This window comes from Melozone crissalis, unplaced genomic scaffold (assembly GCF_028551555.1).
Source record: "Melozone crissalis strain CALT ecotype California unplaced genomic scaffold, PUWL_Pcris_2 ptg000042l_1, whole genome shotgun sequence".
NCBI lineage: Eukaryota > Metazoa > Chordata > Aves > Passeriformes > Passerellidae > Melozone > Melozone crissalis.
The window spans coordinates 38,605,777-38,677,865 of record NW_026535820.1 but is presented as its reverse complement, the minus strand read 5'-3'; the positions used below and the strand labels follow the sequence as shown (position 1 = coordinate 38,677,865).

At 36.5% G+C, this 72,089-nt stretch overlaps 1 protein-coding gene across 3 annotated transcripts; it reads left to right on the top strand.

The window, feature by feature from the left end:
- The first annotated feature begins 34,600 nt into the window (after positions 1-34,600).
- On the top strand, positions 34,601-59,885 carry VSTM2A (V-set and transmembrane domain containing 2A). 3 transcript variants are annotated; one of them, XM_054284795.1, is made up of 5 exons: positions 34,601-35,263; positions 37,741-37,907; positions 38,832-38,882; positions 42,214-42,550; positions 58,137-58,258. In XM_054284795.1, the coding sequence occupies exons 1-5, from the start codon at positions 35,185-35,187 to the stop codon at positions 58,181-58,183; spliced, it is 681 nt and encodes a 226-aa protein (XP_054140770.1). In that variant the 5' UTR covers positions 34,601-35,184; the 3' UTR covers positions 58,184-58,258. The 3 variants fall into 3 exon arrangements, with proteins under 3 accessions (XP_054140770.1, XP_054140767.1, XP_054140769.1); XM_054284792.1 differs by lacking the exon at positions 58,137-58,258 and adding an exon at positions 58,397-59,885 and having other exon boundaries at positions 34,603-35,263; XM_054284794.1 differs by lacking the exon at positions 58,137-58,258 and adding an exon at positions 58,275-58,489 and having other exon boundaries at positions 34,604-35,263.
- Positions 59,886-72,089: the final 12,204 nt, after the last annotated feature.

Below are 72,089 nucleotides of genomic sequence, written 5' to 3'. Positions count from 1 at the left end.
TGACTGTTTTCCAGATATGCTCATCTGTGCATTTAAGACCTTGGTAGATGACAGGTGAGAATAGCTCTTTCCATTATTTAATTTCTACTCCAGTAATCACTATTGACAAGTATTAGCCCTCCTCTGTCTTTGTAGTATCATACCCTTGCTTCATGAGGCATCTAATTTTCTGTTTTCTTCTGAATGACCCTATTCTTGAGAATTCAAGGTATCAAAATTTGAGTGGACAATGGGAGCCATTAAAGATTTTCCTACTCTGCGAAAGTTGAGCATTACAGTTGTGCCCTTCAGCCATTAACCCACCTGTGCAAAATTGATTAAACATCCTTCTCTGGACTCATGTGGCCAACAGCTTCAAAAATTTTATTGTTTTTTGAAAAGTACAGATCCATAATTCAATGCCCTTTGCAACTATAGTTCCTGACCCGACTCTGTGAATTATTGATATTGGTCAATAGAATTGCGTTGCTTTTGAGTAACAGCAAAGCTTTAGAGCCTCCCTCCTGAATTGCAAATGGACTGCTTTCAGTATTAGTTTAGGAGAATTATTTTTAAATACATTTACAATTCCAAAATTAATAATGGAATCTCTATTAAATGGGAACAACTTCTGCAAACTTCAATGTTTGCAGAGATAGAACATATTTAAGACATACTGTTAAGAGATGCCAAATGGTTAATACCATTGGGAGCAACTCAAAAAATACAGTGATGAAAAAATTCTTCCAGCTACTTTAACTAGTGTTCCTTGTGAAGAGAAAAAAGAAAAGTTGGTAGACTGAACACTCTTTGTCACAAATCTCTTGATCATTTGTACTTATCCTGACTTTGACCATTGCACATTTCCATCCTTCCCCAGCAAGGCATTGTACCTCAGCAGACTGACTCAAGTAGGACTTAAGCAGGAATAATGCATGTGCTTCATAGTGAATAGAGAGTTAAAAACACTTTGTAAGCACTGGTAATTTTGAGAAAGAAAGTATATTGTTTTTCAATTTAAACACAAGAATGAGTAGAACATACCCAAAATGCAGGATCCAAACTGCAGTATACAATCTCTTTTGAATCTGTAGTAGAGCAAGGATGATGTCTGGATCTTCACTACCACCACCAAAGAAAACCTTTAATAGACTTGATAAACAAAAATTTATTATGTGATTAAGTTACTCCATGTTCTTCCTCTGAAAAAAAATCTTAAGCAAATGAACATTACTAAATTGATCTTCAAGTGAAACCTTTAAAAATAATATGCTGAAATTCTATTTTTGGGACTGGTGCAAACATATATTTATATCACTGTATGGTGAAATAGGGTTTCTTGGAACTTCCACCCATTATCTCTTACAGATTAATCTATGATGCAAAAACACAAAAGCTCATATTGTTATAAAAGCCAATTACTACTTCAGGAAACTGACCTTGAGAAAACTATTTTCTCTCTTCTGTAAAAAAAAAAAGGTCAAGATTTAAGTGAACCTGGTGTACTAAGGTGGGCAATTTGACAAGAGAAGAAGAGGCAGTAGTGGAGAAAAAGGCAACTACGACTATCCTACTCCCTCACTTCTGATCATCCCTGATTGCTGACTAGAAACTATCCTTAAAAAGAGAATGGAAAGTTACTCTCCAGTCCCAAAACTGGGACCGTTAGTTGTGCAAATTGTTCTATAACAGAGATATATTTTACTAAAACTTTTTTTTTCCCTGTTACCATTAAATTGTTGTTGATTAAGCAAAACTTAGAATAAAGCATGTATTAAATGAAGATCCTTACGCATTTGGCTAAAAGCAGCATTAGCTTCTCTCAGGCTACTAATTCTTACTGTGAAAAAGGCCAGTACAATGATATTAGTAAAACAGAGATATTTCTCAGCCTCCAACTTTGTCTACCATATATAAAATCAAATAAATTGTACATTATTCTTTGGCCAGCACAAGAGCATGACCTGTGAAGGAAAGCTGGGGTGGAAAGAAAGATTAAAATATTTGAAATGAATGAAAGAAAAACCAACCAACCAAAAATAAATAAACTTCTGGACAATCTTATTTTTATTCTCAGGGTCAAGTTATTCTGTCCAGGAATGAATGAGGTGATATGAAGAAAAAGTCTGAGCATCTCATGGATGAGTTTGGATTCTATATGTTGACAAAGTATCTCCTTTCTAGTCTCTAGAACCTGAGGTATTATCTTGTTTATTAACTGCCTACTTGTGGATCAAATGAAAAAGGTCACTTGCATTAGTCAAAAGGTCTGTAATGCTCTCAGGAGTCAGAAATTATCTGAAATTATATGCTTGTTCTTTATAAAACCACTCCTTAATAGGCAGCAACACACAGTAGGAGCAGAATATCATTTAGGTATTCCTACTTTACATGCTATGCACAGTTACAGTGCACTACCCTGCCAAATGATTTGGAAATTCTTACTGTAATTCTTTGAATTACAATAAACCACATACCTTCATGAGTATGTGGTGCAAAGTCTCTTGGCCTGAATATTTTAAAATGCACTACATAATTTTAACTCAGCTTTCAAGTAATACAGCTGTTCCAGGTACACAAAGATCATTCTTTCAGAAACAGCTAATTTGATCTATACTGACACTCAGGTATCCTTCACAGACACCTTACAAATAGTCCATTGACTCTTCTCTAAGCTCTAGCTCACAAGAAATCAGAATAAACCAGATGCAGACCAGTTCTGTAGTTGGCCTGGTGACAGAGACTTCATATCTTTGGATTTTCAACTCCTCAAAATTTTTTAAGTGGCCTCAGCAAATACTACATTTGCAAGTTTCTCCCCTGCCATAAGCAAGATGTGGGTGGTAACTTTCTTTTTCCCATTTACTCTCCTTAACAGAACAATTGCTGTGCATTGCCTAGTATGGGACAAGATGTGGGGTTATGGTCCCATGTGCTCTTTCACATAGACAAGAGCTGCCTGAAGGCCTGGACAGTAGCCCAGAAGAGAATGCTTACACACTCCCTGTGACATTTCTGGTTGATGCTTGGCCTTTGTGTCTTTTATTTCCATTGACTGATGGAAAGGTACTTTACTAACCCTGCTTTGCTGGAAGGGCTACATTATACACATCAACCCAAGTATTAATCTTTTTTTCTATATAAATAGAAACAATATATCTATATTGCCTGCAGCCCTGGTAGCATTTTTTGAGCAGAATTTGGAAATTTAGATTAAAGGAAAAAGATGTCATATTAAAGAGCAAGCCTAGAGCTAACAATCTTGTCCCATGGCATGGAACTATTTGAGACACAAAGTTCATTGACAATAGAGCACAGTACTACAATATTTGCAGCTTCTTTAGAGAGTTACAGTACATAATGTGAATAGGTCATCCAAAGAGAGCTTTTCCACAGGAGTTCTTTATTATTACTATTATTATTGTTATTCCTGTGAATCTGTAATGATTGTTTTGTTGCTGTATATTTCCTACTCTGACTCCCAGGTACAGAAATGACAAAACGCTTCAACAGATGATAGGCTGTCCTGAGGGTATTTCCTGCTCAGTAAGAAGTGGCAAGTAAAAGACGACTCACAAGAAAGCTTATCTTTTAGCAATTTATAGCTGCATTGTGCACAGCCTGAGTCTTTTAAGCAGGATCTTAGGGCCACTCTCTATCTCCTTGCTTGTTGTTCATCTTTTGTCTTTTTTTTTTTTCCCTTTCCCTACTTTTTTCTTTAAACAAGGGTAGCTACAGGCTGTTTCTTTAGTTTCACTAGAGCTTTAGACTTCAGTATTAGGTCAGATCTGTGAACTTTCCTGTTGTGTTAGAAACCATGAGACAAAACCTAGGTCCCTTACAGCCCATGAGAATTTTGCCTTTGACTTCAAAAGGACATGATAATATACAGATGCTTTGTGCAAAGATCCAGGAAAGCAAGAATTTATTTTCCTCCTCATTTAACTCTTTGGCACTTGATGGTTTTGATCTTCAAATATTTAACGCCTTCAAAATAATAAAATTATATAACTCTACAGTGTAGACTTTCTCACATACCTTTATTAATCCATTCTGCTGAAGGTGGTGAAGATCATTAGCTATACTTAACAGACATTAAAACCAAATGAAAGAGGCATTTACTTATGATCATCATAGTGACTGCTAAAAAGAAAAAAAAAAAAAAGCAAAGTTCAGGGCTTCTTATTTCAAGACCAGGAGTTTACCCTAAGGAGCCAGCCTGGGAGAAATGTATTTACTGAGGTCTTTTTCATTGTGCTAATTTAGTTAGTGGAAAAAATAATTGCTGCTCTGAAATAGGAGTCAAACTACTATTTCTGTGTCCAATTCTCATAAAGTATATCTCATATTGCAGTAAGGACAAGGGTAAAACATATCTAAATTTCACTCAAATATCAAGTCCACAATTGAACTCAACAGGTAATAGCTAGTAATAATTTATCAGAAGCATTTAATCAAGAAACACCTTTAATACATTCATGCTTAAGTTTCTGCATGGCTCAGAAGTGGGCCCATGGCTCAATGAAACTGAGGTGCCTAAACACTACAGCAATAAAATGCTGCTGTGATTAATCCTGTGTCTACTGGAAACTCATAATTTTGAAAACAGGGTCTTGCGTAAGGGGCCCCCAAAAGTTGAATATCTATAGATTCATCAGCATCAGAAGTGCTGCAGGTGCTAGAATGGAGTATTCACTACCTAACCAATACTGAAAGTTTAATAACTAATTAAACATGGTTCTGTAAATACAATAACACTAATAGGAAGTATATCTTGCATCTTTCTGAGAGCAATGAGCAGCATGTCTCTGCTCAGAGTTGCCTTGTAGCATGTCAGCTTTCCACTTACCTATCCTCTACTTTATGCTCTCTTTTGAAAATATATCATTTGAAGATGCTCAAAGTTATGGTTTTCCAGTCCAATACTGCAGAGCAAAAGGGGATATCACAGTTTAAATACACACAGAAATTTGGGAGAATTCTGTTCCTTGTGCAGTTCTTGTGCCACTCCAGAAGGGCCTCAGGGGAAGAAAAAAAAAAGGCAAGAATATTACTTCTGGTTTATTTTTATTGAGTTTATATCCAGTAAATGATACCAGTATGTTTTTTCATTGGCTTCTATGAATTTTGTAGTAGAGAAGAGGTCATGCATTTGGGAGCATAAAATAAGCATTGACAGAAGTACAGAAGAGTATGTGACAGCATGGTTACAATGTTAAACACCATAATTTACAGTATTGATTGATTGTTGCTGTGACTCACCACGGCTGTGCTGGCTGCACAGTGTGCTGCTGCCAATATCACACTGTCCTATGTTCCCGTGAGTACCCAGTTGTAATGTAATACTGTACTGAGACATTGGGAAAAGAAATGCAAGCACACATATATTAGGAATACGGATATGGATTTTACAGAAAAAGGTGAGCTACTGGGTCAGATTTTGCCATTGGCTATTCACCTGTAACATCCACAGTGAGTGAAGAAACTGCACAGTTGAGGCTGTTGAATCTCATAAGAATCACAGTTCGGCCTGCTTATCTGTACATAGCATTTTATATTGCTGCTACACTTTCAGCCTGCACATTTTCACCTATAAAAAAATATGCCTGATTGCAAAAAGTTAATCTCTTAAATCCTCATATTAGCTGGTAAATGTGGGTCCTGTTTTACATAACTGTGAAGGAAATGCAGTCCTCACTTATTTCAACAGGACGTTGGGATGCTTAATGGAAAAAAAAAAAACCAAACAAAACCGTGACAAACAACCTAGGAAGAAATATGGATATGTTCTTAGATGTAGTCATAAAATCCCTCTACAAGGCTGAAGTTCCTCCTGGTTTGCCCTGTTGGATGACAACTTCATGTCCTCAAAATCATAAAACACGGCATACCTGCAGAGTGGGCAGACCCTGATATGTAGCATAAAAAAGAGTTGGGACAGACTGGGCATAACTCACAATGCAAACTCCTTTGCAATGCTACAGATTCCCCCTGGCTTTGGAGAAACCAAAATGAAGGAGTATGGCAGGTGTGTATAAGTTCCTTACATTTCAGATAATGGTGGAGGAAAACTGAAGGAGCTCCTAGGAGAGACTGAAATACTAGAATTCCTGTACTTTAGTTAATAAACATATATTTACATTTGTTTGGTCTCCAAATTCTGTTTGAGTAAGATTAGTAAAAAAGATTGCAATCAAAAATCTTAGTGATTGATTGAACCTCAATTTCACCTAGTGAAAGTCAAGATAAGTTATAGCATGGAACTGGTTTATTGACTCTGTAATGGACAAAGATCAGATTGTCCATGACGTAAGAATCATTAAGAAAACATTTCTGGTGCTTTGGCTCTACAAAGTAATAAAAAACTGCCTCCAGACTTTCAAGAGAACAAATCATCTCACAACAACTTGTCATGATTCCTGCCTTCCTGTTTTAAGAAACAACTTGGAGTGACTTTTGTGCACAAAGGTGGCAGGTTGGAGGATATGCTCTATATTGTAAAGACATCATAGCTACGGGGTTTTTTAAAATAATAAGTAAACTCTTAAAGTAAATAGAATAAATTAGATGACAGAATGGAAAATATCAGCACTCAGTTATTTTGGAAGGGAGCCAAACACTGGTTGGTATAAAATACAATTTAAAAAAAGGTCCCCAACTTGAAAACGTATTTATCCTTCATTTGGACTTTGCGATGAAACCATCCCAAACATATTTGCTGGCCTCTTAATGCCACTCTGAACCTAGACTTTCAGAATTAAACTGAATTTTGATATCTGCCTCTTGCACTATCTCCTTCACAGTCCTTTATGTCTGAGGGCGAATATTTTCAGTCTTTGTCTTATTCTCACAATGTGAAGAGCTTTGTGGAACAGCTTTTCAAGTAACATTTCAAAGAACAGAGCTCTAATGATTTCGTTAACATAATGTCTGTTCACAAATTTAACTGTAACTGAGCCAATGCATTGCCATTGCAGTGAGATTTGAAAAAATTGATTAAACCTCTATGTGTTCATCTATTACCCCTTAAATTAAATTTTAATGTAAGAAATGTTCAGGACATTAATTTACTTGCAAATTTGAAAGTTTTCATATGTAAACATTTTCAGAAGGATTGAATAAATTTCTTTTTTTAGAAAAACTGTCTTACAGAGAATTGGTCATTATTGTACATTCTTCATAATAACATATGAAATTCTAATGAAAATGGGGAAGATGATTGGTAAAATTACCTCTATTTTCTGTATCAAGTCTGTAGAGTTAATAGCCAAGAATTATGCCGTCTTCTGTTTTATTAACAAGCACAGTTTACTAATTTATTCATTAATTTTATGAATATTAGCAGGGATGATTAAAAAAATACCAAAGAAAAATCCCTCACATTTTTAAAAGGGCATCACCTCTTTCTGACTCTAATTGGATTTCATTTGGGATAAAAATCATACCAAACGTGGCAAGGAAACCCATTCATGTTACTGCAGTTGTTCTAACTAGACAGTAGATAAGAACTTCAATTGAAGGCTCTAAATTGCTTCAGATGCTTTTTGCATTATAATTGCTTACATTGGTGGTTGGTAGAAGCATCACTCTAATTCTGTGCTTCGTTTTTTACCCCAACACATTTCTAAATTTTACCTGTTTCTAGTAATTATTCCTCAACAAATACATCAAGATTTTTAGAAAAGCAGTAAAAACCACCTTGAAGACATGAGAGGGTTGACTAGCATGGTAGTTCAAGCTCCATGTTGCTTTCTTTCTGTAAAATCAAAATAAACTACCTGGCATCTGATGTACCATAGCATAAAGACCAATCTTCCCGATTTTAATATTTTTAATAATTTTCTAAAGCCTTCCATTGTGTGTCACAACAGGGATTTTTTTTTTAATGGCTATGAATGAAATTTTGACATTCTCTGAATTTTACATTGTTCCAATGGATCAGTGGACCCACGGCTGCCAGCATCCTGCAGCAGCTGCTGTGTATCAGCCTCCTTCAGCTGCTAGCTGTAATGCACTACCTCTTGCTGTGCAATATCCTTGCTGAGCAGGTTAGGAACATGCTAAAAGGGTCTTGTGTCCTTTTAATGATAGCTCACACTGCAGCAGTTCAATGGTTTTTGCTACCCTCTTAGTACACCCTCTCTTCATCCATAAATGTCCTCTCTAACTCTTTCCCTTCTGCAGTCATTTGGGACTCCTTTTTCCACAAAATCCTGCTCATGCAGATTTTTCGGGAAAAAAAAAGGGAACTCAACAGAAATTTCCTTTGAATCAATCTCATTGAATCAATCTAATTGGAACAGTTTCTTGAAAAAAAATCTCATTTTCCCCCTTTTCAGGAATCCTTGCTAAAGCTCACCTTATAATTGCCTGTCACAATAAGGTATTGTTTTTCTCTTTAGAGCTCAGAATAATTTTTTTTCCCGTTCATACATGGGGTAGATCCATGTTTAAACTAGCTAAAGAACTTTTCAAAATTTCAACTGGGCTTATATTGAAATTTATCAATTTGGCCCCCACATTTTCTACATCTTTTCATCACACGTTTACAGGTGTGTTTTTTATGTTCCTTCATATTCAAGCTATTGGCAATAGTCATGGTGTCCTTTTTGCAGGGTAGGCTGGCTTAATGGAGCTAATACTGTTCAATCTGTGAAAAGAGAATCTCAGCAACTAAAGAAAATAGAACTAACCATCAGTTTCTCATAATCTAACATCTCATTGCAAAGTACTCATACTCTTTATGCAGCAGGAAAATCCATTTCTGAAATCCCAGATAGAATCTTGACATCCTCATTACTCTAAATGTCACAAATCCTAGTGACTTACATAAAAAATTGTCCTTCTTCTAATGATTGTGGTCCTCCTACTATTGCCTCCACAAGTATTTCCTTGCTATAGCCAAGGAAAGAAATTCTGCCATGTCTTTGAGCTGGCCACTGATGCTCAAAGCCCTCAGGGCTGAAATCCCTCAGGCATGCTTTGTCCAAACTTGGGTTTTGTTTCCTGGAGCTTTGTTTTGGCATATTTAGCTGCAACAGAAATTTCTCCAATGACCAGGTAGATATGTCTAATTTTATTTCTTACTTTTCTAAGGTATAACCATATTTTTAATATATACAGTAGTAACAAACAGCTATTCTGGGTAAACTAGATTATTCAAGACTGAGGCATAATGATGCAAGGTAGAGAAACACAGACCTAGCAGAGCTGTTGAAGTGGAGGACAAGGGATAGAATGCAGGAGAGAGCAGGCATGGGATGAGAAGAGAGAGGTTGGCATTGAAGACTCCAGAGTTAGAGACAGCTCACCCAAGGGCAGGCAAATAAATGTAACCATGGGAGCTGGGTAAAACAAATCTAAGGGTAACAAAAAGAACAGTAAACAAGTACTGAACATCTCTAACCCACACTGCATACAGGAAATTTCAGTGTGACATATATTTGCAGACCAATGAAGGCAAAGGTGTAAAGTATGTTACCAATTAGCCCTATGTAGACCCTATAGTGAGGAAAAGGACACAATTGTCATTGATTTCACTTTTTTTTTCTGAGGAAAAAAATAATGAATATCATCACTGTCTTCCTGTTAAACAGTTTGGGACACTGTCAGATCCTTTTAAATAAATCGCCCTTCCACCTCCAGTCAGACTGAAGTTGCTTACCTAAGGATTCAGAGGGTTTTGGATGGATGAGTGTAAGAGCAGAGAAATTAAATAGGTACATTAAATGAAAAAGTGCATATAAGGTTTTGAATTGTATTGTACCTATTGTACTTATTTATTTTTGTTAAACGTTTTTCTGTAATAGTTTATTTTCTTTCTCTTTTGTTTTTCATAAACTAATTAGACCTGTACTAACATTTATTTCATTAGGCTTTTAAGATTTCATTGACACTAGAGATAAATTTTTAGCTTTGCATATAAGGTATGTTTCTGTTTTGCCAATACAATATCTTGAATGTAATGGGCTATCTGATTAATGTAGAAATATTCAACCAGAAATCTATATCTCAACTACCCACCTTAAGCTTCCTTTGGAAGCAATAAAAATCAGTCCATGATCAATGGAGTCAAAGAGATAATTCATCTTAGAGCAAATATTTAAATTATATTCTGTTTCTAGTGATTATAAAGGGATTTCCAATTTGTAGCTTTGACAGAACATTTACACTGAGGTCTTCTGAAGTTAGAGATGAATTTCATTGTGTTAAGTACATGAAAGTTAGCATTGCTTTTGTTTTTATATTGTGTCAGAAGCTTTTACTTCAACGCACATTCAGCATAACAAAAAGAGTATAGCTTTGAAGTAGCTAATACCACGTTGCAGGGATTGAAGTAATCACACTGGTTCAGCATTTTGATCACTAGCACCAAAAAATAACCACAGTGGGCCTTTTTCTGCCCACTGTCTTATACACCACCACAGTCTTTGGAGACCATGTACCCATATAAGCAAATCTGGGGAGATTGCTCTTTTCTGTGTTCCTGACACCCTTTTCTATCAAACTTTCCTGCAATTGATTAATTCTTAAAAGAGCATGTCTCAAAAAGTTAAATCATCAGATTTTTTAATCAGAGTATGATTGTTTGCTGTAATGGTATGGGAATATTTACTAGCAACAGGTCTGCTCTAATGTACAGCATAATGCAACAGAAAAGGAAAACAGCCACCCAATCTGACATTTTATTTCCCCTTTTCCAGCCTCCCTAGCAGCAGAACTAAGAAGCAGTCTTATAATTTCCCCATTCACAAAACACACAAAAAATTGTCGTTCAATTGAGTGTGACACTGCTCATCTCTCCTATTTTTACTTCTGTAAGGGAGGCTTCCAAACCTCAAAGATAAATAAAAAGCATCAATTTTGAAGTTAAAAGTAAAGGTGTACTATACCAAACATTTACAAAAAGATAATTGATAATAGTACTCAGCTCTCCCTTCAAGAAATAAATTAATCTGGATCCTGTATGTGCTAAAGCAATCAGCATCCTTTCCAAACAGGACCAACAAGAGAACACTGCAATTAGTAAGTGTGGGCACAGCCTTGATTTATAATGAACCATGAAATAAAATACTTTATATACAAGAACAGAAAAAACTTTACATTCTTGCAGTGATTTGATCTTTAAATTTCAATTTTGTGCTTCTGAATGAGTGCCTCAGATCTTTGACTGAAAAACTTTTCACAGACAAAAGAATTTTTTGATTACTTTCACTAGCTTGCTTTGAGTAACCAATAAGTATTCCTTGCTTTTCATTAACAAATGAAAGATGAATATAAAAATATTGCTGAGAAGTGTATTTTGAAACCACTTACAAGTTGGAAATACTTAGTCTTATATGTATTTTATTATCAATTTATTGCACCAAGTTACAGAGGGTGTTTTATTTTTATTGGTTAATTAGACTCAAAATCTTCTACGGGCAAAAAGAACATACTCAAGATTTATATTGTTAGTCTGATTAAATCTTAACACAATAACCACAGAATTATTATTACTACCCACCTACCCTTCTCTGCCCCTCTTACCAAGTCATGCCCATACTTCCCTCCACAGCATTTTACCCAGGATCATAGGTAGCTCCTTTGTGCACAATAAGTGCTTATTATTACAACCTCTATGTTATACATCCATAAATGTGCATTACAGATATGTATATTTTTGTATCTTAGTAACATATATACATCACAGAGTTGTACAAGAGTTTAAGATGTATGAGTCCTCCAGTCATTAGAGAATTGTTTTTAGATGCACAAATTAAAACATGGCTCCAGAAAGGCCCAGAGAAGTCCAAATTTTGTCCAACAAACAGTGAAGCATGTGCTGTGTGCTTAATGTGGTCTGTTATTTTCAATGGCAACAACATATTTACTGCACTTCAAGGTTATAAAGTTTTCTAAACTAAAGATTACTCATGGGGATATAATTTCAAAGAATCTTTTTCAAAAAATTGAAAAATTTTCAATTTTTCTTGAGCTCATATTGATGCTATATTAGAAAGAAAGACCATTTATAGAATTACAAAACACAGGTTTCCAGTAACAAAAAGAAGAGTCATTCATTAAAAAGATCAATATTCTAAGCAAAGTCTCATTGATAAAAATTTCAGGCTTGTGAGACAGGGTGGAAAAGCATGAAGTTGTAGACACAGAACACTGGTACTTTCTTCTGATGAAGAGGATGGGGCAAACTTCTTCTTCATGCCACCAGGCACAGAACAAAACAGAGCAGACTTCATTCGAGGGAAGGAAGTTAAATGAATTATATATGTATTTTTATATATATTTATATATATATATATATCTGTGTTTATATTTATATTTTTATTTGTATTTATTTATATAAAATATATATGTAATCACATAAAATTTCACAGTAAAGAATGGGAAACAGAATAAATTGCTGGAGAATATTGTATAACGCCATTTCTGAGTAGAGAAGCAGTCCAGAATATGCTGGAAAAATAATTAGATACAACATATTACTATATTCCTTGGACATAATTGTTGGAGCTAGCAGTCTTTAGGAATCCCTCTAGTTTTTCTCTCAGATTCAGTTAAGAAAATAATTATATTGTTGGTGCCTACCAATATTCAATGTTTCACTGTAAGAAACTACTAAGGCTTGGGTTAATATTGTTTATTTCCTATCATATATTAACCTAAAGGGGTGATGGCTCTTGCTGTTTTTAGAGTTGTGATGAGTTTAAGTAGTAACAGCACAAAAATGTTTTACTCATTGTGGTTTTTCACTACAGCTCTGCATAATCACCATATGCCCAGTTCTTATTTCACCAGCAGTGCTTAAGTTCTAGTAATAGGACTGATTCCAAAGTATATATTCTGTGCACCCTGTAAGCAGATCCTGTGATTTTAAGCATACATGGAGACTGAGTGAAATCAAACTCACTATTCACTACTATTTTGCCAGGAATGTTAAAATTTTATTATTATGAAAACACATTTTTGCAAACCTTTTTAAGGTGAATCCCAGAGTCTCATACATATACAAGTATGAAACAGACATTTACTGGATAGAAATTTAAATGGCTTGTTTCTTTAGATGAGTTCTTGGAAATATGTTGAGTGGAATGACATTTTCCAGAGAACTATTACATTCAAAACATAATTAAGTCACAAATGCATGCAAGGCTCATTTTTTTCAAAGCAAATTGCAATGTATGTACCATAAATATGTACACACATGAACATCTGCTTATGTTAGGCAGGAGAAAATGTCGACTCTTCACCCTAAAGAATCAATCTAGAAAATCTAAAGCAAAAAATACTAAGCTAAAGCATATCATGTTACATATTAGTGTTATGAGAAAATATGCTGAATGATCGTATGCATCTATGCATCTGAACTGTGAGAATAATTGGGGTGGGGTTATGTAAGTGACATCATGAAAAAACCAAATTTGTACTCTAAATATAGTTTCAAGTGCACCATTAATACATAAAACTCCCCTTCTTTCACAAACAATTGCTTTCTTAAGAAGAAGATAAGTGAAATTCACTGGCAAGAAATGCTTATCCCAGGCAGAGGGTGGGTTGGTGGTTAGCTGCTGACGATGCTTGTTGAAGCACTTACTATATTACTTCAGGGTTTGAGTGTGATCCTCTCCTTTACGGCAAAGCTAGGTGTGTTAATATACCCTGCAGTGGTTTTAAAAGGTTTAAAGTGGTGATGCTGTCAAACCAGCCGTGTCACCACTTTCGAAGCTTTAAAGCACAGTTAGAGCTTGAAAAAGCTTTATAAAACCCCCATATTCATACCCAGTAGATCTATTCCCCATATGTAAATAATGTATATCTGCTTATTTTACTGAATAAAACAAAGGTTTTGTAATATAAGCACTGTGAAACCAGGACAGTTTTCAAAGACTGCATGGAATTTCACTCTGGTCCATATATCGTCACCAAACTTGACAGAAGAATTCTAGCTGAAGAATATTTATTACTGATGATGATGTAGACGAGAAGAGCAGAATCCTAGTTTAATTAGAATTCTAAAGGCAGTTATAAAAATCAATCTTTTGACTCACTCTCTCTCTCACACACAAACCTTAAACAAATCAAAGTAAACAAAACCCCCCAAAACAAAAAAAAAAGCAATCAGGGAATCATTATGAGACAATGGAGAATATTTATCCCACTAATTTTGTTCTTGAACGTCAGAAGAATAAAAGTGGAGAGATCAAGCCCTCTGTCAGTCAACAACAGATTCACAGAATCACACAGAATCACTAGGCTGGAAGAGACCTTCAAGATCATTGAGTCCAACTCATGCCCCAACACCTCAACTAAACCACTGCAACATCCAGTCTTCTTTTAAACACATGCAGGGATGGTGACTCCACCACGTCCCTGGACAGACCATTCCAGAACTTTATCACTCTTTCCATACAAAACGTTTTTCTAATATCCAACCTATATTTCCTTTGGCACAGCTTAAGACTGTGCCCTCTGGTTCTGTCAGTTGCTGCCTGGAGAAAGAGACCAACCCCACCTGACTACAGCCACCTTTCAGGAAGTAGAGAGTGAAAAGGTCACCTCTTGAGTCTCCTTTTCTCCAGGCTAAACACTCCCAGCTCCCTCAGTTGTTCCTCACAAGCCTTGAGTTCCAAGCCCTTCACCAGCCTCGTTGCCCTCCTCTGGATGCACTCAAGCACCTCAATGTCCTTCCCAAACTGAGGGGCCCAGAACTAGACAAAAGGTAGTTGTTTGTCTCTGAGAAACGGAATGTATATGTATTGTAAATGTGAATTTCCAGTTAGATATTTACAAGAACCTAAAATGTGGGATGTGAATTCATACTAACATTACTCTCCATCACTTCAACAGTCTTTTTGTGAAGTACCAACACTGTTATAAATATTCACAGGGGAAATTTCTTAGCATAACCTTCCTTACCAAGAAAACTGACAATTTTTCTGTGTACTTAATGACATTAGTTTCTGAAGCTTTTTTTTTTTCAGGCAGTGGCACATATTGTTTCAATAACTAACCATCTACTTACCTAGCTACCTAGCTACCTGCCTACCTAACTGTAATTTGCAATTCCTTCTTAGAACTTGTATCAGGCAAAAGCGCTCTGCCATAATAGTTTTACTGGACTGTTTATTACTCTTACCTGTTTGTTCCTGCATGTTTAACACCATGGCCAGCTAAAGAGAGATAAAGGACATGCTGTGCATGTCCATATGCAGCTATTTCTGAAACTCTGGACAACACTGTACAAGTCTCAATATGTGTTTGTGTGTGTTCCTCAAATTTGGGACCTTGATGCTCTGTACACTGGCTTTTTTTCATTTTGAACTATACCTCTGTACCATAAAGAACCTTAACATATTTCATTGTCAAGAACCGGGGTAAATCAGTAGCTCACTGTAGCCAAAAAACCTTAAGTTATATTTATATAGTCTGCTTTTCAACCCTCATTAATGTGATAAAGTGCAGCAAGTTTTTTCTTGGACTGATGTAATCCACAATCCACAGCTGAGACCCAAGGACTTTGTTCTTCCCGCTACTTCATTTCTAACCAGTACCACTAATTGTGATATGAATGGATTAGATAAGAAAGCTACATAAGGCAATGATTCTTCCTTTTCTCTTTATAGTTAAAAAAAGAGATGCCATTTCTCAGTATAACCTTCTCTCTTAAGAACTTACTTGTCAAATTTCAGGCTCAGAAGTAATAAAGCACACACACACAAAAAAAGGCTGTAGACAACAAACATTAGAAAGAAACTAATGTGTATCTTTAATCAGCATCAGTTGCTTTATCTCATACTGCTTCCACGAAGATGTAATTCCAACATCTGGAATTCAGTCTATTCCCAGTTTAAGGCAAATCTGCTGGTCTTTTGAGGGCTTTGTGAGATCAGATCTATTTCCCTGACATCAGTTCTCACAGTGACTGCAAGATCCCAACAAAAATGTTTTCTCACTAGAACAAATAAATTTGCTGTGCTGCAGGAAGAGGTTTGTGAATATGGATCACAGAATTTGCACAGGTGCTTGGCTGAGAAATGACCTTTTATTGCTTTCAGCACTAAATACAAAATTCATTTCTTTCAGCTGACACTAAATATAAAATTCATTTCTTTCAGCTGAGCTTTCTTCCATCAATTCTTCACACATGTAAATCTAATAACCCCTACCCCTTAGCTCCAAAAAGAATCAATCTTTCTCTCCCAAAGGGTATAAAATAAAAAGGATTGTTCATTTCTGTTTTAAAATATTAGGAAGGTTTTACAGGGTTCAGGACTCAAAAAGCATGAAGATTAAAAGAAAAAAAGACACTGAAGCAAAGGCTAGAATCATCCACAAAATTTAGATGGAACTATATGTTTTCATAATGAAAACCAGAAAAAATACATGGTTGATCACTATTCAATGATTTTTATTCATGCCTTTTCATTTTTTTCGGTAGGCATCTGACTTTTCTACTCCCATTTTATAGATAAAAAATACAATGTGATATATGAGTGAAATTCAGTGGTTTATCTCTCGAAACCTGTTAGCTCACACTTGACCAAAAGTCCAGTAAAATTAAAAGAAAAAAAACAAATTCCAAAATGCAAAGCCTATTTGTCACTTTCCTAATTGGCTATTTCAGGACAATACAGAATATTGTGGGTCTGAATATGCACTAGACACAGGAAAAGAATCAGAAATAGTGTTCCCACAATTTAATTTGGAAATTTGGAAAAAAGATTAAAAATATTTCCATCAAGATGACATAACTGAAAAATTTATCCTAAATGCCATGTACAAGCTACATCACACCTTTCCCTCTGAGGTATTTTTCTCTGTTTTTGATTCACTTGCCCAAAGCATCCATTTTTGTATGGCACCATCCATTGGATGAAAAGGCATGATTGTTTTGCTATGGGTGTTCTAATTTCTTTTTTGAAGCATATCCTGAGGCTACAGAAGAGCTTCTCTAGAAAACATAAGGTAATCTGTGGAAAATATAAGGAGAAGATTCTCCTTTGTTAGTGGCTCTGAAACTAATGGAGTGCACCCATCAAAAAATTTTGGCAAATGGCTGGTGATACCAGGTGACTGGGATTTCACCAGCTCCTTCAGCCACCATATAATTTGTCATTGCTAAAATCAACTGTTAGGAGCTTGACCCTTAATTTTAAAAAAATTATCTTGTCTTTGGATAAAATTAACAAGAAAAAAAAGGTAAGGTCACAATTTTTCTTAAAGCTTTGAGGATTATAGTAATTGAAAGCACAGTTAACTTCATTTTCATATTAGCTTGTTTGCGTATTCCCCACCTATGCCATGTTAAAAACACCCCCAGAGCCAGAAAATAAAAGCAAATGACAGACATGCAGAAAAAGTCACCTCTGCAGTGTTAATTCAGTGTTGTGTTTTTATTACTTGGCCAATCCTTACACATGACCCCAGTTTTCCACCATAAAAAGATGGATTACATTCAGGAAAGTAATGAGGTCCCCAAATTTTTTTCTCTTCTCATTCTGTAAAGTATGGCCTTAGGTCTTGTTTGCACTGCATTATTCAAACTCTCCTTTGAAGCCATTTGTTTAGACTTCTCTGTGGTGCCCATGACTATATGTCATGAACGGCAATGCCTTTAGTTTTACAACGGCCTATAAAGTATGACTGCAATATTATTCTCATTTTACACTAGGTAGCTAAAGCACCAAGATTGAGAACCACTGATTTGAGGAACTCACTGTCTGGGATGACTCTGACTTGATTGTTCTGCCTGCTTACCCTTCTTGGATATTTTACATTTGCCTCCCAAACACTGCAGCCTCCACATCAGTCCATCCACACCAGCTGCTTTGCCATTTGGGGAAGTCCTACCACCAAGTATCAAAAGGAGGTCTTACAGAAATGGGAAAGGTCATTAGTCAGCACTGTAAAAATGTATTTTAAGCAGCTTGCCTAGCATCAGTCAAAAATTCTGCAGCAATATCAGGGACAGATATAGAAACCAGCTTTTCAATGACCTCATCAGGAGGTAACCTTTGTAGCCTTGCCTCATGCATGGTACAAGTACCAGCTTCTGTAAGACAGAGGCAGGGGGCCCTGAGGAAGTAGCCTCCCTCATGCTCCAAGGCATTTCATTCCCAATTTCCAGTCTGCCCTCTCGGAGATTGAAGTTGGGTCCTGTGGTATCAAAGAGTGCAGAGATGTGTCATTAAGTGCACAATGGGACCTATGCTGGAACAGACCAAAGGTCACTCAGTATCGTGTCTAACAATGGCTAATAGAGGTTACTTAGAGGAAAAGTGTAAGAAAACGTTGAAATATGGACTGACATAACTTTCTATCTTGCAAAAATAAGAAGCTTAAGATTTCTCTCATACACTCTTCTGTTTTTTTCTTTCTTTCAAGGCAGAAGTTGCATCCGTGCTAGTGTATTTAACAGTCACCAATGAACATTCATTAAATAGAGCTGCCTAATTAATTTCTAAACAGTTTTATTTCCTGCAAAATATCTTACAACAGAAACCTTCATAACTAAAATATATATATTTATCCAAAATAGCCTACAGACCTGTTTAGCACATTTTTCTTGTGGAGCAGAACTGAACATTTAAAACCCTTGGGTTCAGAAGCGAAATTATCCTGAATCTTGCACATTAAATGATGAGTGCATTAACCCAAATGTACAAATCAAGACAGTGATTGCCATGTGTAACCCAAGACAGTGAATGTGTCAGGTAAGCTGTTTGAATGTATAGACTGTTCTGGCCCTGCAACTGCCATAACAGGGGGGAGTTTCTCTGATATACATTGTCTACAGGAACAACTCTTGATTAATGTCTTTTACAGCTCCCAGCTAATACAAACACAAGGTGTTCACAAATATTCAAGGGGCATTATAAACTTGAAAGCAGATGATATCAAGAAAGCTTTGCTGATATTGTTTAATAGACCTGAATGCCCAGTATAAATAGTCCCGCCTACTTTGTTCCCTTGTGTAAAGCTACACAGAAATTTCTTGGGCATTTTAATACTAAAGAATTAGTGATTTTGTGTCTGAAACAAAATTGGAAGATGTTAAAAATTCTTTAAAATAATATGTATTTTTTTTCAGTCTCCTCTGCAGATACACTAGATACCATTTCACCATATGATGAAATGTAGAGAGCTTCACCTTAAATTTCTTTTATGGACTCCATGGAGATTGCTGAAACACCAAATTCCAAATAAATTAGAAATATTGAACTCATAAGAGGAGAAAGGTTCTGCTACATAACCTTGAAACAATTGTATCTTGCCAGTAGATCACAGTAGTAGACATACACCAAAACCATACAGGTATCAATTAAATGAACCACAAATCAAGGAAATGATAACTGACTGACCTTTTTCAGGTAGCCACAAAAAGGAAGAGCCATTACACACAACCCCCAAAAGCTTTGTTTTAAACCTTCAGACACTGTTCAGTCCACTATAATTATCCTCACTTATAAGCATTAAAATGCTTAGTGGGGCAACTTAGGGAAGCAGAATCTATGAGAGAAATTATGCAGTTAAGGGACAATTGCCCAAGTTACAATTTACTAAATATTGTTGTAGATTCCTTGTGTCGAGCTGCAATAAAAAGAAGATGTTACTAAATTAATTTATACTGGTTTATTAACTCCTAGATAATAACTAATTATACTTTTATGCAACGCAAATTCAATATTTTAGGCCAGATACCTGAGGTTAGACATCCAAAGTCTCATAGTACCAGCTGTTGTGGTACATAAGATCTTTATCTTATGCATGGATTTAAATGGCTGACAGCTGACAACATTTGAGTATTGCTTTGTCACAACACTGATGTACTGATTCAACAATTAATACAATCTGTTCATTCTGATTGGCCCCCGTCACTAAATTATTTGTTCCCTGAAAAATGAAACAAAGGATGAAAAATGAAAACTGGGCTGTATGTAGGTTATTTTAAACACTGCCCAAGAGTAAAGAGGAGCATAGTGAGTAGTTATTTATTTGAGTGGCACATATTTACTTGAGAGTGCTGGACATTCTTCAATAATGCATAGCACCTCAAGGTAGGAAAATGTGACTAGCTAAAGGCAGGGATGCAAATGATGCTGTGTAAGCTTTTTCTTCCTTTCTTCAGTCCTTTATTTACAGTGGGTAGGGGGGCAGAGAGAGGTGGGTAGGAAGAATTTATAAGAAAAGGCTTGGTGTGCTACATTTGCTGTCTGGACTTGCTCCCGCTGTTCACCTTTAAAGTGGTCTTACATGGCTGTTGTTCTAAGAATAAATAAATATAAATAACTTAAAAAAGGCCACATTTTCAAATAATTTGTTTTGTGAAAGGCCTTGACAGATTTTTAGAGCTACTGTGGAAAAGCAACAGGAAAAAAATCACACCTGCACCCCAGATTCAAAGAGAATCCAAACCAAATTATAGTTAATATCTGAAAAGGTCAGTTTTGCTTTTTTTTGGGCATCCATTTTCCTATTCATTATCCTTCCAAAGTGTGAAGATAAAAGTTCCTGATAAAAAATTTTTTTTAAATCCTGCAGGGTATTTTGTCCCAGTGCATTTTTAATAGTAAGACTTTACAAGATACAAACTGAAGCAACTCACTCAAGCTGGCAGGCCTAAGGATATCACTTAAGGTTTTTTCATGTTGTTCCTCTGACATATGACATTCCCAGGAAGGGCAGTACCATGCCAGAAACAGTTACACCCTGACATTAAAACATCACTCTCAGAGGAACTGGGTGCAAAAAGTAATGACACAGTGCTACAGCAAACAGGGCGTTTTAACGAGTGACCACTGACAAGTTACACTTGGGACCAATACATTAGCTTTCATCTGGGAATTCCAGAGTCCTTCGGACAGAGTTAACGTCTTTAACTCAAATCTGGATAAAGGACTTCTAATTCTATGCAGCATTCCCAATGCAGGGAAAGTCAATGTCAGAACAAGGATAGGAGATGATCTCCTCTGAATTTATGCTTGATAGGATTTAACCAGCTGGCTGGACTGTAGGGTTTTGTCAAAACATTATAAAACTTAATTTTGATGTGTAGATAGTTCACTAGGGGGGAAGAAATTCACATTCTTGATTGGTTAGTGTTTCCTCATACTTGCTGGGCATTTCAGATCAGTTTAGGAAAGGATAGCGTTGGGGTGGAGGCTGGCCCTTTATTTTCTTTGTTATTCAGTGATAGATCAAAAAAATCGATATGATTTCACAAAAGCCTTCACTGGTAACAGTGTTAAAGTCACTCTGCTCTCTGCTCACCATCTTTCCTGTGAGCTGCTGGTGGAAGGCATTTCTCTGCAAGCACCACTCTCTGGTTTTCCAGGACAAGGATGGAGCCATCTCTTTTCGTAAAGCAAAGGTAGTTGCTGCTGCTGGGCAACTTTTAACTTCCTTATTGCTCTTCACAGTACCTGCAGAAATGAGACCAGTGTGTTCCGAAGAAAAGTCCATCTTTCTTTATTTTGTGCTTTCACAGTCTTTTACGATTTACTAAATGCTCCCCAGGGGTCAACTTGTGTAGCAGAGCTGTGCATTATGTGGTAACTGCTGTGGCAGTACTTACACCAGCACTGGAGAGAATTGCACCTGAAACGCTCCCTTTGGTTTTATAGTACAGAGCAGTGCCCTCTGCAATGCCTCCAACTTTACAGTACAAAGAGCTAGAATGACTCACTGTCCTACTTCAGATTCAAGAGAAAGCAGACTTTTGCCTTGCTATTAAGGAAAAAGAAAAAAAGCTTTTAGGCATCTCCTGTTCCAGCTGTAAAGATGTGGCAGGCAATGTAAATTGAGCATTCTTGGCAGGTAGCTTCTTCCTAATGTTTATGGGTCAGGTTGTCAGACATGAACAGCAGGGTCAGCCAACTTCTTTCCTACAATAAGTGACACACATTTTTACTCTTTTGTGCTCTGGCAATATTTTCCTTGTTTTTGTTTACCAAGCAAAATTTTAAATGAACTTTTAAACTATATTTTAAATTACCTTCAATCAGATGAGTGTCTAGATGCAAAAGACATTTTATTTTGTTTTTCTGCTTCAGGTTCTGTGCCAATAATTTGTATTTTCTTAGCATTACTTTTTAATAATACAAACCAGCCACCACCAAATATATTTACTGCTTGTGCATGTAATTGAAAACAATTAAAACAGTTAAATTGAAAACAATTAAAAGTATTCAGCAGATGGGAGTTTCTTAGGAGCCTGTACAGAGGTGTGAAATCAAAGTTCATTTTTTTCCTTCAACTAAAAATTTTTTCTTCAGTTTCTTCTGAAATTATAGAATCAGACTATTAGGAGTGCAAGACACCCTTACAATTCATGGTGAAACACCAATGATATGACATTTTTTCTGGCACCAGGAGGCAAAGCTTTTAAAAGTTTAAAGAGATAATTTTTTCATCCAAAACCTTGCCAAAATCTTCCTGAGGAAAAGAATTCTTACTTTTTTAATCTAAGAGAGATATCAGGTAGTATCACGTGATTTGAGTAACAGAAGAATCATTTTCCCAAAGCTTTCCTCTGTTACCAAAGCTCAATATTATGCTTTTGTGGAGAGAACCAGCATCATTCTCAGAAAATATTATTTCCATAAGTTTTTTTTTGGTTTTCATAGATTTCTGTATCTGTGTTCTATCTTATATTTTTTCATCCTTTTAAGTGATTATATTAGTATAGAAAAAAGTTAATGTCTCTCTCTTGGACATTTATTTTATGGAAGAATGGACAGAACCACAGAAAACTTATGAGTGCATTGGTTGCCTAAGCATACATGCCTTGTGTCCAAATGGCACCTTAGAATATCCTGACTCATGTCCAGCTGCGCTCAAACAGATTTAGAATCACCCACTCAGTCATGAAACTGCCAACCTCATGCCAACACCTGGAATACTCTAGAACACTTAGTAACACCAGTAGACACCTGTCACAGACATCTTTTCATTAAAATCCTTTTGTTAGGATTTTTCCTGCTGAAGCTGAGAAGTTTCAGCAACAAAGTGCAAACAATGGTTATCTGCTGCTGTGGAATGTAACAGGTGGATCCGTGATTGGTCTCCTGTGGATGTTTGGATTTACTGACCACTCATAGCAGAGCTGCTCTCGCTTTCTGCCAAGAGATAGATCTTTGTTATCCATTCTTTTCTATTCTTAGCTTAGCTAGCCTTCTGAGAACTTTTCACAGAATCACAGAATCACAGAATTTCTAGGTTGGAAGAGACCTTTAAGATCATCGAGTCCAAGCCATGTTCTAACACCTCAACTAGACCATGGCACCAAGTGCCACATCCAGTCTTTTTTTAAACTCTTAGAGGGATGGTGACTCTACCACCTCCCTGGGTAGATGTTTCCAGTATTTGACCACTCTTTCTGTAAAAAACTTCCTCCTTAATTCTAGCCTGTATCTCCCTTGGCGCAGCTTGAGACTGTGTCCTCTTGTTCTGTCTGTTGTTGCCCGGAGAAAGAGACCGACCCCCAGCTCACCACAGCCACCCTTCAGGAAGCTGAAGAGAGTGATGAGGTCACCCCTGAGTCTCCTTTTCTCCAGGCTGAACAACCCCAGCTCCCTCAGTCGTTCTTCATATGGCTTGTGTTCCAAGCCCCTCTCCAACCTCGTTGCTCTCCTTTGGATATGCTCAAGCATCTCAACGTCCCTCCTAAAGTGAGGGGCCCAGAACTGGATGCAATGCTCCAGGTGAGGCCTCACCAGTGCTGAGTACAGGGGAAGAATGACCTCCCTGTTCCTGCTGGCCACACCACTCCTGATACTGGCCAGGATTTTTCTTCTATTCTTTTTAGTATATTTATAATGTAGTATATATATCATAAAATAATAAATCAAGCCTTCTGAACATGAGGTCAACATTCTCACCTCTCTCTCACCCTCAAAAACCCTTGTGACCACCATCACAGACACCTTTAGGATATGCAACTGCATTGCTCTATTTTCAAAGAAGTGTTAAGGACCCAAGAACTGCCAGAAAAACATGACTTAAGAGTTGTTACTTTCATAACACTTGTACCTTGAGTGCAGTGGCAGAAACAAGGATGAAGCTCAAAACACCTTCTGGTTGTCCTTTTAAAATCCATCTCACATAGCCAGAGGAAAGCCCACTGCAACACAAGCTAGGTCCCAGAATTAGAGAATTATCTTGGACAGACATCTTTTCACTCTTCCAAATGCTGTATTAATTAAATTCCCTTGTAATCTTCTGGAGTGGCAGCAAAAAGCTGCTGTTGTGGCAACCCTAGAGCTTTCCCTCATGAACAGGCTCATGATGAAAAATTCAGTTTACAATAGCTTCTAATAGCTCAGATACTTGGCTTAAACTGGTATTGCAGTTTTCAGAGTAATTGTGACATTTTATTTGTATGACTACAGAAAAAAATATAAATATTTCAACAGAGGGAAGGAGCCAGTTTCCATTTAGATCAATTAATATTCTCAGGTTATCCTTCTGAAATTTTACTAAGCCCCTAATAGATAAAATTTTATTTTCCTTAAATGGAATGTGAATTGGTAGTATTCTATAGAAGGTAAAAGTGCCCTTTTTTGTTAAAATGCCTCTATCTGCAGTTTTCTTCAATTTTCAACAGATGCATTAGCTTCACATTTCTATTTTGTACTTAATGTCATAATATGATATTGAAAATTTCAACCCTGGTTTCTCATTTTGCTGAGCTTTAACATCATAATTATTCTTCAGGCTTCTCTTAATTATATGCCCCACCATGTGCTATTTTTCAACATCCTAAAATGGTACCACCTTATCACTAGGAATATTAAACAATGAAAGGCAACACTCTTTTGTTTGGTTACACAGTGTGCTGTGTTCTGAATTCAGTCTCCCCTCATAGATCTCCCCTCCCATCTTCTGAATTATATCCTTTACAAGGTTTCAAAGAAGGGCACTTACAGTTATATTTGCTCTAAAATGTTAGGGTGTGTGTGTGTTATTTTGTATTTCCTGCATCTCAGATATTTCACAGCTTTTCAGAAATGAATTTAGAAATAAAAAAAAAAAAAAAAGAAAGATAAGAATATAAAAAATAAAGAAAGAATCTACTATTCAGAAGTTTTATTTCAGGTAATTTTTTTCTTCCCTCTCAAAATGACAAGCTAGTAATCAAGGTGAAAAATAAAGCATTCAAAAAACTACTTATCTGCAAAGGGTATTTCTTAGATATGTAATGTGTTTACCTAAAAGTATGGAAATACTTAAGAATAAAAACAAAACAAAACAACAACAACAAAAAAAAAAAAAAAAACCAAAAAAAAACCAAACCAAAAAAACCCAGAAAGTGATTAAAAAGATACAAAAGTTCTTGATCCACTTAAATTGAATCATAGAATCTCAGAATCAGGTTGGAGAAGAATCTTACGATCATTGAGTTTAATCTAAGACCTAATACCTTCAAGTCAACTAAACCATGGTAGTAAGCACCCTGTCCAGTCTTTCCTTGAACACCTCCAGTCCATCTAATGTTGAATGAGAGTTCTAATCAAGATTTTGCATCCCCAAAGTCTTTTCATTATAATCCAAAACCACAGAACCTACTGACCACACAAGTGTGAAACATCGACAGTTTGACTAACCAACCCAGAAATGCTACTTTTAAATGAGTGTGGTTTTTCCTGAGAATGATTTTAAAGAGTTTGACTTAAGAAACATATTGACAGTGCCCAAGCAAGTGAAACAAATGGAATTTTTATATAGTAAGCACTCTTCTATATCATCCAGAGAAGCTGTAAGTCCTCAGCCACTGAAGTCAAAAAAACATCTCCCATTATTTAAATAATCTTTTTTGTCAAACTTAAAATGAGGAGATATGATAAATGCCACAAAGACAGAAAACTATTTTAATAGGCTAACCCAAATAAAGTTAATTTTGCTTTAGTTTGTGGCTTATTTTCTTTCACAATATTCCAAGTCATACTTTTAAAACATGACCTCTCAAAAACAAACAAAAAAAGAAAACCAACCAACCAAAAAGACAAAAGGTCAAATTAAATCTTATTGATAAATCATCCTGGAAAAACAAAGTAACCTGTCAATCATTTCTAATCAACAAATCCTAACATTTAATCACAAGCATATTCACACTTCAACATGGATCCACTTCTGTCTTTAAGCTTCTAATTAATAATTGTGTTGTCAAAATGCAGAATCATGAATAGCCCTTAAGGCTTTTCCTGTACAGAAGATGATGAATACTTGTACTTAGCCAATCAAAAGTTCATTTCGTTGTTACAGAATATTTGTCTTTAAAGTAGAATCATTTAATTATAAAATTATTACGGTTGGAAAAAGCCTTTAAGATCATTGAGTCCAACCATTAATCCAGTCCTGACAAGTCTAATAAACCATGCCCAAAAGTAGATTCAGACATTCAAAATCTTTATGGCTTTTTTACCATTTAAAATATGATTTTGAATGGTAAAGAAATTGAATATCTAATTAATGATTATTGGAAAAGGCTCTTCTCTCTAGGGTGTAGTTTACTGTTCCATGGGTCTTACTTAGTACAATGGATTTATTGTACCGGGGCGAATACTATGGGGCAAATTATGTCACCGATACTGATACTACATATCAAGGATGTATTTTTCTTTACAGAGTGTAGATGCGTGAAAAAACAGTGGGACAAATTCTTACTGATTCACTGGATAATGAAGGGAGTGAGAGAGAGAGATAAAAAAGAGATTGTTTCTATGGCGCATATGTCTAATACTGGACAGTTTCTTTCTGCTAAGGATCAGATGAAAATTAGTCTTGGATAGGTTTCTGCTTACCAGCTACCTTTGAAAGAAAAGCTTACCCATTTTGCAGTGATCTCTGGAACTTCCAGTTCCCTTTTGGCTTCTATTTCCTGCATTGTGAAATACCTCCCAGTTATCAAATTTACTTGAAAACTATTGTCTCATAGGCAGACAAATGCAGTAAAATAATGCCCGAAGACAAATACTGACACTTGCTTTTTGCCTCTCCAGAAAATTCCTTTCACAGGCTGAAACTGCTATGGTAGCTGTTTCATCAATCTATATAAAAATTAAAGCAAAGGAAATACCTATAGTTAAAATGATGAAAGTGAATTTATTTACTGATAAAAATTGAATAATTTGGTATACAAATATCTGAAGCTTTGCCATGTTTTTTATCCTTTCCTCTCTGAAGTTTTCCAATGTGTTGAAAAGGCATTATAGTAGGCATTTTGCATTGTCATTGACTTACCTCAAAGGGATATGCAATATCCATTGTTGACAAAACAGCCCATTTTATTTTGAAATTTTTATATTTTCTCTCATCAGCAGCATAATGAAAAATTACAGTTTTATTAAATCAGAGCTCTCTCCCTTTTCAAGCTAAAGGTACTTCACTACATTGGTTTATGAGACTTTTTTTTTTTGCTTGTTGTTTTTAGAATTTAAAAAAAAATGCATAAAGGTATTAAGGGAATAGCTAAAAGGAATTTAATTCCTTAGCTGAAAAGATTTGTACATGCCTTTTTTTTCCTGGATAAATAATCAGGAATAGTGATCTTGTCCTAGCTGACCACAGACAGATAATGATCAAACGGTATTTTTCACAGAGTGTCTTTTTGGGACTTGCACTGACTGTCTCAGCTCCCAGTTTGCCAGGTTGCTGGGAAAAGCTGCAGTAATCTGTTCCTATCCTCAGCTTTCTCCTTCCTTAAAGAACTGTCCACAAGAGGGCTAGGCATAGCACAGACTAAAAACACAAAACAAATTTCCTTGAAAATTTAATGAAGACAACAATGTCATAATTTAATCTTGAAATGGATTGAGATTTTTCTGAAATGCAACATTTATAGTAGATAGAAATTTATAAGACTGCAATATGGTTAAATTTGTATAAGTTGTGGATGATCATAAAATTTAACTGACAATTGAAAATTACAAAATAGCAAAAATGACCACAGAGCAGCATTGTTCATAAAGACTTATTTGACTAGGATTTTGTTCCAAAACCAATCAATCAGATAACAGATACCTTGGAACAACAGAAGTATTTTCAAGTGCTAAATAAGCAGCTTGTCTTGCAAGAAAACAGTTTTTCCCTAAGGCTACTCTCTACTTTCATGATTTATTGTAAACCTTCAAAATTGGAAGAAAACAATAACAACAAACAAAACAAACAAAACCAACCAAAAACCAAAACAAAACAAAATCACCAAAAAACCCCAAATAACCAACCCAAAAAAATAAAGCCACCAAAAAAACCCAATAACCTCAATGCAACATCCATTCTGCTTTCTTTGCTGCTTTTTCATTGTTCATTTACACCCAACATGCCCGTGCTAGTGAAGACAGGAGAAGAAAGGGAAATTAACAATGTGAAAAATAAAAATACGCCAGGATTTATCCATTTGTTACTTCTTTAAGGAAACTAAATATGCTATTTGAGCTCTATGGCAACACTTTTTCCTTCATCAAATTGACAGGTTGTCCTAGGGTGACTTTTTGATGGTTGTAAATTAATAATTTTTCAACAAATGAAAAAATTTGTAAATTTCCTCCCAAATTTGCTCTAAACCAGGACACAGGTCTTAAGGAATCAAGCAAAATTTGTAGCCAACTCTATACACAAAAGAAAATAGAATTCTTTCATGGACAGAATGTGTTTACTTATTCTATACTATTCAAAGAAGGGAATTTATTTTTCTATCTGGCCAGCATGACAATTGTTGCCAGCCCTTTCCATTTTTTTAGACATGGTGAGCACATCCCTCACCAACAGTGCTCTAAATAGCATGGACAAAACAGCCTCTTACTGTCCTGCTCTCCAATGTGCCTTCCTTTCAAGAAACACCCCCAAATTCTATTTTGTTTGGGATACACCCTCAGGGTTACCAAGAGCTAAAAAAGGAGAAAATCAAACTGAAATATCAGTGAAGGTTGAATTCAGAAAAAATGCAGTTAATACACATAATTCAGGCAGTATAAAATCCTACCCTAACACTTCTGCATCTTTTTTTTTTGTTGTTGTTTGGTTTGCTAAAAAGTTCTGATCATCTGATTTTAAACAACTTAGGAACTCCAGGTATCAAAAACTTTCTTAAGTCAAAATGGATGTATCATACCACAATGATCACAATGATACTTGTACATTATTCTGGGTAATATTCTGCCAATAACCAACCTGGCAAAAAAAAAAAAAAAAAAAAAAAAAAAAAAGAAGTTGAAAAAAGTAAGAGGTTCATAAGAAGAGTACACAGCATCAAGGTTTTCTGCATAAAGAGCTTAGTTTCACATGTTTTCTGTAAACTCAGGGTACAGACTATGCTTAAAACAGCTTTTTTTTTTTTTTTTTTTTATTTTCTCTTTTAAAAGCTAAGGAAAACCAGGAAAAAGCATTTGGATTGATGCCTGAAGTCTCATTTTAAGGTTCTGTGAGCTTTTCTCCCCGCTGCCTAATGGTACAGAGACAATGGTACAGAGAGAGCTATAAAATGTTCTACTATACATAAAAAGCTGTACTGAAAGACCATTTATAAAGTTTCAAATCAAGTACTCAAGAGACAGCAAAGCAAGAATTAACTCCCTCCCTTCGTATCCAAAAGAAATGTAGCCTTTAAATATACCATGACACAGGGATTCTTTTCTAGATCCTCCCCCCACCTCATTATGGGCATGTGAAAAATGGAATTAAATTAATCAGCAGGTTTTCAACATTTGGCTTATTTTTATTTTTCATGTGTGTCCCTAGGCCTCAACCAAGCACACTACTCAAACACTGAGCTGAAGACAGAATTATTCATTCCCTTCTGGGCTTCCCTATGGTGCTCATCATGCAAAGCTCTGAGAGCTTCCTGAAGGTCAATTTATCTTAACAAAACCTCTCCGAAGTGACAAGGTAATATATTCCACTTTACAGACAGGCAGCAGAGACACATAGACAACAGCTAGTACTGAACTACCTAGGGTCCAAGTTGTTGGATTTTGTCATATTTTATAATAATCTGCATCTTCAATTGCAGCATCTCTTCACTTTAATTGCAACTGTGACTGCTCAGTGCTTCTTCATCTGAGCCATCAGGGTCCTGATGTGGGCATTCAGAAATGAGGAGCACACTGTTATTGACCCTGTGTGAAACATCTCATGTAAGGGACTGTGGAGTGTCCCTCAGGAGCTCTGATGGTCAGAGACAGACTCTGCTTCTAGGCAGAACTTAACTTTCCTGGGAGGAAGACATTCATGCTCTTCCAATGCATGTAAAGTATAAGTACCACATATGACAGCATCCTTTACCTTCCAGGCCTAAGCAAGAATCCATTCTTAAACTACCAGAACTTTGTCTAATGAGTGAAGTATGAATCCAGGTTAAAAAAAAGAGGGATTCACCTGAAGTAGATCATAATTGCCTGGAATGAAAGGAATGGATTAATATAATGGACAAATTTCATTATAATATTTTCTGACTTTCAACCCTTTCATTGATGCCTCATTTTGTTGTAGAATCTTTCTTTTCTCTTACTTTTCTCCTGTTTCTCCAGATACTAATTGCAGGGGGCAGGGAGGATTGTGCAACTAGATCCTTTGCATGTCTGTTCACTCTGTGAAAATGTCATATATGTGCTAAGTCAGCATTCAGGGCTCTGAGAAATTTAGGCACCATGAATGAATACAGATTCTAAGGTATGTGAGCTGCTATTGAGGATATGAAATCCATTTTTATTCACATTTTTGATAATTGCCAAATATGCAGGAATTTTCACAAGAGTGAGATGTCCAAATACAAATCATACCTCTATAAAATATCATGTTTCTGATTTGAGGAGGAAGAGTGTAAGAGTATTTAAAATAAAAGATCTTTAAAGCAAAATAGAACTAGTTTCTAATATTTTTATAATACTGTCTTCTTCCACTGCTGGTTTCACAGATAGTTGATATACATTTGAATAAGTGGAGAAAACCCAAAGGTAACAACCAACACTTGAAACCCTGACAGGCAAAGCTAGCATAGAAGCATTGCAACCCAAATGTATAGTTTCACAAAATATGGATCTCCAAACTATGAGTATGGCTTATGTTTATGCAGAACAGTAATCAGGACAAGCAGTCTCAAGGAAGTAACAAAAAGCATCACTTGGCAAGTGTTCTTCAAATAGGCAATTGTCTCAAATGCTACTCGTTTTGAAGGATTCTACATTTATTCTTGGTCATGAGTTAGGTTAGGATGTTGCTTTCATCATGAAATTGCAGCCAATTGTATTAAATTTCAGGGAACCCACAGTGACATCTCACATATACAAATGTGAGAAATTCTTGTACTCAGAGAACTGATACAAAAATTTGTTTAGATTTTCTCTCTTTAAAGATCACAAATTCTCTGAGACTAGACAAGGCTCTCATTGGATTGGGTACTAATAATTCTATGTATGTCTTATCTCCTTTGACTGCGTAAATGTGCAATTGTGTAAGAAGTCCTGATACTCTCAGGTTTGATAGTCAACCCTGCACAAGCTGTTTTTCAAATTATTACCAAAATAATTGCTACTGAGTTATGGTGCTACTTCCAACATATAATTACATACTGTTGGAAAGAAACAACGGTGACATGTTGGGAGAGCTTCATATGAGCACTTGGGTTAACAAAACCAAAGACCAATCCCCAGTGAGGAGAATCAACCTCCATTTCAACTTTTATATGTCACAAATTTCATCAGACAATAAAAAATTTGCCTTGAAACTGTAAAGAAATCATTGAAATAATGATGGAAGAGCTGAAAATATCAAACAGTCAACACAAAAGAATTTAAAAAATAAATTTTGTTTTCATTTTTAGTTTGACTTGTTGGATAGCAACACAGTCATGGTCTCAAACATCAGCTGATCAGTTTCCTGCAGGGCAAAGCAGCCCATATCAGTCCATGTCTTTATGGGACCAAAGCACTCCAACCTTGTTGCTGATTAACCAAACAATAACTTTCATTTCTAACCTTCACTTATCTTGGAATCTCCTCTTCCATAATCACTTTTTTCCTTAAGAGTTAGAACAGATGCATAGACCTGGGATCTCTAAGCTAGGCAGAGCAGCAAACATGCAGAGCCATTACTGATTTTGAAGGAGCATTTGATATGGAACATGTATAGCAGTCACAATAAGATACAGAAGAGATCTACCTAATTCAGCTCCAAGGCATCATAAATGGGTCTTCCATTTTTTAATTTCATTGGCATGTTTGAAAAGTAATTCCACTGTGCATGGACATTTTTTTTCTGACCTGGGAGGATGTCCTGTGATGTCTTATCTGTTAGAATCATTGAGAGGGAGGAAAAAAGGCATCAGGAATCTCACATGAGCCATATCATTCGTGTTATAATGCACAAATGGTACTTCTCACTTAAGTTAGACTATATTAAAAGTCTTTCTACAGCACAAAAGGCAGACATTTCATGCAAGGTAACTAGAGAAATTCACTGCCCAGATCCATACAGCATGGTTGATTGTGGAGAAGTCACACCCACCAGGATGAATTTTAACATTGATAATGTGAGGTGGATTATTTCTGCTTTCTCTTTAAGGTATTTCATAGAATCATATGGCTTGTTGCAGCACATGGAAAAAATAAACATAATAACCATGTAACCAAGTTAAAGGATTCTTTCCATTAAATTCATTTCCTAATACATCTTCTGTTCTGATATATTAATAACCATATATATTATTTTATATGTCCCTGGGACATTAATTTAAGATTTCATTAGTTCCATTGACTACAAGTTATTTGGGAGAATTATTCTTCTTTTTAAATAAAAAATTGATAAAATTAAATTTATCTATTAAGTGTCTTGAATTGGAAGAAGCAAATAAAAGACAAAAAAGTGACCTGTTTTTGTTTTCTGCTTTCCTTCTAAACCAGGTGATACTGCTTAGATTCTTTTTCCTCCTATCTAATTTACATTTAACTTGGCTGCTGATAATATGTCTCTAATTTGTAATTTCAACTGATTACTGATGACGTACATGGGTTTGAAGTGAATCCTATAATCAGCCTTCATTTTCAGGAGTGACTTAGGATTTTGGCTACCCATCTGAAATGGAACTGAGTTCTTTTATAGAAATTATTGAAACATTCACCATCTGAACCTGTAAAGATCTGAACAGTGTGTATTTAATCATTGAATAACTGACAGACCTTGACTATTTCAGATAATTTAGGTCTACCACCTTTAAAGACTGGTGCTTCTCTTTTGTTTAAAAGGCTTTCTTTGGTTTTGAATATATCCATCATGACCTCCTTTAAAGTAATTAAATCTCAGTGCTAATAGGAAATCTTTCATGTAACACAATTGTTTTCCATTTGGGGGATCATTTTAATAATTTAAGTTATATTTGATTTATTGCATTAATTTTTTTATTCAGAATTATTGCTAAGCTTAAGTTATTACATGACTGGAATAGGCTAGTGCCATGGAGAAATGGCTCCCTTATTTTCATAAATAAAAATGGGAACTCATGCAATTATGAAAAAGAAAAAGCTAAAATTTAGACAAAAAGATTTTTCTCCAATCAGATACCATTAGTCCTGTGAGAGAGATCTCTGCAGCTATGTCAGATGTTTTGTATGCATGCAATGATTTGGCTAGTGCAGTGAGTAAGGTGAAAGTTGAATTTTGTGCCATTGTGCAACTGCTGCACTCCCATTGCCAGGAATGACAGAACCTGTCCTGTTCCAGAAAAACATACTGCCAGTGCAGATAAAATTTTCTTAATTTGGTACCATCTTGTAGCTTTTTTTAGTTTGTGATTTGTGATTAGCAGTTAAGTTCAGCTATTTGGCTGAGTGATTATCAGGTGCTCTTTTCAGTTTCTATTTAATCTCTGTCTCAGCCATCAGAAGGTATTTGGTGATTGCTTAGTGCAACAAGCACTTTCTAGATGGCTTCTTACTGCAAGCAGCAGGGTGATTTCAGCCAGAGAACTTCTCTCAGTGCAGATATGTTTCAGGGTGTTTTGAATACCTAACACAGTCAAGGTTAGTCTCATCTGAACATTATTAATATACATAGGCAGGAAACAGGAACAAGGAAGAAAAGATTCGCTGCAGGAGGAAGAATTCTTTAATATACTGTAAACACCTTCTCTGGTGCACATAAATATATGCATTAATGTCAGTAAGATATGAAAATCCATTTTTATTTAGTTAAATATTTTCTGTAGAAATGTGTATAAAGCAACCTAAGCACACTCTAAGTATCATCCTCTTTATCTGCCTTTGAAGACAAAATGAAGTCATTTTAATGTAAGATGCTAGAAGCATAGTTATTTGGAGCAGGCAATAGCAAGTGCGACAGGATTACTGAGCTACTATTTCCCCCTCAGATCCTGTAAGAGGGAAAGAAAAAGAAGAAAACAGAAACAGCTTAACTCACCAAAAATCAAACCACTGCATTGCCTCTTAGCCACTGAGTGTTTTGGGATGAAAGACTGAAGATTACATCGGTACAATAAAAGCTCCCTCTGTCATAAGCAGTACACTATTGAAACACCCCCCCCCCCAACCAAAACCCCAAAGAAACAAACAAAAAAGCAAACCCACCAAAACCCCTGCAGATTTAGCCCAGCATCAGAGGCAGTAGAAGTTAGACAGGTAGAGGTGTAGAGTATGAGGAGGGAGAGGGAAGGGTTAAAGGCATTATTACAGCCATTAGAAGGAAAAGTTGTAGCAATACAAGCACAGTAGACTTCTCTTCCCCCCCCCCCCCCCCCCGCCCCCCTCCTTTTCTCTCCCCTACTCCTCTCTTCCCAAGCTGGATCAGTGTGTAGGGAGGGCAGTCATCACGCCATCCTGAGCAGCAAGAGCTGACGTTGGACGAAACTGCCAGGTAGCTGAAAAAAGGCACAGAAGGCAGCTGATACCCACTTTTCAACGGTTTGTGTTTTTTTTAGTCTGTATCTGGACTTCAAGCAACACAGCGCCTGAGACAGCTCATCTGAACCACGCTGTATTGCAATACTCGCTCTTCTCAAAGAAAAAGACTCCACTGAGCAGCAGAATGCTGCCAGTGTCGCAGCCAGGTCTACAATACAGAGCCTTTTTGTAACATTGCACATTTCTTTCTGTTCAGATATTTGAAATACCTATATACACTTATATATCAGTTCTTTCTTTTCTGAGGACACCTTTGGCTTTCTTTTTTTTGTCCCTGATGTGACTTCTTCATCTTGGAATGATGGGGATCTTTCTAGCTTATATTGGATTCATTTTCTTTTCAGTTATGTATATTCAACAAGGACTTTCTACCCAAGGTAAGATCATTTATTCTCAAATATGCGTGCGTCTGGTTTTCTATGCTAAAACAGACTGAAAACAGGCTGGGGGGGGGGGGGGGGGGGGTGGGGTGGGGGGGGTAAGGAAGAAAGGGGAAAAGAAGAAAAACAACAAAAATGTGTAAGAGATGAGAACAGCAAGCATCAGGTTTACATTTAGTTTGTACAGACAAGATTGCCTGTAAATAGGAAAAGAAGTGAGAAGTTCCCCCAAAGTAGAAATAGAAAAGGCTTCCTTTACCCAAATGCAAAGAGGGACATAGCAGGCACCTTGCAGAAGAGTGAAGGGGTGCTGGGGAATGGGCATGCATGTGTTTGAGTTGTGCATGTTGTTACAGAGGCATGTTTGCATACAATAAACACCTACCCGTGCATGCATAATTATTGCATTCAGACCAAGTACCGGCTGGCTAAACCTACTGCTTCTCTTAAAATATTGCAGTGTCCTTCCGTGCTGCTTTCCCTTTCCTCTCTTATTACCCTGCAATCCTCACAGCCAGACCTTCATTCCTATTCCGTGACTATGTGCACTTCTACCACTCTCCCCCCACCAAAAAAAAAAAAAAAAAAAGGAGAAAAACACAAAATCGACTTCTTTGAATACCTCCCCCACCCCCGTCGCCTCCCTCCCTCTCCGCCGAAAGGCGCGCCTTGCATTCCAAGCAGCCCCGGCGCTGCAGGAGCCGGTCGTTCGGGACCCCGAGGCTGCGGCGCCGCCGTCAGCACCACGGACAGATCGCGCCCGCTGCCGCTGTCCCCGCCGGGTCCAGCTCCCAGCCTGCTGCCCCTTCCCACCGCCCCTGCCCGGTCCTGCTCCTGCTGCCCCCTCCTACCGCCCCTGCCCGCTGCCCGCTGCCCGGTCCTGCTCCTGCTGCCCCCTCCCACCCCCCCTGCCCGCTGCCCGCTTCCACTGCCTCCTCCTGCTCCCTTCCTTCTGCCCTCTCCTACCGCCCCTGCCCGCTGCCCCTGCCCTGTCCTGCTCCTGCTGCCCCTTCCCACCGCCCCTGCCCGCCGCTGCTGCCCCGGCTGCCCTCCCTCCCCTGCCCGCAGCTCCCCGCAGCATCGCTTGGCGGTGCCACCGCGGGGATGCCGGCAGCGTTCCCCTCCGTGTCCCCACGCCGCTCACGCGTACTGACCAGGAGGGGAGAGAAGGAGCAAACGGAAAAGAAACCCCAGAACAAACTTACTAGCACCGAACACACAAAATGCACGGTCCTTTTGGCAGTTTAAGTCGGTGACTAGCAATGGCTGGCTGGTGGGGGGTGGGGGTCTGAAAAAGGGGCACCGTGGAATATAAAGCTAGCAGCTTTGAAAGTATTTGTTGCCAGGCACAGATGTAAGGGCAAAGAGAAGTAATACTGGTTACCAAAATATCCCACCAATTCCAGGTTGGCTAGGAAGATTGTATATAGAGAGGGGAAGAGGGGAGGAGACAATGAGCAATATTTCTTATGCATCACATTTCCTTCAGATCATAATGTGCCCTAGTCAATCTGTAGCAATTCATAACAGAAAACGACATTGAAGAGTCTTTCCAATTTTTCCTCCTCTTGAAACACCGCATTTATTTATTAGATTGTTTGTCTTCAGTCCCCCTCACTTGACTATCATGATTCATTATGTTGCACAGTTTTAAAGTGAGTGATAGGAATGATGAGAAGGAAGTTAGAGACTGAGACTTAAAGAATTACTGATGGCTTAGACAATGTCTATCAGCATTAGCTTTCATACCTAGCAGTGGTAAACTGAAATGAGCAGATCCTGTTGAAGGACTGGGATACAAAATGAAGGTTAGTTCTAGAAAGTGTCTGCTGGGACTGAGAAACAGAAGGTGAATTCACTTTTGGTCTGATTATGCAAGCAGAGGTTCTCAGAATCTGAGTAGCTAAGTCAGGTAAGGCCTTTAAAAAGGACATTTGAGGAGTGATTGTAACACTTACTCAGAAGAGTACCCAGAGGTACCTGTGCCAACAGCTGCTTCAGCTAGCTGTGGAATGTTTAACAATTTACAGGTCTACAGCTCAGCCCTACAAAATACAATAAATCAGGTTGATTTTTTTCCTCTCCTAAAGTGGTCTTGTACAAAATCCCTCAGTGAGTCTGATGAAATACTGCATTCTGCCCAAGGGTATTTGGACCTAATTATGTGAAACTTCACCAGCTCATGGGAGCAAGCAGGGGGATCTATAGCATTTCCCATGAGAAGAATTGAGAGTGTAAAGAAGGTGGATTTGTGCATAAGAGAGGAAAAACATACCCGGGTGTGAGAAAAACTGGGGGAGATAATGTGTGGCACACTCAAGAGGTAAAAAATGAAAAGAGTGGGAATAAGAAAAGAAAACAGAGAATTTAAAAGGGGGGGTGTGTGGAAGAAAACAATAAGAAAAAAAACACAGCACAAGAAGCAGAGCATAAATGACTAGAAGGTAGCAAAATGTTATGCATTTGTTTTACAGCAAAATTCACAGAGTTTCCCCGAAATGTCACGGCCACTGAAGGGCAGAATGTGGAGATGTCTTGTGCTTTCCAAAGTGGCTCTACTTCGGTGTACCTTGAAATCCAGTGGTGGTTTCTGCGGGCAGCTGAGGACCAAGAGGCTGGAGCTGAGGTGACAGGAACTCAGGTACTCATCCTCTGCCATGGGGTCCTAAAACCATCTGGAGAATGCTACAGAAAGGATGGGGAGGAAAGGGGAGAAGGAAAGAAGGGAAGAGCAGAGGGAAGGAGCAGAGGGAGGTACTGCATTTCTCTAGGGACTTAATTTTGACTATGAAATAACAGAGCAGGAATCTGCAGAGAAAAATGCCCTCCACAGGGGTTGGTGCCTTTGGTGTCTGTCACTTCCACGATGCAGCTAGGGCTGTTTACAAAACCATATAGGTTTTCCAAAGTCCCCCCTTTCATTATTATTATTATTATTATTATTATTATTATTATTATTATTATTTTCATTTTCCCTCGGAAAGCAGCTGTTCAAAGACTGCTCCTCCTGAGAATTTTATATTTCCCATGTAGCAAGATCCTGCACGTGCCTTCCAATTTCCAGCTAGCGCAGTGGAGTTGGCAGCCCTAACTCTGTAAGCAGTTGCCACAGGAGGGCACACGCAGGAGGGGGCTGGGGAGGCAGGGGGTTACCAATGCCCTTAAAGAATTTAAAACCCAAAATCAGTCAACAGCGTGATTTCATCCTTCTGAGAGGGACAGGATGCGCCATGTCCATTCACACTGCCATGAGGCGACGCTCCTATGGCCGCTGCTGTCTCCTCACCAGGGGCGGCAAAAGACGCCCATGCGAGGCGGGAAGGGCGGAGGGTCCGCGGGTCCGCGTCCCTCCGCCGTCCGTGCCGGCCGTCCCCGGGGTCCCCGACTGTTCCCGGCTGTTCCCGTCTGTCCCCGGCTGTCCCCGGCTGTTCCCTGTCTCTGCCCGGCGCGGCCCGCAGGTGGCAGGCGCGGCGCGCCGCTCCACGGGCTCCGCGGCGGGGCGGGAGCGGGGAGCGGGGAGCGGGGCGAGGGCCGGAGACCCACGGCGGCGCTCCTTTCCTTGCAGATGGAGTTCCTGCCCGAGCGGGACCTGGACAACGACGGCACGAAGATCAGCGTAAGTGTCGCCGCAGGGCGCGGGCAGTCCCCGCCGGCCGAGGGTCCCTTCCCCAGTGAGGGCCTCCTGGGGTGCTGTTCCTGCCCCGCATCTCCTCCCCATCCCACTGCAGACTGCGGGTGGCTGGCAGCCCGCGGCTCAGCGGTTGGACTCAATGGTCTTAGAGGTCTTTTCCAACCTAAATAGTTGATTTTATAATTCTGTGACTACTTCCTTGACAGTCCTGGCAGAGGGTGTTAGGAAAGCCTTTCCCCGTGCAGCCCCCACACCCCTGGATGTGGAGGCATTGACCAGCACGGTCGAGGCAAAGTCCATTGGCAGACCCTGTTTGTACCTGTGAAAAATTCAGCCTGCACCTATCCTTGCCTTTCTTGTTCTCATTTGCCCTGGGCAACTGCTGAGTCTTCCTTAGCAGACCTCCAAAGTTGGTTTTAAGGCTGAAATTTGTCCATGAAACTGCACTTTCCTTTAGTGGGGTGTGCGACTGCTGAGATGGGTGTTTTGTCACGTCCATACCCACTGGCAGAAAGAGAGCTCAGAAAGGCTTTGGACAAAACCTCCCCATTGGGAGCAATCTCAACTCTTTGCCACAGAGACTCAGTTTTATGAAAGTGAGATTCTGACACCAGTCACCAGTCTGGTGCTTGGAGATTAAACCAGAATCTTATCTCAACAGAATTATAAAGCAGCGTTGCTCTATTCCCCCTGCTGCTGCTCCCTGCAGGGAGAGGATGCCTTCCACAGCCGACTTGTGTCCTGAGTCAGGCCCAGCCAGAAGGCTGCTCCTGACCTCAGAATAGGTCAGGTCCTCCTCCCTCAGCATCCCAAGAAATGTGTGGTGGTGGGATGATGGTGTGGTGCTCACTGCAGTGGAAAGACAGAGATATTAAGCAGATACTGCAGCATGAATATTCCCTTTGAGCCCAGAGGGGTTTTCCCTTTCTCTGGTATAATCGCTTTGGAAGTGTTTTTTAGCTGCAGACAAGGCTTTAAGTACCAGCAAAGCTTAAAACAGCAACAAATAAAGGGGAATAATTTCTGACAAATCCTTTACTCAGCTGTTTTTTGATGCCTACAAATAACAAACCAGATAATTACATCAGGTCAAAGTACACCTAAGTATAGCTGAAGGGCATTTATAAATGAGGGCTCAGGTTTGCTGTGTTCAATACAATACATATTCTAGCCAAACTTAAATTTTCTGTGATACTTCTCACCATTGACTAGAAACGATTTGTGTCAGGGACCATATCTTCAGTTGCATTTGTAGACTGTCTTACAAATAAGGCTCTCATATGGTCCTTGGATACTTTCTACTAGACATAGGGCTAGCAGATAATTCATTCCTTATCAATACTGGCTCATTTGAAATCCCTGAAGTAATCCATAAGAACTGAGACACAAGATAGACTATAAAGCTTGTCTCATCTTTGAAGTTACAAATCTCTTTCATTATGTATAATATTAATTCATGACAAGGTATTTATGGTGCTCCTACAAGCTTGCATAAAACATTTTTTTTATATTTGTAATAAAAACAGTCAACATTAGTAGATGTCTAAATCTACTTTTTATCTACATTTTACAGTGTAGCCTTTTTTGTTTTAAAGGCATACACAGCTGCATTGGTACTAATGTAAATTATCATAATGAAGAGAAAACTAAAATACATTGAATAAATATATTTTAAAATTATAGATGTGTGCCGAAATACACGATTTCTATCTGTTCTAAATGAGAAAGCATCACAAACTGAAAACATGCATGTGTTGCCTGCAAGAATTTCTAAATTTCAAATGCAAAAGTCAAAAACAATTCTGTTTTTAACCAGGGCTATGCAGCACTGTTCATTTTCAGGCTCCTGCATAGGAACAAATGAAGTCACAATATGACCTACCAATTCTCTTTCCACTCATATGAATCTTCTTTAATCCTTTTGCTGAACATGAACTGTTCAGTAGAGATATATATTGTTACTGAATATGATTTAAATAACTATCCAGCACTTTCTGTGCAATTAATATTGCATACATTAGGCCTGTAAGTACGTAATCTATACTTTCAACTCAGTTTGCCAAGTATAAATTCAGAGCTGGGTACAATACAACAGCTATAAAGTCCATCCAGTGCCTTAAAGCAATGACATATTCACGAGTATTGCTCTTCAATTTATCAAGGAGGCATAATAGGTGCCTTGCCAACACTAGTTACCACAGTAGGCCAAGCTGTCAGAAGCAATTTATTGTACAGTCCCCAATAACATGTGTCTAGCTTCTATCTGGTGGTTCTCTATTTTTGTGATCCATCATGTATTCATCACGGTGTCTCCTTATTGGCTGTCACTGATATGACTCAAAGCAACCTTTGCATCCATGTTTATGCAACGGTGGAAGTAAACCAGGTTCAGGAGTTCTTCAAAGCTGAAGATTTATATCCCGTGGAATACCTTTTGACTGCCTTCCTGTGGGGCAAAAGATATTAATTCAGATAGAGAATAATTGAAAATTAATTAAATATAAATTCTCTGAAGTGATGAGCATACAGAAAGAAATCTGTGTTAACTTTTCCCAATATATCTTAATACCTGTCACACATTTCGGGATGTATAATTTACTCATGTGTGTTTTAATTATCAGAAATAAAAATATGTTATGTTGCCCTCAGATATTAGAACTAATTAAAAATAAATCAGGAGCCTTTTTTTAGCTGGCAGCATTTAACATGTGCTTCTAATAAGTACACAGATAAACAAGACAAAAGAAACAACCTGACACAATACGTCTTGTTATCATTAACAGAAAAAAATACCAAAAATTTATACACACTTAAAGGAGACAAACTGAATGTAAAATATAGTTTCAATATAGTGAAGAGTACAAGCTAATCTAATAAAAAAGTTATTTACATGGTTTAAATCTTCATCTACAACAAAATTGTTAATACACTAGTTTAGAAACTGAATTATTCAATAAAGCTAACTGGAAAGATTTAGCCAATAAACTACATGGGTAATAGGTTTACATAAGAAAGCTCATTAAGAATGTCCGTGATCTTAAGCAATTAATTGGAATACACATGGTAGTTTGGGCTTTTTTTTTCTGAGGCTCTAATGAAATTTCAGAGCAAACTATCTAAGCAGATTTGGAACAAAGATGTCAAGCATCCTCACAGATGCAGTTAGCCATACTCATCCTTGATGTAACTTCCCTGCAGTAAGCACAATCACACCATTGAGTAAATTGGTGCTATGCCCATAGAGTTTTTCCTAAGAAAGAAGAATTCATGACAATGTTTTTTTCTCTGTTTTTTTTTTTTCCTGAAAAATTTGCAGACAGTGAAAGTACAAGGGAACGACATCTCCCACAAGCTGCAGATTTCAAAAGTGAGGAAAAAGGATGAAGGCTTGTATGAGTGCAGGGTGACCGATGCCAACTATGGAGACCTTCAGGAATACAAGGCCCAGGCGTTTCTCAAAGTCAATGCTAACAGCCACTCTCGGCGAATGCAAGCCTTTGAGGCATCCCCAATGTGGTTGCAAGACATGAAACCTCGTAAAAACATCTCAGCAGCTGTCCCAAGTAGCATCCACAATTCTGCCAATCAGCGTGTACGTGCCACCTCCAGCCCCGAAGCAGCAGCCAAAATCCCCAAACAAAGTCCACAATCAGGTATGGTAAAGCATTTTGAGCTTTCATTTGATTGCTTACCAGCATGTAAAAGGAGGCTAAATCAACAAGGTAACCAGGAATTGTGACTAGGAAGAGTGTGGTGCTCATTTGTTCCTCCTTATCTCTGGTTCTATTCTTCCTGCTATCACTTTACTTCCTAAAAGCTGAAGAATAAGTTTCTGAGCAGAAGAAGCAAAAAGCCTTAAACTTCTATATGTGGATTTTATCTCTACCAGTTTTACCCACCTAAGGCTAGCTCTCAAATCAAAGCTTAGTTTTCCCTGTAGTGTGTGTGGAGAGACAGAGGCATGTCAGTGAATGATTCATCTCATTATAAGATGTTGTGCATGATAAATTAAATAAAACACTCATCCAGATGTGTTTCTTCCTAAGTTATTTTACACCAGTCACCTAACTTATATCTTCAATACTTGTTAAAATTAATCTACTTTCACTGACAATCCTATTTTCTCAAGGAACTTGACTTGTAAATCTAAGCAGACTATAGAGACACCAGATAGTTTCATTGTTGTGTGGGCTTTAGAAAGACCATGAGTGTATCAGAGAGTGTGTGTTTGTCATCTTCAAGTGCTTGATCATTGGCTTTGAATTAAGGATTTAAATGTAAGTGCCTCCATTGTCTGTCATGTAGAAATTAACATTCTGTACATTTTGTTGGGGAGATTTTGATCACCACTGCATACATAACCTATAATCAATATAAGTTTTAATTTTCTACATTGATACCGTAAAATTCACAGCAATGCAAAAGTACATATACAGGAGATGCAGTTCTATATGATGGCAATAGAGAAATGGACAAGATAAAAAACTCAGATGTTTTAAATTATTAAATATCCTCTGGAAAACAAACTGCAAGTTTAAAGGTTTCTGAGTTACTTCTATTTAAACTGAGAGCCAATGAAAGGCATAAAATCACAGCATAGATGAAAATATGTAATGGAAGCTAATTAACTCTGATGCATCATTTTTCTGCTAGCATGTTGTTAAATCAAAAATGGAATACAAAAAATTTCACAGCACACCTATTGTGAAATTACTTCAAAGTTACAGGCAAGAAAAGTTAGAAAGACTTTCTTATGAGGAAAATGCATTTCTTTACAAATTGGAACAATATGATTATTCATACAAAAATTCTTATTGCTGTTAAAAAAGTTGATGCTTATACTATCAATATTTTACCACTTTATACACTTTTTAAAATTTATGTAAGTTACATTCAGTTTTCTTTCCCTCAAATGGAGCCACTTTCATTTTTAAGCTCTTCCAAAAATATCTAAGCTCTTAGAAGAAAATAAATATTTCACTTGATTTAAAACCACCATTCTACCATGGCTTTCCTTTCAGATAAACGTATACACTTCTTATTTTCTATTGGACTCCTACACTTCAAAGCAGCAGACTTTTCCATAAAGGGAAAGCTCTACTTTCTATTCCATCTTATGTGAAATTAATTAAAATAGTCAGAGATTTATGAAATATGTAGCAACAGACTATACTGCATTGCAGCTGAAGTGTGCACAAAACAGCTAATCCACTAAATCATTTTGGATATATAATTTACTTTATAGTATTATGTCCTTAGTCCAAGCAATGTCTTGACTGATTACTGGACATTTTTTATTTGAGATCTTATATGTTATTACGTGGAAAGGTCCCTGTTAGAGGAAAACAAAAATCTTTAATTTTTTACTTGAGCAAAGATTAATGCAGATCAAGTACAGACAATCACAATCAAAAATAGTTTAAAAATTGAACAGATAAAATATAATTTAGTTTATTAGTTCATTTTTTATGACAAAGCACAGACAAATGCTACATTCATCACAGGTGTAGCTTATCTACTGAAGAAATAAAAGTGTACCAGGAATCACTCATATGCCTAATTTCAATTTAAAGGTCACTTGCTACACAAATTATTTGGAATATTTTTGACATCAGATTTTAAACATCAGTTAAACTGTTGAGAACCAAGATTTGTTTTCCTTTACTTGAATACCTTGGCCTGGCTCTTCCAGTTGTGGTGAGATTTGGATTTTCATTCCATTTTACAGTTGTTCTACAGTAATAGGAATACCCCCAGGAGCACAAGGAAATGGGGAGTTTATCTAACTTGGAGGAGCAACTTCAGCTCAGGGAGGGGATATGTCAGTTGTGAGACCTCAAATAAAGCAGAAATGAGGTTTCATAGATGTTAATAGTCTATCTTTTTATGATACAGAATCAACACAGCCTCCTCACTTTATCAGAGTCTTCTCCTCTTTAACATCATGCTAACCATATTTATGCCTGCACAAGACTGCTGTGTGATTACATTATATGTAAGCAATGTATTCATCCAGCCTAGAACTTTGAAACACATTTGAATACAAATGTATCATAGTTAAGTACATATTTGTACTTGAAAGATGTACAGGTTGTGATGTTTGTTCATGTTGAGTAAAGCATTGACTTCAGCACTACTGCTTGAAGAGAAAAGTACTACTAACCCTAGGTAACTATATCAAATATTCCCCAGTATAAAGAGCTGGTATGTAGTTATAGGCAAGCAATACATTTTACTGCCATGCGTGAAATGCATTTACAACAGTGGGAAACATGACACTGTGCAATTATTGGGACTTCTGTATTCAGCTACTGCTGAAAAACTCGGCTACTAATATATGAAAAATTGACTCTGATTATATGACTATTTTGTCCCTAAAAATGATTTTTAAAAGGTAGATAGCACTCTACTTGACTTTTTCTATCCTGAAGTACACTGCAGGAATTTTTTTTATTTCTTAACAATAGATATTTAATAGGTAGCTCTGTAAAAACATTTTACAATCACCACAATTTTAAATCATCAGCACTTCCCAAATGAACAGTTATTTCTGCTATTCTCTTACTCTGTTCAAAATTAAGAATATCAGTGATAACTTTCAGGGAGCTATATAGCCACAGTTGACAAACTAAAGTGCTACAAGGCCCATTCACTATTTTGCACTGCTCTGAAATATATTATGTGAGTGTAAAAAAAATATTTATTTATTACTGTAAGCATAATGGAGATTCAATACAGGAAGAAATAGCTAATGAGAACATCTCCCTCAGAGTCTCCATATAATATACTAAGAAGCACTAAATAATTATCACAAATTCAAAAAAGTCAGGAAAGCAGAAGTCAAAACTAACACAGCTTGACCCTTTCGTTTCATAATTATGGGCTGCAGCAAACGAAGTAACCCATCACAGCTTAATAGGAATCTGAGTAATTTGACAGAGTAATCTGCATACATCCAAAAAATGTCCTGTGCAGGTGGAGTGACAGACATATTTTTTCTTGAATTATTCTTAACAATCTATCTTAGTCCAAAGGTAAAAGCACAGAGTTATGACAAAGCTTTGCAATTCTAAGGAATTAAATGGGGCCCAAGAGCTAAAATGAATTCAGGTGAAAGGAAGCTAAATAATCTCCAAGCTTCAGCAAGTGTCGTTGTTTCATGGATACAAATCCAAACTAATGCTGCTGTCTGTATTCAAATCACTCAACATTTATAGCAACAAAACCAGCTGAAGAATTTTTTGTGCTGAGGATGAGTATATCCCCCAAGCTCTTCCTGTTCTGCCAATGCTCTGTTAAAGCACTCAAAGCCATTAGTTGCTTTTCAGACTCAAGAAGATCAGTCTCAGAGAATTACAAATGAAGAAGTGACAATTAGGTCAATTTTCTGCCTGCTTATATACAGACTCTGCACATTTCTAGCAACTTCTTGTTCTTTCATGAAGTAACAAATTCATCTGTTAAGCTATCTACATGCCAAAACTTCCTGTGATGATGGCAGAGTTCCAATGAATGACTTAAAAAGTAACTCAAAGGAGAAGGTGATACTTACCTAGGCAGAATGACCTGGATTCTTGGCATCTTAAATCACACTGAGAAGCTTATTGTCAGGCATGAATGCAAAAAAAAGAGTATAATTTTTTTTTCTTCAGTCTGTTCATCCTAATAAACTGAGGACATTACTTCCTGTCTCCATTTTTATCTGGAGAATCTAGGAAACGCTTGTCATCAACCTGTTTTAAGAACTAATTTTATATCCAGTTTGGAATCTTTTAGGATATAATCCAGTTTCCTTGTTGGGTTTTTTTTTATTCTTTTTAATTTATGTTCCATCTCCTTTCAAAGCAAAGGAACAAAGTGTCTGCTCTAGCCTCCACCAATGTGACAGCCACCATTACTGCTTTCTTCCCTAAAAGAATCTTTGGTTTACATAGTTACTGTTTTAGAAACTGAGTACCCATAAGTCTGGGAGGCACCAACCATTACTGTGATTGTGGCAGAGCAAAATGTCATGTCCCAGTTTTCTTTGGACTTCATGAAATGAAAATCCCAATACGGTTTTGTCCTTCTTGTTCTGAACCTTATTCAGCTGTTCTCAGAAATGCTTGCAAAAATATTATTCCAATTTACACCTGTATACACTGCAACCTCTCTTTGTACTTGAAATATACACTTTGATTCCCTCTTCATGAAAAGATGCTGCTCTACTTCTTTTAGCTTCTAATAATAATGGAATTAATTCAAACCATGTTAGTTGATGTAGACCTAATAACTGGTTAGCTCTTGACCTTGAAATTGTAAACATCTTTTGAGAAGTGCTAATGTGCTCTGAATGAATTAATTGACAAAGCAACACCTTTAGAGCAGCTAACCCTTCACCCTTTGTTTTTTATAAGGCCAGAATTTCCAATGCAAAATCAACTCAATAATGCCTTATGTTTCTTTTAAAAACCTCACCTCTTAATTTCTTATATGTGTACTTACAGATAGAACAAAATGCATAAAAGTACCTAAAATCCTGTTCCTAGAGCTTAGTTCACCTAGACCCAGAAACAAACTCTTCATGTTGTATCTGCTGTTCTAACTCCTGTCACAAGCACAAAATGATCAGCTTTTTGTAGCCATCCCTCATTGCCTTTGCCAATCACTGATAGTATACCACTGTAAATTTCTATTCATTTCTATCCCTCTTATAAAAACACAGGTTTGGGAATTAAGAAGAGAGAGCAATCACCAGGCAGTACTTGTTCGTTTTCCTTTTTTACAAGTTTGAGCTGTTGTGCAATCCCACATGCCCATACCAGACTGAGTATTTGGGTATGCTTCACTACAAACATATTTTTTCTGAAATCAGAGATATTATTTTCAACCTTAGTTACGCCCATGTTTAAACACTAATAATGAATCACAAGAGAAAATAATGGTTTTCTGAAATTTCTTGAGGCAATATTTGGGATTTGTTGTTAAATATATGACAGCATCACTGTAACTCATATTTCTGTAAAAATGATGGTATTTGGATGCTGCATTAGTTATTTTTTTTCTTATGAAACTGTTCATGAAGCGAGAACAGACACGAAACTAAATGTACAAAGTCTAAGAAAATAATTTTGCCCTTTACCCATCTACATTGTCGTTTATATAATGCACACGTACTGAGATCTTTCCTATTCTTTTAGTAACATTACCAGTGTGTTTCACTGACTGTCATTGCTACATATCCACCTTATCATAGATCTTCTTTTCTTTTAGGGCTTAAAATAAACCTTTCAGACCAACCTCATGTTTAGAACAAAATTCACATACAAAGATCTGGCGAAAGACCACTCAAGAGGTCCCAGAGTAGCAGAATCACAGTAGTTCTGTTCTACATGCTGATACAACTTTCTTTGGTAAATACTACTAGAAATATTGCAGGTGGGAACACATTCAGTAAACAAAGAGAAGAAAATAAATGAAGAAGAGGAAGAAAAAGGGTGGGGGAGAAGCTATGTTGATTTGTTTGTCAGTTCACTCAAATTGCTTTTCATTGCTTCACAATCAGACAGATTGCACTGGGTCATCAGAGATTGTAGCATATGTGACAGGGCCTGCTCTTGAAATAACTGATGGGATTTCCTTGCTTCAGAACACAACCCATTTGTTACATGACAGATATACAGCAAAGCAGAGGATATTTTAATTTGGTTCCGATGAGAAGCAGGAAGTGTCCCTTCTATGGTGTCCTACTTCATTATGAAAATTCCTTGCATCACATAAAATGGAAAAGAATGGGTGCAATTATCTGCTGGCTGGAATGGATACAACTCTGCTGAAGTCTAAAGGATGTCTTTCATCTAAAATAGCAAAAAACTTGGCTAAAGGATCAGGATGAAGATGAATCCTCCTCTACTCGTGAAAGTGAATCACAAGAAGAATTGATGCTTTGTTCTGCTTGTGCCACCTGATAAAGTTTAGAACAGTAAAGGTTTCTGGGAACTAAATGAAGGGAAGAAAAACACCTGAAAACTGCTCTTTTCAGCTGGCAGATTCAGGGAGAGAGGGGGTTCTTGATGGTGGGTTTGGTTTCTTCAGTTTTTTCTGTGTGCTTTTTCTTACCTTTGATAACTTTTTTCTAGTGTTTCTCTTTGAAACCTTGGCCTAGACTAGCTAGAAAGCTCAACAGTATCAGCATCTTCTTATTCTCTAGAGAGAGATTTTGTTATTTTATTCAATCATTTAAAAGCTTCAAAGATATTCCAGAGAAGGTTACTATATTTATGCTAGAGTAGTAATCAAGTCTTCTTTGTTGATGATAAAGCTGGATGGTATTTGAAGAGAACCTAATGATCTTGCTGCCTTCCTTGAGAAGATACTCCAAACTCCAATTTACTCTATCATAAGGAAGTTGCCACTGTACTTTTTGGCAGTGCAAATTGTTATCTTGTCTGTGTGTGGGTGTTCTAGTCAGATCCATCTCACTGAAGTTTGATCCCCCACCTACTCACGAATGCTACTGTCTTGGAAAAAAGCTGCCTAATTTTCTGTGAATAAAAATGTGAAAGTTATTTGCACAGCCCCATTTACAGTGCTTCAAACATTCAATCTGTGTGTTCATCAATCAACAAAAATGCAAAGAAAAAAATCTGGATGCTACTTCTGCTGACATTCCTATTTTTACTGTTGTTATTACCTCAACTTCTGTTGTTTCCTGTGACACTGACTGAGGATTTTGGCCACCAAATCACAGCCACGGGGCAATAAGGATTATAAAAATGATTTCAGCAAGGCTACAGAAGACGGTGTATCCATCTCCAGTTCATTCTATGCCACTGAAAGAAAAAGTGGAAAAGACAAGATATTTTGTCAAGGAGCAACAATAAATCAATCATGAAGCCAAGAACTAGCAGTAGGTCTCACAGGGAGCTGTACATTCAGAGGGTGCATGGCCCTTTAGTAGAATTATAATGTTAGATAATATGACTACATAGGTTTGTGCCTGTCTGAAATGCTGACAAAATAACAGGTCAATTACTTATTTTATACTTTACTGAATTATTACCACACATTCAATACTTACTATTCAGTGACCATCTTTTACCTGAAGAGTCTTTGCTTATTGATTAATGATATTTCATGGTTATGATTGATGATCCCATATCTCAGATGTATTTGGCCAAATACTTTGAGCTTCATTCTCACAGTCCACAATTTCCAACTAGTGTATTGTGGTTGTAGGGGTGATTTTTTAATAATTTTATTTTGCCTTTTTTTTTTTTTTTTTTCTATTTGCAAAACAGAAATACCAAAGGTGAAGGCTTTGGATTGTGAACACTGATTTAGCTCTAGCAGTTTGAAATGTTACCAGACAAAGTATTTGTCTTGCTCCATCAAATCTGGATGGTAGGAGGAAATAGGTGTCCACTGCTCAGCTTTCCTAGTTCACAGTGTCAAGCCTTTATATTGTCATAAATGCATCAATGACAGCTGATAAACTAAAACAGGGCTCTTAAACTGAGATAGGTGAAGAGATGACATGGGGTTTGCTTGTATCACTTTTACTATTGGGGATTTAATTTCCATAAGAGGGGGAGGCAGAGAGATGGAGGCACTATCATCTTAAACTGCTCCAGCTAAACCCATTAAAAACTTGTGAGTCATAGCTCTAAGACAGAGGCACCTTCTGTTAGTCATTGCTCTAATCTCTGTAACAACTGCATTATTCACCAGGCAAACAAAGGATCAGAGGAATGGTCCCTGCCTCAAAACACTTGCTATCTAGGAATAGACAGAGGAAAATGCACTCATCCAGTGGAAATATAGCTGAATTTCATGAAAATAGTTCTTATATAAATGATATAAACAGAAGGAGACCGGGTTGACGCAATGTCAAACATAAGCCTAAGTGTTAGGTATGAAAAATGAGAAAAGGGGAACTGCATGTCACAAATTGAAATATTGACAAAAAATCAGAATTTTTATTCTGTCTGTGTTATAATACCTTCTTTGCATATGTTTTTCATGACAGTGCTGTTGAAGATGATAGTGTAATATTAAGTATCGCCCACTTAAAGTTTTTTTCCAATAGATGAGAAAATTAATGAGATACAAAAAGCAAAGGGGCAGAAGGACAAGTGCAATTCTCTTTTTCTTCAAATAAATGTCCTGTTGTAACTTTATGGTATCTTTTAAGAATGGCTCCATTTACTGTTTAATTAAATGTGGTATATATCAAATATACACAAATTTATATGCACATTACAAAAATGCTGAGCAGTTTGTGTTGGAGGCATATTTATCTGCAACAGCACAAGCTGGCTACTAAAAAAATGAGCCAATTCAAGCATTTTTGTTAACAACCTAAATTCCACCTTCATTCAGTAGAGGGCATAATGATATGAAAGTATAGTAATGATATCAAAGTATGAGGATGAGTTACCACAGAACAGTCAGAAAAAACTGCATTTGCTTTAGAATCAGCCATTTAGTACAGATAAATACAAATGCACTAGTTTATATATTTTCTGTCACACTTAAGAAAAGGTCTAAGATATTTTTTGTTCGTGGCTTTGAGAGATAGGATGAAAGAGAAGAATGAGATGGAAAAGTGCCTAGTGCTGATAAGAGCAGTCAAAAAAACTACTGCCAGTTGTTCTGAAACAATAACAATTATCAATTGCATTTGGTTAAGCTTGCAACCCTCCCCCTCAGCTTTGAAATAGTGCAATAGTCATTGTTTCCTGGACTGCTTCTCGCACAAGTTTTATTTAAATAATTAACACTGATATTTCACAGACTATATGCAAACATCTCTTTCAGCAACGCTTTCCCAAAAAGTACTCTTTCACTGAAATAGAAACAGCTGAAGTCAATGTTTTACTTACACACGTGAAAAGATTTTAAAACTTTGCAAGTCCAAACACCAGCTAAAGAATGGAAGAGAAATAGGATGTCTGCTACAAATGGCTGATACTTGGACATTTGTGACTGTAGGCAGAATGTCATTCTCCTGAAAAAGTCAGGAAGGGTGGGGAAATTGGCTAAGTCAAGTATCCATTTAATCTTTCTGAAAAGCTGTGTTCAAACTCAACAGTCACTTTTAGCTATTTTCATCAGAAAAGTACAAACATCTATAAATGCTGATGTACTGCCCATTTTAATTATATGTTTAAGGATCTTACACCTCCCTCCTGTCTATTCAAGGCAAAAGGGTGACAGGGTTGAATAATTTTGGTGATGTCATTTTCATCTTTGAGAAAGACATTAGAGATTCTCTTAGCTTCTTCATAGTGCATGATGGCCCAATTAAGAAGCCTGGGTCTACTCATGAGGTTTAAAAATTAGGTATGAACAAGAGCACGTTTTTAGGAATTAAACAGGGAATGATGACTCTCAGACATGTTCTAGTAGAAAGGCAAAACTGACAAGAATTAAATATTTCTCTAGGTAGGAGTTAATGTCAGGAATTATGTAGAAAGTAATCTGAATGTAAAATTCCAGTTTATTTCACACCAATTTACCCTTAATTCTACTTCTGTCCATCTTGGCATTGTGAAAATGAAGAAGTCATTCAAAGTCCCACTCCTCTTTCCTTCTCCTTTCATACTGCTATCTGTTGTCCTTTTATAGTTTTTCTATGGCTTGTTCTGGACTGCTGTCTGAGATCAAGCATTATTTTTCCTACATGCTACCAGTATTTGAAGTCTCCTCTAGTTTTTCTCTTCCAAGTATTTCCATCTCAAGTTTGCATAGAACATAACCTGAGGTGTAGCTGGCAGCAAGGTAAAGGCTGTGACCTGCCTTAGCCCACCAAGGGCTCCAGAAGTTATGGTGGAGCCGATTTCTGGAAGAACTCTCTCCTCTGTTTAGGGCTGGAAAGCTGTAACTTCTTTCTGCCCCATTACAAGACTGAACACCTCTGGGTGCCTTATCTAGTAAAAGCTAAGGATTAAGCATCCATCTAGAATCCCATTTCTCTTTCTCATCTTCTCTTCTGGGCATCCGTAAAAGGAATAGATATTAGATAAACAGAGCTACTGAATGCTGAATGCAAAGTCTGAGTAGACTTCAGGGAAATTCAATATGTAACCTGTTGTAAATTTCTTCTGGTACGTGAGACAAATTCATTTGCCCTCTGCAGTATGTGATGAGCAAATCAAATTGTTTTAAGCAAATTGATGTACAGTCAAGGGAGAAAGATGGATTAAAAGCGTAAAAAAAGGGTCTCCATTGAATATGAATGATACTTACTGCTCATCTTCATTCAGTCATTCAGTTCCCCAAAATTAAACACAGATGACTGAGCCCTAAAACACAGTTGAGAAGTCATTCCTCCAAAGAAGGAAAGGGGATTTTACATTTGTGGATTAGAAAATTTCTTTCTGAGTGTGGGTATATTTATCCCATCACTATAGAGCAGATATACACCATTGAAATTTATGCAATTCAGAGGAATAAGAATGATAGCAATTGGTAGGCCAGAGGGGAAGAATCTATTTATTGAAAACCTGTGTGAGACATATTCAAATAAAACTTCAAATAAAATCAGTCATACTTGGTTTTACCTGTCTTCATTGAAATAGAACTGCACATATTCTCTAAGTAATCTTATGGTTCATTGATGTCCCCAGTAAAATTAAGGCAGGTATCCCATGAACTTTTACTTACTTTTCCTGGAAATAATACAAAATCATGATTTTGTCTGGGTTCAACTGGGTTCAATTTCAAATCTAACAGTATAAAGCAAAGCTAAATGTTGCAAAATCAGGCATTTAAAGATGGAAAACCTCAGCACAAATTCCTGAAAAATGAAGCTTCCAAGTTTTCAACAGCTCTGTAATTTCAGAAATCAGTAGAACAACAAAATTAAGTCATACCTAGCACAGCCCAAATATATATCTTTGAAATATATGTGTTGATATTTTGGCCTAATGTAATTTCTACAGAGAATCTGGGATGAAGTTTTGTGTGACTGGCTGTATTTCTCCTGTACTGGTCAGCACAAAGCCAGGACTCTACTAAGGCATTACTGTTAGTAATGTTGTGATCAGTGGGTTACTACTTAAGGAAACTCTAGGATACCCTAACTAAACCTATATGTTTAGTAAAGTACTAAAGAAATGCTGTTGAATTTTCAGATTCCTTCTGTTATTTGTATGAGAATTCACTGTGCATTGCACACACAACTGTAAGGAGACAATTTTCAGAGGCTCTGACAGCTATTGAGGCTCAGTTGTTGAATGCTGGATGCTATTACGTCCCAGAGAAATCCTAAACCTTACAAAGCACAAGGAATGCCAAACTTGCTACACTTCAATTCTGGCAGATGCAAACTGAGACCCAGGGTGGTTTACCATGTAAGGTATTCTTACAAATAGTAGATGCTAAAATTGTAGTTCCTGAGGCAGCTGCTTTGTTCACAATTCAGTGTTTAATCCAGTTGTGAAAATGAAAGGGCAAAATTATTCAGCCATCCCTGTTTGCATCCCCAAATCCCATGTATCATACACAAATTTTGTCTGATCTATATCTTAGTGAAAGCAAGGGATCATGCCTGTTTGCATTCAGTCATGGAATGAGTAACTACCTTTTTGATAGCTGCATTTTGCTAAAAATTTATAACTTCTGGTGGCTTTATTTTATAATTAGATGCTCTAAAATTCATTTCATTAACACAGCAATATTGATGTTTAGCTCTGGGATTCCTACACCAGAAATACAAGCCTTGAAATACAAGCATTTGTGACAGAGACTTTTTTTATTTTAAACACTAGGGTTACAATTATTTATCACTATTTTTTTCTTTGTGTTCTTAACATTTAAGTAAATAACAAATTCAAATAAAACACATTTTTAAACACTTTAATGTCATGAACTAATCTTTCGTGCTGTTGCACAAAAACTCATCATCACATGCCTTTGGCAGTATAACATTTGTTTACAGGAGAAAGCTAAGTATTTTGGGGACACTTGCCCTTTTGGATATATGCTAGGAGCGGGAAATAAAAGACATGTAATGGGAATTTACATATCACAAGAAGAATTTAACTGGGTCCGCATGGCTGACAGGTGAAACTGTGAGAGTGGTGAGAATGTCTGACCCACACATCAAGTGGAGTTTAACTAATAATGTAGAAATAATAGACACTTACATTACATGACAGTTCTTCTGAGTGAATATCTTTGAGGATTACATAATTGCAGCTCAGCTTTACCCAGTGTTGTTGACCTGCAATAAAATTTCTTTTAGCTCTCATTATGTTAATTAGAAAATAATGCTTGAAATGGTGGGATAATGAGTAATCAGTTTATCAAATCCACAGTCAGACAGATTTTAACTTACATTAACATGCTCACAGTTCAGGTGATTCTATTCAAGTCCTAGTCAGAATGGTCTACTAAAAACACAGCTGCATGGGAGCCTGAATTTGGATTCAGTGCAATTGAGCCTCTGATTTAAGCATGCTATGACCTCCAGATTCTGATTCAAAATGAAAATTTATGAGTAATTTTTGTCACTTTGTTTTTTCAAGATGAAAAACAAAATAATAAAATATGAGCAAAATGGCAGAACAGGAAAAGGAAAAAAAAATATGAAAAAGCTGCTCTCAGTTTTGCTATGTGCTTGTTCTACCTTTGCAGCTTTGACTCTTGAAAAATCTAAGCAAATACTTAGGTTCATGAAAGAAAAAATACAATTCTTCTTCTGTGGAAAAGAAAAATGAAAACTGAGTATTTTACTTAAACTTAAATTTTATTTCATAATGCATCACTGAAAAGGTGAGAGCACACCTAATAGCCACATGTGTCACTGTATATTTCAAATAAATTTTGTGTGGGCTGATATATGACTGAAAATTTCTCTGCTTGGATTAAACAGCATTTTAGAAACTATTAAATCAGATTAAGATCTAATAACCAGTTCTCAAAACCTTGCAGAAGATGCTGTCTGTTGCAGTTTTTTTCCAATAATCCCAATAGCCCCTTTTTCACATAGAAACTGAATTTTTTTAGTTTTTATTTCCCATATTTTTTCCAATATGTTTAGAATTGTTTTAGCTTTCACCTACTGCATGTACTCTAGTCTAAATCCCCTGCAAAATAAACAAATTTGCTCTTTAGAGAGGAATATGGATGCAGAACATGTGAAATTAATTGGAGGGATGTCATGATTTATTCAGAAACTTAACATTTTAAATAAAAAGGTTATGTGTACGCATTAGATATTACCCCTACTTTGGGATTCCATAGATTGTTTTATTGAAAAAAGAAAAATGAAAACAAAAATCAGAGAATATTTGTTCTGCAGATATGGTGCTGCTTTTCTCACTGTGACATATTTTAAGTTAAACTTATTTTACATTATAGTTTTTCTTTTCTGCATAGCTTTAAAATTCTCAAATTGTAACATCATTAGTTGTTATAAAAACTCTTCTAAAATACATTCATGAGCTTCTTCGAAGTTCCATTATATGTGTTTTGTGTAGACAAAATGTATCTCAAAAGACCTCTTTAAAGTTGTATTGAGACATATTTCCTTAGTTCAATTAAAAAAAAGAAGGATTAAAGCAACTAAAAATAATTCAGTACATCAGAAAATGATCAAACACTAACAAAGATTCTAACTCAGTTTTGCTAACCTTATTAGGGAAAGAAAAGCCGCCTTAAAGATCTGTCAACTGCCAGCTTTTGCAGAGAGAGAAAACAAAGTCATGCTGCAGTAAAACCAAAACCAGAAATTGAACTCTTGGGTTCAGGATCGTAAATACTATCTGTGTGAGAACAGCACACAGCAAAAAGTTGCAGCAAATTTGCTTGTGCATCTGCCTGTTTGTAATACAGAACGAGTGTCCTGAGAAGCACAGCAAACTACGGCAATGTAGTACGAGTAAGGTTATCGGACAGGCAAGAGTGCAGTAGGGCTTCCCAATCACATCTTGTTTCAGTAGAAACTAAGCTCAAAGTTCCCTTGGGCTTCTCTTGGAAAAATGTTCTCAACGTCTTTGAGACAAGTTTTCATTTAAAAGTTAGTATTTATTTAGCAATTCAGTTCACACATGTATAATTGAAATATCACTATTGCTTAGATATTCTTGTGTATGTGACAGAGGATTAGGGGTGTTTTATGGAAATGGCTATGTATGTAACATCTCACACCACATATTTAGCAAAGCAAGCAGTGTTTATCTAAAATCTGTGGTTTAGTTTAATCCCCATTTCAAAAAGGAAAAAAATTACTAAAGACAGGAACAGAAAGACTTCTTGCTTCACTTATAGTTAGCAGATACATAGAACACTGTTACATCTGGAAACTTTCAAAAAATTGAGCGCTTGTCTGGATTTCTTTTTGCTTTCATTGTGTATGTTCTTTATGATAAAAGTACTTTTGGGGGCTGCAATGAAATCCATAATTTAATTTAATATTAAGTTCTTTACAAAAATATCTTCTACATGATTAATATATTAAAAAAAAAAAAAAACAGCAGTGTATTACAAGTCCATCATTCATTATGGATTGCTTATAACACCATTGTTACCTTGTTATAGGACTGATGCCTGTAACCATCAATAATATTTATCCTTTTTAAATACATGACACAGATATAAAATCTATTTATAAAATCATGCATCAACCTGTTATAAGCTGAACTTCTACTTACAGTGCTACCAAATTACATTTATAGTTTTGACCTCAATTAATTAGTTGCAAATTCTGAATGTAATTCCAAATGATACAGGGACTTATCGAGCACTGAGACTTGGCATGCAAGACAACTAAATACTCATGCCCTTGGTGTGTGAACATTTCAGTTTAATCAGTCTAGCCTGAATGGTTTCATTCTGCTAGCATACTCAAGTTGTGGGTTTAGAAAGAATTATACAGACCATTGTTTTCATAGCTTTTTAAAAAGAAAACCAAGTCTGGGATAATATAATTTCTCAAAAAATATATAGTCCAAACCTTTTGGCAGTCTGTTTCTCCCTTGTAAATAGCACAGTCATTTGCCTGTATCTCCCCCGGTTATAAGAAAACACTCTTTTGCCACTGGATGACTTTTTGTTAGCAGTCAATGATGTGATGCTGGAAATGATTTTGTAAAGAACACTCTGAGGTGGAAGGTGGTTTGGTTTTGTTCCACTTGGTTTATGGTTTCATTGGGTAACATTGTTTAAAAAGACAAGGAAAAAAAAAGAAGCAAATCAAAGCAAAAAAAAAACCTCCCTGGGACTGAAATACTTTGTATGTGTTGTTGTTTGCAGTGCATGCCAAGACATTCATGGGCACCAGAGCCAACCTGGCGAGCTAATTAAATAAATAAATGTATATGTTTAAAACAGCCTTATAAGGAGCATTGGAAATCTGCAAGATGAGCGAATATCTTATAACTTCTTCCGCAGGTGCGAGGATAGCTACAAGCCATGGACTTTCTGTCCTGCTTCTTGTTTGTGGCTTTGTGAAGGGTGCTTTGCTTTAATCTAAAAGTGCTGACTTTTTCCAATATCACTTTCTCTTCTTAAAGCAAAGAGCAAATCGCCTGTAAAATCCACGGAGCGGACAGCAAAGTTGACCCTAACCTCCAACCACCACTCTGCACCCAATGTACTCTAAATCTCTACACAAGGAGCACCTTCTTCAGGAAGTACAAACAAAATTACTAAATAAATAAAATAAAATAAAATAAATATTATAAAAAAGAAGAGGATACCACATGTTTTCTTGATATATCTTATTTTCTTTGGCTTATCACTGATATTTTCTTTGAAGAGAACTGTGTGATGTAATCAAACGTTTTGTAACAGCAAGACCTAGTTTCCTTTTCTTTCGGCAAGGAGAAGCCTCATCCTTGACTTCTCAGGGGTTGGCCTGCGAGTCCTCAGTATTACAGAATTAACCATGGATGACATTTGGTTTCCTACGCTGAAAGAACCGTTCCAGCCTGGAAGCAAAAAGAGGCCAAATAATGAAACAAACTATAGTGATTGAAAATAAATAGAGTACACACAAACTTTATCAAAAAGTCTTTTTTTCCTTTTCTTTTTTTTCTTTTTTTTTTTTTTTTTTGCATGAGGAGTAGGAATATTCTACTAAGCAGCTCAGCAGATGAGGGGATGTTGTTTCTGAAAAACCTATGAGGATATTTTTCTTTTGAGTTTTTTTTTCTTTTTGCTTTCCAGTATGTTATTCTTTCCCCCCTTTGAGGTTTTTTTCCTGTCTTTCTGTTTGTTTCTTGTTCAGTGATGGCAAGTACCAACTTAGGCCAACCCCTGATGACTATGTGGAGGTTTATATATATACATCCCTTTTTTTGTGTGTGTGCGTTCTATATTTCAGTGTGTTTTCTCTAATTTTGCAACTCCTGTATATGCAAAACCAACTTAAATTCTGTAAATTGCTTACAGTCTGTGTGATATAACTTCAGAGTAGACATACTTTGGTCCTCATGCAAGCCAGTTTTTAATATTATCTATATGTCGTGCCACCAAGAAACATCTTTATTTCCTTTTTTGACAAAACACCGCTTTTTAGTTTTTAATTCAGTAATGTGTGGATTTTGTAATGCATATCTTCACTTTGACTGGTTTGACCCCCTTCAGCCCTCTGTTTACTCTGTAAATGCACATTAAAATTTGTTACGGTCTCTAGACAATGAATTATTTTAGTTTGTATGTTGTGTTGAAGTTCAGATACTGAAAGCTCTTTGAACTTGTGATGTTTATAGAAGATGAAGTGATTCAATCACTAGAGACTGTAAAATGCAGGTTTGCAGTCAAATACTGCACATAAAGGAAGGTTAGAAACAGAAAACAGACAAATAAACTAGAACATGTCTTTAAGGATGTTCCTTTGGTAAAGAGTTTTAGGAAAGTGAATTTCTTACACTGAAAATATATTTGCATCACAGCTCCTTCTACATGGCCAAAGAAGTGTCTTTCTTTGCTTTTTCTGAAAGTGGATTGTCATTACTCATTGATATTCTTGATTAAAATACTTTTTGTCTGTGAACTGAATGTGAGAATTTTGCTGTTGAATGATGTAATATGTGTTACATGAATTACATTCATTAATGCAGGAAGCAAAAATTGCTACCATTTGCAGCTGCAATCAGGAAGGTTTTTTGCTTTTTCCCGTCTTTCCACTGATGCTGAAAAATTCACACCCTTTCATTTATCAGCACAGACAATCACATACACCACATGCTTATTATGATCTATTTATAGCAGCATTAAGTAGCTGCAGTGTGGTCAGCTGTGTGATTTCTCCTCACTTTGTAAGTACTGGAGAAGAAATTTTAAAAGTATGTTTATAACCTCACCAGTCTGTGGTCTACAGGCCTAACATTTTATTTCAAAATGCTTGTAAGTCCGATGTCTTTCCCCATTACTTTCAAAGGATGAAGAACAAATAAAGGCATAGAATCAATATTTTGTTAACCCAGTGCTTCAGAAAAGGGTAACATATTTGTGCAGATCTAATTTTCCATAAATTCTGTAGTATAAGCTTGACTGGGGGTAGTCAGTCTTCAGTTTTAGACAAGTCTTAGCAGTAATGAAGAGAGCAGAAGTTCAGCATAATACAAAAAAATAAGGTGTAACCATCAGTAGAAATAAAATTGCTTTTATTTCAACGTAAAATTTATGACCCACTTAAAATGTTGTATATTTAGAAAGTTTTTCTCCATAGTTATAACAGTTTATTAGGCTACTGACAAAGAAATTAAAAACTGTCCTCATTAAAATGTTCCAAAGCAAAGCCAATATTGTGGATCAGAGGGGACACAAAGAGGAAAGAAAAAGTCAAGGGTCAGAGCTTTTTAAAAGTCTTTCTTTCTGAACACACCTGTGGAACCAAACTTTGAAGGTTCTGGAGAAAAATCTCCATTTTCTTTCTGAAATGGATATCTGTGACTGGATTATGCGAGAATCTCTTGCTTGGAGCTTGGAAACTTCAGTTTCCATTGGTCTTCACTGGAATCAAATGCTTAATGTCACATCACTGTATTGCTTACTGTATCCATATATCTTGTATGAATATTCCATGTATGCACATAGAGAGTACCCATCATGGCATATGAAATTTGACAGCACAGTTTAGCCTCACATTGCTTAAGTTGTTACTATGTTAAACTGCTACTGTGTTTTGCTTTATGCTGTTAGCTGCTTGGATATAAATCACCATGTACTAGGAATTCAGATTAAAGAACGAGCTGAAATTAAAAGCAGAATTCTAGATCACTTGGATTAGTGTGATGCAAGCCCAAAGACAATGCCATGTTGGGATCTGCTATTGTACAACTGTGTCAGCAAAAAAAAATGGGCAAAAGAAATCTGTAGGACTTTTGAAAAGCCTTTATGATTTCATGAGATGCTAATAGGACACAGAAATTGTCCTGCTTTCCCTCTTGAAACAACCAAATTCTTGAAATACCCAAATTCTTTAGATGAGGCTGATTGAGCCCTTCTGGTTGCAGATCTAGAGCACAGCTTTAGTTTTGGCTGATCTGTGTGGATGCAGCAGCAACAAGAGCAGGTATTATATTTTGAAATTTTAAACTGTGTCTTAACAGCTATTCTTCAAATTAAAAATCCACCTGGATCTCCTAGAATTTCTCAAAATGGAAGTTAAGATACAGTAGACACCCTTGTTTCTAAGAATTCTGTTATGAATAATATTTGGCATAGGAATGAAACTACTACCATTTTCTGCCAGGTGCAGTTCTTGTTTGGACTTAACACAAATAGATTTTAAAAAAGGAGCTTAATTAAATCCTGAAAAGCTCCTTGTTGAGTGAGGGATCTAGAAAAGCAATTTGTATCTAGCAGTCGTAGCATCTCTAAACACAATGTCCTTATCCCTTTTAGAAAATGAGCCCAGTTTTGAGGTGGTCTTTTATATGACTCATGCTTCTCAATTTGTATCCTCAAAGCCTCGTTGCATATGGTGACATTCTTCAGGTCTTTCCAACAGGTTTTGCTTTTCATAGAAGAATAAACATGGGTGAGTATGAAATGCTTTTGTATTCAAGGTATATGCCACCTACACTCACACACTTTGAGATCTGATGTATCATCAGGCTGAAAGAAACATGTTCCAGCCCCATGAGGTGTCAATGACAGCCTTTGTATTACATGGAAAAAGTATCCATGGCATTTTGGTACTGCTACCAGGGATTAGTACTGCAACAGAGCCTGTCTCAAAAATTCTCCTTTCCAATGGTTACTGATTATTCTTTTAAGCTCTAGAACCTCATGCATAGAAGTTGCTGCATAAAATATTTGAATCTCTCTTTCTTAATTGTATTTGGTAAACTTTGCAAAGAAATTTGTGGAGCATGAGAAAAGTCAGACCATGGATTTAAAAAATCTTAGCAGACTAATTTAAGATTGACAGTTCCTCAGAACTTCTATTAAGAAAGGTACTAGAAAATTTGAATGGTAAACACGGAATCTATCAAAAGTAATTGTTATTTCTTTTTCATTCTCAATATTAAATATTTACATTTCAGCACTACCTGAAGGCAAAGATCAGAAGTAGGTATAAACATGAGACACCATGGCAAAAATGATAGGACTCTTTGGAAGTTCATACTTTTTCATCTAATTCAGTGCTACTCTGATTCAAGACCAGAACACATGCTAAAACCAGATTTTTTCACATTCATTCTTTGAAGTACTTTCCTTCATTCAAATAAAGTGAGGAAACATTGGCCAGTGCAAGAAATCTGAATGCTTGCCTGATATTTTTTAACTTCTAATGATCTTTCATTTCTAATGATCTTAATGTCTAATGATCCTAAGTGATGTCGTCATTTAAACTGCCATTAAAAACCCAACAATATCCCCCTCCCCCCAAAAAACCAACACAGCTAACAAGCTTAAATTCCTTCCTAAAAAAAAAAAAAAATTCAAACCTTTATCATTTGCAGGATATGGGAACATTTTCCCACGACATTACTGTTGGTAAATGTCAAACGTTGTTTATAGAGCTAAAAGCATTAGGAACCAAGATTGGGATCATCATACTTTGTAATATAAATTTTTAAAGGTTAATCTTACATGATTAGCTCAGCTAAACAATGCTAAGCACACAGTAAATTGAATTAATGCAACTCACTATAAATGCCTTCAATCTTCAATCTACCAAACAAAAGATTGAAGGCATTTATAGTGAGTTGCATTAATTCCTAAATATTGATATATTTCATTTCACAGTCATAAAGTTTGCACATACATTGACATAGCTGAAAGATTTTACATAGTTTTTCTACTGTTTTTCATGCAAAGAAATGTATGAAGTAAGTTAAAGTTGTCTGTAACAATGAATTACAATCAACTGGAGAAGATACTTGCAAAGAAACAAATGTGTGCTTGCTTGAGAATCAAGTTTAATTGCAATTCATTACTTAAATTCTCCTTTTTGTGCTATTTTTTTTTTTTGCCAACATTTCAATCAACTTCTAAAACAATGCTATATATCTTATTTCTTCTTACAAGGTGACAGGACAAAATAATGTCACTTCGTTACGAAAAATCTAGGAGGAAAAACAAATTTTTGCATTCAACAGCATTTTAAACTCTCACTGTTTACAGTGTCCTATCACCTCAAAATATCTTGAGATATATTAATATATATATAGAGAGAGAAAGAGAGATAGATAGATATAGATAGATATAGATATAGATGATATATATAATTTGATTTCTAACTCTATCATGCTGATAGTTGAGATGGCCTTCAGGTGGGAGCAAATGAATTTTTCAATTATCGAAATGCTCCTTTACATTGATGTTACTGCACAGAAAGAGGTCTTATGTGTATGTGAGACTATTTACTGAGTGACAGCTCATAAGGAGGCCAAAACATACAAAATAGATTATTAATTCCTTTCTTGTTTTTATATGCCATGAACTTGAAAAACAAGAGAGAAGATTGCATCTGAAAACTAGCTGCCTAAAATAAACTATTTCATTCAAGTCTTTGAAGAAACAAATTCCTTATTAAAATGACTTGTATAACTATAACCTTTTGAACTATATGGGGCTTAGATTTTTAAGAAAAGTTATATATTATATATAATATCTTTGTATATAAAATTGGGAAGGAAGGAGATAATAACTTCTTTTGCTGCTTCTGATAGAAGATTATGTTTATTGCTGCTGATTGTCTTCAATACCAAATGATTTAAAGGACCCTTTAAATTACTGGCAACCATACTTTGGAAAAAAAAGATTCCAATTTTTCTGATTATCTACAATACACTTTAGTTTCTGCATATTAACCAGCACTTGTTCAGGTTTTAAAAATGTTGTTTTTTCATCCTAATAGAAAAGAAGTAATCCATAATTTATTAAAAATAAATGTCAACATGTTTATGAAACCACCTTAATGTCTTTTTCTTTGGTGATTCATGCACAAGATATGTTTTGTTCATATATTTAATCTGCTCAATGGGGCTAAGCACTGAAAAAAAGACAGAAGAAAGTTGTTCCTAGTTGTTCCACCTCCAAATTGAAATGCTGTGCAAGAGGGAAAACTGAGGTATGACTCTTTCTGTTTCCCTACCACAGCCAACAACAAAGAACCTTCACAGGGTCTAACAAAACAAATCACTGCTATAAAAAATAACAGTTTTAGTTCACCTTTTAACAACATGAAAAACAATCAAATTGAGTGCAATTTCTTCAGCAAAATGCAAAGCATTTTCTTCCAAAATTATTACTCTCCCCACTGACATGAAAGAAGGTTTTGCAGCTAGGGCTTTGAACAGGCAAAGTATTTGTCCACCTCTTGCAACTGCACAATGGCAACCCCAGAGAGACTCAGCTGTCTCCCTTTCACCATCTCTGTCCTACATATTATTATTAATCATGAGGGTACTCAGAAGATGAATATATATTGCAGAATAATAACTTTCTATGCTTACACCTTTTTTAAACTGTTTTAACAGAAAAATCTTTTTGTCTCAGTTAACTTTATTTTTAAAAAGCAAGGCAATGTTTATATAATTCATAAGCATTGTAGATAGTTTGTTGGAGTTTTATTACTGAATAATTCCCAGCATTCAAGACAACAGAACAGGCTTTAAAAGTCTCACAGCAGTATTCTAAAGCTGTTTATGTGTCAGAACTACCTGCATTAACGAAAAAAAAAAAAAAAAAAAGAAAAAAAAGATAAAACCCCAAAAATCCCAAACAAAAACCTTCCTCATCTGGAGTTGCTGAGGAAAGAAGGTCACCAGAAAAGCTCTTGGAGTGATTCCAGTGATAGTGGTCTGAAGTTTACCCTTTCCAATATACTTCCTGGACTTAGCAAGGGAATAAAGAACTTATGATGCCTGTTCAGCAGCAGAAATAATGAATGCAATGCTGCTGTCATTCTTGTGTGAATCACAGGATCTACTGAGTTTACATATGAGCACTGGGCACAAGGGTAGAATACCTGGCCTTGTCTGGATTCTAGAAATCTTAATGCCTGGAGCTGCTAGATACAGGCTACTGCCGCCTCTGGACAGAATTTGTGTAACTAGAAAATCTGTTTCCTTACTAAAGCTCCCAACCCAGAGTACAAATAAAATATAGCATACTGAAAAATAATGAATATTTAGTGGAATTCCTCATGAGTCTCTCTTACTCTCTGTGTTTGTGATTGACAGTTCTAATGTAGACGTCCAGCCAAACTGATCTCCTCAACAATAACCTCCACACATGGACTTGGAGAATACTATTTGATCTGAAGTTTATATCCCAACTTTATTTCTTTCAATTTTGAAAAGGATGTCAACGTTGAAATGGAATATAGGCAAATAGAAACTAGCCAAACGACACTCTGTGCCAAAATCCTCAGTCAAAAAATATTAAATATCAAGTATATCTAATATTGAACTAGACTCTTTTATTAGGCACTTTAAAGAATCATTGATTTGTAGTCAGGAAATTTAAGGAGAAATCTGGGAATTATGCTCTATTATGCATTTTGTTTCAAGAAATAGCAAACTTAGAGCTCAAATTAAATGCTATTTATTACAGTTATCTATAGAGGTAAAAAATATAGATGTTTAAGACTTTTGTCATGAAAATGTGCATAGAAGACACAGAATTGTAGAGACAGATCTGCTAATGGTAACATAGATCGTTTTCTCAGCAGATGGATGAAGCAGATGGAAGACCTGTGTTTTCTTCACACTTTTCCTACTGATCTGAAGTTGTCAGCAATAATGTCAATTCTGTTCTGGAAATATGTATGCAGTGCTTATTTTTTTCATATTAGCCTCATTTTTTACAGCAGACTAGGCTTTTGGTAGTTTGTGGACATATAGAGCACGGAAAAAAGACGGGGCATTTATATAGAAGTATGTGGGCCTTCAAGTATATTCACCAGACAAATACAGTCAGATTTTCCTTAGGAAAAGAAAGACAAAATATGGTACTCTAAGATTAATTTTTTTATATAAAATTAATATTTGAGACATTGTTCAGAAAGATTTCCTCTTACATATGTCAAAAAAAAAAGGAGGATCTACTTGAAAAATTCCTGTTGCAAAATTCTAAAAAGTTTTATTTGTCCCCATTTTCTTGTGGATAGCTCTATTGTATTCTGTATTCTGTTTCAACAATTTAGGATAATAAGTTGCACAACCTCGCTGAAGTGGATGAGAAACACTTGTACAGTCTGTTCCACCAGGTCATCTCTGAAGGCTCTGACTGCCCAGCTATAAAATGGTAACAAGCAAGTGGTGTGGCAGAAATGTTTTAAAACAATCATAGCTGTCAGGGGGGATTTCAAAAGAGCACACCTTCAGGAGGGTGACACAAGATCTGCTAATGAACCAGCATACAAAGTTCCTAACAATGGAATAATTTGTTTCTGTATTAACTGAAGATATTCCAGAGAAAGGCGAATGTGCTCAATGTGTCAGAATCAATGAAAACACCATTGTAGTAGTTAATGGGCAAACAAGCAGGAAATATGTTGTGACATATATGAAACAAGCTATGTAATAAACTCTGCAAGTAATAAAATGACATGACATATGTTTGTGTTTCAGACTGCTGAAGAAAACTACCTGCAGGTTTAAACTCATTATTCCTGACAACACTGATACCAGAATGTGGCAGTGAGATAAAGATCTAACTCAAAATGAAGCTGTGATGGCTGAAAGCACTGTATCCCAAGAGCTAACTATATGAGTACTAAAGATAAATAGTAAAATTCTAAGTGAAACTGGACACTTAATAATAACACCTACAGATCTAGTAGAAGAGTTTTTTAAAGGTTTGTGGTTGTGTAGCAAGCAGGACTGAGGGACATTTCAGCCCCTGTACTTGGCACTGGTGAAGGCACACCTCAAATCCCTGTTCAGTTTTGGGCCCCTCACTACAAGAAAGATGCTGAGGTGCTGGAACATGTCCAGGGAAGGGCAACAAAGCTGGTGAAGGGTCTGGAGCACAAGTCTGACAAGTCTGATGAAGATCAGTTGAAGGAGTGGGGGTAGTTTAGCTTGGAGAAAAGGAGGCTTAGGAAGAACCTGATTGCTCTCTACAAGAACCTGAAAGGAGCCTGCAGTAAGGTGGGGGGGCAGTCTCTTCTACTAAGTAACAAGCAACAAGATAAAAGGAAATTACCTCAATTTGTTCTGGAGGAGGTTTAGTTTGGATAATAGGAAAAATTATCTCACCAAAAGGATTGTCAAACTGGAACAGAGAAGTGATTTTCACCATCCTTAAAGGCATTTAAATGACATTTAGATTTCTCTTTTAAGGATGTGGTTTAGTAGGAGATTTGACTTGTTAGGTTAATGGCTAGACTTGATGGTCTTACAGATACTTTCAAAACGAAATTATTCTATGACTCTATGTATACAAATCTTCATGTTTAAAAACTAAATATAACAAACCCCTACTGCTGGTGGGGAATGAAATAACCCTTCGACATATAATTCCATGTACACATTATTCCAGGAGAATAGCTCTGCTTATCTCTTTGAAACATATAGATACAGCTGCCCCTGAACACTAGATACTAAATAAGGTGGGCCTCATTACATTCTGCAAAAATGGATAATGCAGAGATTGCAGAGACTTTTCTGACTGGGAACACAGGAAGGACCATGGCAATTGATAAGACTGTAATGCTGTACTATGCCTTTTTAAACTACTCTTCCAACAAAGTCTTGTTTCAAAATTTTCAATATTTTTTTGCACTATAATTCTTATTTCCTTTGAATAGAATGGTGAAGACAATATGCTTTTTTATAGTCTTCTCTGTAGAAGTTTTTAATCTTCAAAAGGAAGACAATTGTGGTTTATGATGAGTTTACTGACAGCAATTCTTAGTAGGAAGAAAGATATGGTGGTTACTTCAATGTATTACAAGTAGAGCATTAGTACTATCCTTTAAGGCAGAGTAACTGAGACTCTTATTTTAAAATTTGTAAGATTTTGTAATGAAGTTGACTGACAATATTATTTTGCTCTGTTTGGAAGTACAGGCAAATAATTATCACATGCCAAGAAAAACTATCAATTTAGCCTAAGATATTAGGTCATTCTGCTGACTACCTAGAATCCCATTTAGAAGAAAGATACCTTGTATTGATTTTTAAGCTGGCTTCTATCCCCATTAACCAGCATGTATTTTGGGAGAGTCTAGCCTTAATCCTAGTGCAGTTACAACAATCTTTCTACTGATTTATTTGAGCAAGTGTGAATGGGACATGTATGAAAATGAAGGAATGTAAAATTAATACATAAAAGTTAAATACATGTAGATTGGCATAAAATTTACCATCACTACTGGCTCATGTCTTTCTGGCAGGATCTACCATAGAAACATATTTTTGCCTTTTCCTCCCCTACCCTCGTAATTTTCTGGTTTCTTCTCATGCATCTATTGTAAAGGGAAGTATAAATAAGATGTGCTCAATTATTAATCATGTATCATTCAAGCCTGAAGCAAGCAGTGTCAGAAATAAAAATGCAAAGACTTAAAATTATATCCCACTTCAGGAATTTTACCTAAAAATAGCTGGTTCCTATATGAGCCACATCCTGTTGATTTTTATTGCAGAAGTACCAGGCTGGAATTCTAAGTATGTACATACTGTAAGACATATTTGCTTAAAAAAAAAAAAATCAAGCTATTTCAATCCAAACTCAGGTACTTTTCTCTGCTGCAGTGGTGCAAAGAACCTAACAGGAGCAGAGAAAATGAAAAGTAAGGAATGGCTGGAGGAAAACGCTATGTACTGACCATAACTCACATACACACACACACACACTGCCCCAGCCTTGCATGGTGCATTGCCTCACTGTAGGGAATGAGTGTAATCATGGCAATAATAAGGAGGAAACAGGAATTTGGAATGAAGCTGAGTGTGGAAAAAACGGAGGAAAGTTGTTTTCTCTAAGTATGCAAATGTTTATTGTCCTTTTCCTTCCAATACCCAAACAAGTAATTCCGTATTTATTTTCATTGACAATAAATTAATTCATCTCAAATAAAGTGTGTTTTGCTGACAATGATGATTAGTAAGTGGTCTTCCTGACTCCATATTGATCCAAAATGTTTCTCATTCCTGTTTTTTCTTGTCTTCCTCTGTCCTGCTGAGGAGGGGGACTGAGGGAGTAGCTGGATGTGAGATTGCCTGCCAGCTAGGACCAACATATCATACCTTTCCCTTTTATGGAAAACAAGAGTGGAAAAAGAGAAGTAAAAAAAATTTAAGTCTTCTCACATATTCTTAGCTGCAGATTGCATGGGATGATGTGTCTGATTTTTCTTTAATTTCAACAAATCCTTACTGGTTGTTTCTAATCTTCTGGAGTGGATTGTTGGATCTCAGAGGCTAGTGACCCAAAGGCAAGTATAAGACACTTCATAAGCTCTCTCTCCCTGCCTGATTCATTCCAGGAAAATGTAGGAATTCTTTAAACAGTTATGGAATTTGCATTCAGATGCAATCTCAGACTGAGCTAATTCTCATTCTGTCAGCAACAAAATGGGCAACTCCCTCCTTCATCAGGGTCAGAGCACTCAGAGGTTTAGAGCACTCAGCTCTAGACCACACAAAGTGAAGATGTCTCGGGTTCTGGGTCCTTGTTTCCTTACATTCAGTTACAACAGCTTGGGGCGGGGGGGGGAAGATTTTTTTATCCTCCTACAGAATCTCTATAATTTGCTCAAGAGAGTTTCTGGTGTCAAAATATACAAGGTTAAATATCAGAAGGTGTAGAATGAAGGTTAGTTAACAAACTGGTCATCTGTGAAACTCAGCCTTTATAAGGAATCATTACAGAAGCAAGCTTACAATTTTTCTCCAGATGTCCTTGCCATGTACTTGCCATGGGTGACTACCTCAAACAAGTAATTTTTTTTCCATGATCACTGCCTGCTGGTAAATATGATGGCTCTTTCAGCTTCCTTCTCTGCATTGCTTTCCTCCTGGGTGATTTGTTGCTGGGTCCTCTGAATGTTTATTTATTCATGCATTTATTTTTCATTGCAGTTCTTTATGTCTCTTGTAGGAAGGAAGACAAGGAAAAGGGAAGAAGAAGATTTGATGTGTCTCTTGACTAGAAATATTTGTCCCCAGATGGAAATGAGTAAGATTCTTTGCATGGTTAGCTGGGGAAAACAGTCAGTGCCAGGCCAGAGAGAGAAATTAAGATTATTTTTCTTTAGAATTCCGTCTTTTAAAAATGAGAAAGTAGCAGTATCAAAGAAACCTCTAAAGGACTAAGATTTGGTGAGCAGGGAGCTCCAAAACCAGATAGAGGCTGGAGCTTTTTATCAATGAGGGCACCTTGTCATAAAAATCATACCTGCATTAGATTCATGAGAAGAGGAAAGATATGAGAAAGAAGAATTATGTTTCTAGTCTTAAAAATAATAGTTACTAAAGCCCAAAAATATCACTAGTCAAGAATGGGCATTCAGAATAAATAGGAAATTGAATAAATTTAGAATTGGGTCTTGAAACACGTATTCTGATGTCTTTGAATGACTACTTGTGGTACCGTTTTCTCTCAGCTAGCTAAGGGACTTCAGTAGTGATAAAAGTTTTTAGCTGGTAGGAGGTTTTTCAGTGTCAAATTCTTCTCTTAGAATTTTTTCAAATGCTGATTTTGTAGTGAGAAATGAGAGGTTTTGAAAATTGCCTCCCATAATGCTTTAACAGGAGGTTCAACTTTTCTTCAGAGTCATTCTGAGCAGCGATAATAATAGTCTTAAATAGCATAGAGGGAAATCATTAAAGATGTCTGATCACTTAATCAGCCTCAGACCAACAAGGGTGAAAATGTATGAAAAGAAGAGTTGAGACTGTGTGAAACAGGAAAATAAAAGATGGTCTGCAGTGAAGAGATAAAAAGAAGAAAATAGAGAAAGTTCTGATAACAGCAAACCTATTACAAATGTTTTAGAAGAGCACAAATAGTAAACACAAAATATTCCAGTTTATCTAATGAGAAATTTTAATAGCTAAACAATCAACTGCCTCTGTTCTGTGGCACTGGTTAAGCTATGTAACACCAAAGAAAAAGAGAGATAAAGAGAAAGCATTCTTCATCACTTACTCAATTCTGCATGGTAAAGGAACAGAAATTATCACATAAAACTCTGCATACAGCTAATAAAATCAACAGAAGTATATTGACCCAGCTAAATCTCTGTGAATATATCACATCTCTCTATTATTTTATTTGTTGAGTGCTAAATTGGTAATCACTCAATACAATTAATGATATTTTTAAGTTTTCCTATGCATTTGAAAACTTCAGCACATTATAGATATTTTAATTTCATCAGAAAATGTCTCAGTGATTTCTGTATACTGACCTATGAAGTGACTTGTCACTTTTTCTTGTGGAAAAGAAAAAAAATCAAAGGAGAAATTATAGAGGATAATAAAACTACAAGTGGCATAAAGTTAGATGGACAGAAATAGTTCATTTTCTTTTCCAGTGCAGGAAAGAGGACGTGTCAAATTGAGTCAGTAGGAATGCATTTCAGGACAGAAAAGAGTAGGTGCAAGAGACCTTGTAAAAAATAATGTGGATCCAAGAAGTTCATGTAGGTTGGTTGATTGGGAGACTGAAAAGGTTTATGGAAGAGAAATTCATAGTGGGTTGCAAATTAATAGGACCACATAGACTCAGGAGATTTTCAATGTGAAAATAGCTGGACCATGAAATTAGCATTACACAGAAGTGTCATTT

Excerpts from the sequence above, each read along its gene's own strand:
- VSTM2A (XM_054284792.1), top strand. The coding sequence starts at position 35,185 with ATGATGGGGATCTTTCTAGCTTATATTGGATTCATTTTCTTTTCAGTT. Across the intron at positions 37,908-38,831 it reads CTGAGGTGACAGGAACTCAG|ATGGAGTTCCTGCCCGAGCG; the intron begins GTACTCATCCTC and ends CTTTCCTTGCAG. Across the intron at positions 38,883-42,213 it reads ACGACGGCACGAAGATCAGC|ACAGTGAAAGTACAAGGGAA; the intron begins GTAAGTGTCGCC and ends AAAAATTTGCAG.